The 72,089-nt window shown below is 45.6% G+C and overlaps 2 protein-coding genes across 3 annotated transcripts; one reads left to right on the top strand and one right to left on the bottom strand.

Moving 5' to 3' along the window:
* Nucleotides 1–39,167: 39,167 nt before the first annotated feature.
* Nucleotides 39,168–50,722, bottom strand: PRDX5 (peroxiredoxin 5). Its single transcript, XM_078868038.1, has 6 exons — nt 50,505–50,722; nt 46,328–46,462; nt 44,591–44,722; nt 42,455–42,493; nt 41,319–41,383; nt 39,168–40,638 (listed from the first exon to the last, which is right to left on the bottom strand). The coding sequence occupies exons 1-6, from the start codon at nt 50,592–50,594 to the stop codon at nt 40,533–40,535; spliced, it is 567 nt and encodes a 188-aa protein (XP_078724164.1). The 5' UTR covers nt 50,595–50,722; the 3' UTR covers nt 39,168–40,532.
* Nucleotides 50,723–53,515: 2,793 nt separating this feature from the next.
* Nucleotides 53,516–71,530, top strand: LOC144941674 (breast cancer metastasis-suppressor 1-like protein). Of its 2 annotated transcripts, none has more exons than XM_078868037.1 (8): nt 53,516–53,781; nt 55,737–55,827; nt 56,407–56,534; nt 57,948–58,027; nt 58,408–58,504; nt 58,998–59,090; nt 60,923–60,987; nt 61,915–71,530. In XM_078868037.1, exons 1-8 carry the CDS (start codon nt 53,640–53,642, stop codon nt 61,978–61,980), a joined length of 762 nt encoding a protein of 253 aa, XP_078724163.1. In that variant the 5' UTR covers nt 53,516–53,639; the 3' UTR covers nt 61,981–71,530. The 2 variants fall into 2 exon arrangements, with proteins under 2 accessions (XP_078724163.1, XP_078724162.1); XM_078868036.1 differs by having other exon boundaries at nt 56,404–56,534.
* The last annotated feature ends 559 nt before the right edge of the window (nt 71,531–72,089 follow it).

Here is a 72,089-nt window from a genome sequence, read left to right as displayed (position 1 = left end):
CACACGTGTGCGGCGGCCCTCAACACACCGACGATGTCTTATAGGCCAAAGTGTCCCTCCCCGTTCCTTCTCAAATTTTTTGCGACGGCCACTGCCCCCACACGCCGAGGCGTAGCTAGTGGGGGGGGGGGGCAGGGGGGTACATATGTCCCCGGGCGCCAAGGTAAAGGGGCGCCAAGATGAGGCTTACAACGTTACATTATAACTTATTGCGGCGGGCGCGGCAGCCTGAAACTACTGCACAAATCTACACCTCAACCTAAAAGCCTACATGTCATGTAATTACATTTTGGTATGTGATTAAACGGGGCGGGGGTGGGGGGCGCCAATTTTATAGTTCGTCTCCGGGCGCAAAATATCCTGGCTACGCCACTGCCCCTACACGAATCCATGGAGGAGCAGGTACGATAAGACGGCCCCGCGGGCGCGCGCGTGATTGCAGCGAGAGTCGCTGTGGCTCCTTTCTGTTGCGCGGCAGCGGTGGCGTGCTCGCTGCCTCCGGCACAATAGGGAAGAGGCACTCCACACCGACCCATTGTCGCGATTTGACGCAGACTCAGGACCACGCAGCTGTCGTCCGCGTGACGCACATCGAGGGGGCCCGTGCACCGCGCGAGTAATTATATCACGCGCATCATTCGACAAAGCCCTTTGTCTCTTCCTATTCTACGCTCCGTCATAAACTGCACGCCCGTGTCGGTCGTGACGGTTTGTTTGACCATACTTCGCCATGCTGGTCGGTGCGGGTTTGGGGTGGGGGGTGGGGCTGGCAGGATCGGTTCAGAATTCAGATATCATTCGCTACTGATGTGAGCCGTGGCCCGGAATCGAACTGAGGTCGCACGGTTCACGCGTGGCGCGGTGTGCTCGCCACTGGGTCACCGCAATACAAAGACAACTATCCCCCGTATAGCCTCTAACAGACTGTTGGGGCAAGTGCTGTTCGCGAGCACCTATGAAAGCCGACACGGCACACGAGGTGGTGGGTGGCCAGCAGCACGCCCGACCGCCTTTGTCTCCCCAGTGGCGATGTTTACACGTCGCAGCAGGTACTCATTTGAGGCTGAGTCGACCTAGTGAAGGCAAACAAACGACTAAGACACACACACACCCAATGGCTAATCAAGATGACTGCATTTGCGGTGTATAACGATTTGCTTCGTGGTTGACATGGGCCCTCGTGTAAGGAATGCAACGGGGGGGGGGGGGGGGGCACCGTTCAATTCCCCTCGGGCCCCGGTGCAGTTGCACCGCCTGCACACTCGATAGCCGCGCCACTGGTTCGTGAGAGCGGGGCCAGGTCGGAGACTCATTGAGAATTCACACGCGAGCGCTGTCCGTCTCGACAGCCGTCAGGATTGCAAGGAGGAGAGAGGATATCACTCATGTTTAAGAGCTCCATTGATTATAGCTGTTGATCTTCTTGGTTCTTTCAGTGAAGTCACGTAGAAGGGAAATAATAAAATAATACAAATAAAACATAATAAAATACAATTCTCACGACGTTTCGGCCACAACGCAAGCAGCCGTCCTCAGGTGAAGAACAGGTCTGTCGGAAAGACTTTACCGAAAGAACCAAGAAGATGAATCCCTGCAGTCACGAAAGCTTTAAATCGAAATTTATAGCTGTTGAGTTATATACGTTGATGTTTAAGATGTAAGTGTATGCCACGCGCCATGTTGCTTTGGCTATTAAATATTACATTTGCTTTTTGATGTATCCTTAACAATGCATTGTTTATTTTTTGTTCTGCCCATTTGGATATTACATCTAAAATAAACCTAAATGTTTCACATATATAAAACCAAATGTTTTATTTTACATAAAATGACACTATTTGTGTTTTACCAGGTAAGGCCCACTACGCTGTAGAGCCCTTTTTCAGAAGCGACCTGGCAACATATGATAGTTCAACAAAGTGGCTTATGACGTGGAAATTCATAGCAGCCAAACATTCTACAAGCATTCTAGATTTGAAGTTTTCGTGACTCCGAGGATCCATACTCTTTGGTTTTTTCGGTAAAGTCACGTAAGTGAAAACAAATAAAAATTAAACAACTTTATTAAATCACAACGTTTCGGAAGCAACACAAGCATCCGTCATCAGGTGTGACTGCTCCAGCATTTCGATTTAAAACTTTCGTGACTGCAGGGATTCATCTTCTTGGTTCTTTCGGTAAAGTCACGTAGAATGGAAATAATTCTACGTGACTTTACCGAAAGAACCAAGAAGATGCTCCAGCATGTTTATAAATGTGGAGGAAAATACCGGAGGACCCGGAGAAAAATCCACGCGATCACGGGGAGGGAGAGAGAGAGAGAGAGAGCGACACGCACATCTCCCAAATTGCAGCAGGCGTCAGGGTCGGGATCGAGCCCACAACCTCCTGTATACCAGGCGAGGTAGTTAACACATCGCCACCGCGGCTATGCAACCCAAACCATGGACTGTTCAGCAAACCGCTGTCGTCAGCCCTTCTTCTTCAACGGAGGAGGAGACAAGCGGCAAACTCCACGAACTGCCTTTCTCTCTCTCGACGTCACTTCGTCGTGGTCAGCAGACGTCGACATATTCATGCCTCTCGCTGCTGCCACTCTGCGCAAGGGGACAATTTTCAGCGAGCTCTCCCGTGACGGCGTCTCTCGTAGTCGTTCATCGGCGATGGTTTGGTACGGCAAAAGAAGGGTAAGAAAAAAAAAATCCTTCATGACACTGCTGACACTTAAAAGAGAGAGAAAAAAAAATCACAAAAGGTGAAATGGTTCGGCACACCTTTAGACAACGGTGTTCCACTTCCTCCTCCACCTGAATTCCGCACAGCCCCGGCTCAAAATATCCAAACAAATTACGGCGAATTAATAATATATATACACACACACACACAGGTCCCCTTTCAACGTGCAAAGGAGAACGTGACATCTGTGTGCTTATATTCCAACCAAATTCTATTTTTTCAAATTGCCCGAGATTGCCGGATGATGCTGCGTAATTGTGCATCGCTGCCTTACTCCAATTTAGCTCCATTAAAGCTGTGCTGCAGCAACACACACACACAAAGACACAGATGTCCCGTGTAGCCTTAACAGTCTGTTGAGGCAAGTGCTGCTAGCGAGCACCTATTAAGGCCGGCACGGCACAGAGGGGGAGAGTAGTGAGCACCACGCCCAACCGCCTTTGTCTCCCCAGTTGCGATGTTTACACACCGCACTAGGTAGACTCATTCGAGGCTAAGTCGACCTAGGCGATGCACAGGCCCAGGCTCAGATAATCGTCACCGGTGTTGGCCGTCAGCGGGAATACTAACCCGGGTCACCAGGTTCGTAGCGCAGTTGCGCTAACCACCACTACACTAGCACTGCACACTCACTCACACTCACACCTGCATCCATTGTGAGCGTTGATGTGGTATGGAGTCGCACAGACAAAATAGCCGGGATAGAACACACAAAGCGAGCAGCCATCTGACCGCGAGACGCACTCCCCCCCCCCCAACGTTGAGCCTTCGGGGCAAGTTCTGTTCGCGAGCACCTCGTTTATATTCCAACGTTCCGGGCATTGGTCCTTTTTCAGAGCAAGCTCATTATGGAGAGGCCAGATGATCGATCAACGTCGTCACCTCTCTGGCCTCTCTCCCTCTGTGTGCTGTGAAGAATGAGCCATATATGTGCAGTGTACTGCGAACATCTCGTCACGGTGGCGAGGTGTTAACTACCTCGCTTGGTATACAGGAGGTCGTGGGTTCGATCCGGACCCTGACGCCTGCTGCTGTATATTTGGAGTTTTCATGTTTCTCTCACCGTGGTCGCGTGGATTTTTCTCCGGGTCCTCCGGTTTCCCCCTCCACTTTTACGAGCATGCGTGGAGAGTGTTTGGCTGCTGCAAATTTGCACGTGATCAGGATTTTCGTTGAGCTACGACTTTTGGCCAGGTCAATTCTGAAAATTGGCTGTGTAGCTCAGTGGGCCTTACCTGGTAAAATACGAATTGTTTAGTAGTTAAAAAATATATTTATATAAAAAGGTATCCCTCGATTTACGAAACTAATGCGTTCTTTAAAAAACGCGCATAAAACGAAATTTCGTAAATCGGAAAATGGCTTTTCCCATTTATTTCATACCAACAAAACAGGGAATGTGTTTCGGGCAGTCATCCCAATTCTACTCCTAAACTAAAACTACATACACCTCGATCACTTTTCACGATCCGAAAAGAACAATAAAAAAAAAGATGAAAACGATTGACTGATAATAATTAATGAATTAATAAAAAATCACCTTCATGAGGGAAGTCACCAAAACATCTGCCGCACGTTGCAATGAGTGGAGCGGTGATGTGAAGGCGTTACTGCTGCCAATGCGGGGACACCCTGGACGCTGTCATGGATGGACGGTGACGACGGCCACAATGATGATGACAACGATGACAGCGACGACGACCACGGTGGCGACGACGACGGTGATGACGCAGCCTCCCCAGGTGGTTTCTATTTCGTTGAGCGAAAAGTGCCCGTGTCTTTTGTTGTTGTTGTTGTTTACGTGCGTTAACGCGAAATTTCGTAAATCAAACTTTCGTAAATCGAGGGATACCTGAACACATTCCTTTCCGAGGCAGTGTTATTAACAAACACCGTTGAGTTTTGTTCCGTGTGCTTGTGCACCACTGTCAACGCAGTTCTACTCGATATTTTACTTTTGTTTGAAAGCCGACAAGGCCTCACACTAGGACGCCTTCGTCTCCCTAGCACTTCGGCGAGATGTTAACTGCCTCGCCTAGTATACAGGAGGTCGTGGGTTCGATCCCAATCCTGACGCCCGCTGTATATTTGGAGTTTGCGTGTCTCTCTCCCCGTGGTCGTGTGGATTTTTCTCCAGGTCCTCTGGTTTTTCTCTCCACATTTAGAAACATGCGTTTTAGAGTATTTGGCTGATATAAATTTCCACGTGTGAAAGCCACTTGTTTGAGCTATCAGTTGTGGCCAAGTCGCTTCTGCAAAAAAAAGCTACACTACCACTGCACACTCACTTAGCTGGTAAGCTAAACACAGTTTTGTCGTTTTTACTGTGATTGAAACACGGCAAGCGGGTAAATATTTCACTTTATTTAGGGCTGAGTCGACTTAGGAGAGGTCTAGGAATGGTCAGGTGGCGATACGGTTTGCCGGTTGCCACCAACGAGGAGGTAAACAAAAATAATCCCGAACATCTCATGATCCTGGTTCCTTGAAGAATGGAGAATTACGTGTCACTGACAATACCCGGACTTCAAATGATTGATATCTCAGGAGAACTCACAGGTTCCCCAGGACAGCAGCTACGTCAACAACAAGAGGACGATCCCGGGATAACCAGGCCAGGTTGGCAACCCGAGGTGGCACGTGCCACCGATGTGATCCACAACAGGGAATCGATCCTCGGTGGCCGGGATCGTCTTAGAGCGTGCAGACGATTGCAAAATTGCTCACCAAGACACAAAAGTCCCCCGTGCAGCCTTTAACAGACTGTTGGGTGGGTGGTGGCCTCCCTCTCCCCAGTCCTGATGCTTACACAGTGCACCAGGATACTAATTTAAGGCTGAGTCGACCTAGTGGAGGCCCACGGGCGGTTTCAATATTCGTCACTGTTATTGATGGTGTGCAGGAATTGAATTCGGGTCGCTCGGTTCGTGGCGCAGTGCGCTGAACACTGCACGATCGCTTCAACAACAACCCCCATTCACCACTAAGTGGTGGTCCTCCGGTTTTTTCTTCCACATTTAGAACATGCATTTAGAGTATTTGGCTCCTGCAAATTTGCACGCAATAAGGCACTTGGCTGAGCTATAATTTGTGGCCAGATCGCTACGTAGCTCAGTGGGCATTACCTGGTAAAAAAAAATTAGTTTATAAGTAGTTTAGTTTAAATTCTCATTTCCAACTTTCATCACCGAGCTGAGACGATGCCACTGTGGGGTAGAATGAGGTCCTAGTTGGACACCCAGCAACGCAGTGGAAAAAAGTTACATGCATTTTACAGATGACAAGCCATTGGTCAGTGGGCAGATCAATTACTTGTGCCCACATCCACTGTTCTGCCACTATATAGCCAAGCAGGTGTTCTTGCTTGACCATGGGTTGAACAGATGTTGAGCAGCCTACTATTGTTGTTATTGAGCTGATCTGGATCATGCCTTATAATAACTCTAGCCCAGGTGCCTGCGTTAGGACCCACTCAGGCATGACAGTCACCCAACAGGATGACTCTATCCCGAGGGGCCACTTTAGCCAGCACCTGTGGCAGGAGGATACATAAGGAGGCATCTGACTCATCAGCCATACCTGTATCCCTCCACTGATGTTTATCTTCGGTGGGTACATAAGCCACCACCACCATTCCTCACCTCCAGGTTGATTTTTATTTTATTTTACTTTTATTAATTTTAATGTTTAACCTACGTGACTTGACCGAAAAAAACCTAAGAATATGAATCCTTGCAGTCACGAAAGCTTCAAATCTAGAAACATGTACTACCAAAACCCTGCAGCCATAGCTGGCTACGAGCGACGTAAAGGGAACAGCTGATTGGAATCGGCCTCATCCAATGGCACTGCTCACAGCCACGACAGCCTTACCGTCCGGCACTATTGAGGATGGTGGGGGTTGTTTTTTGGCAGACAGGACCGATCCCCACACACACACACTCACAAATGTGTTAACACAAAGTTACTTTTACATTTTCTTGTCTGACCTACAGTATTCTACCGGATTAAACAAGACTCCGCCAAAGTTAGACGGACCTTCAATTTGTTCGCCGTGTCAATAAAGCTTTACAAATCTTGTTACACACACACACCGACCTCATTATAAGATGCACCCCGACCTTAGCTTTAGAATTCGGAGCGGAGGGGGGGGGAGGATTCGTGGGTCTACTAATCTGGAGAATAAGGTACATCGCAAATCGCAGTGTTCTCTGCTCAAATCTTTCCATGGTAACGTGGAATTTCAACGGGCTGGCTTCGGGAGGCCACCGATGGAGAGATGAGCATCCGCTGCATTGTTCATCTCAGCAGAGAGAGAGAGAGAGAGACACCACCGACTCTTCGACATTTCTAGGTAGAACGTGCCAGCCACTGGAAGAAGAACAACAACAACAAGAAGCAGAGATGTACCTTGGCGTGTTTATTTTTTATTTTTGGCCTAGATGCTGCCGCGGTGTTCATGGTCGACACTTGGATTTACAATCCACGTGTTATCCGATTCGATCAACCGGCACAGCAGTTGAAACAACGGCCGAGTAAAATGTTATTAGTATTCATCTCCCTCCCACCTCTCCGCCTCTCTCTAGCCAGCAGTATGCAGCACATCGCAATTAGTCGATCAGCATGGACATGCCTATGATGAGGTTAAATGCGGATCCTCTGACCTCTTCCAAGACGTCTTGGCAGTGTGGAAGAGAAGGCCTAATTACCCACTTCGAGGGGCTCTCGAGGGCTCCCTCCCGAGGAGGGCCGCTCTGCCCTTCTCTGTATTAACAAGCACGACCAGAATGTACAAACAAAGATCCCCCGTATAGCCTGTACACAGACTGTTGGGGCAAGTGCCGTTAGCGAGCAGCACCTATGAAGGCCGGCACGGTACACAGAGCAGCGGGGGTGGCCAACATCACGCCCTAGGCAATGATTTTCCACACCGCACCAGATACTCAATTGAAGATTAGTCGACTTAGGGGAGGTCCAAAACCGGTTCAGATAATCGTCACTGGGTGTTGGCCGTGAGCGAGGAATCGAACTCGGGAAACCAGGTTCGTAGCGCAGCGCGCTAACCGCTACACCACCGCTCCCCCTGCACGCACACACACACACACGCACGCATGAACGGTAAGAGAGAGTGGGGGGGTGGAAAAAAAAAACTGCCCGAGATTAGCCTAATGTTTTGATCAGCAGTTGAACTCTGACAAGAAAACCCCGCACCCACGGTGCCGTGTGTGGACAGGACTGGGCGCGCTGCCTTGCGCTGAGACGTGGCCGTTATGCCGGGGGCCCTTGAGATGGAGAGGGTGAAAGGTTGCTGAGAACCCATCTCGAGCTAGAAGAAAGGAGCGGTTTGAAACGTGGATAACCCCCGGTGATGGGAGTGTGGTGGGCTTGGCGGTGGGAGAGGGGAGAGGGGGGGTGACCAGTAGGGTGGTATTCTTAGGTTTTTTCGGTAAAGTCACGTAGGTAAAACATCAAAATTAATGAAAATAAAATAAAATAAAAACAAAAATCACGACGTTTCGGAGGCAACACAAGTCTCCGTCATCAGGTGGGACCGTCACAGCCGAATTAGCTGCATCACTTGAATTAGCTGCATCAAGTGATGCAGCTAATTCGGCTGTGACGGTCCCACCTGATGACGGAGACTTGTGTTGCCTCCGAAACGTCGTGATTTTTGTTTTTATTTTATTTTATTTTCATTAATTTTGATGTTTTACCTACGTGACTATGATTCCTTGCAGTCACGAAAGCTTCAAATCTAGAATCAGTAGGGTGGTGTTTAAGGCAGGAGACGAGATCGAGACTGACCCATTTCTCTCTCTTCGCTATTAATTTCCAGCGAGCGGTGCCCACTGCAGCACTCATTGTAGGACCCCACCCAAAGAGCGCTCTGCGATTTGAATTTCGCGATCTCGCGAACGTGAGCTGCTAGCCCCGGGCTCGGCAAAGCCTGCGGGTTTCGGCTTCGCATGCGGCTCGGCTCTTTAAAGAGCGCTGCCTCGCGATGTCATCCATTGAGACTCACCGTCTCGTATCCACACAGATTGCGGCTCGTTAAATATTGATGGTGGTGGTGGTGTTTTTGTTGTTGTCGTTGTTTACCAAATTCGGAAAATGTCTCTTCTTGTTATTTTGGTTGCCGCCCCCTGTGCCAGATACTGGGGCAGTGCTGTCGAGACCCGAGTTCGATTCACCACCCCCCCCCCCCCCCCCACAGCGCACGATGATGCAGCCACAGCCCATCGCAACAACGCACAGACACACACCCATCCTCTACGCCAGCCGTTTCAAGGCCCGCGGGCCCCTGACGGCCCCTGGTGGCCTTGAGTGCGACCCCTGACGTGCGGCCCGCGACGATACGCACATTTCATTTACGGACGTTGAACTTCTAATCGCACCGTACGTCACCAACCGTGCTAATCGGAGGCGCGGGATGTAACCCCCCCCCCCCTATCGTGCTGCTGTCAACCCCGATGGGTTAAGATGTGTGTGGCGGCCCTCACGCCCTGATGGTGTCTTATCGGCGAAAGTGGCACCCCTCTAAGAAAAAAGCGAAGGACTCAGCTGCTGCTACTGCAGCATCGGCAATGGTGCACACGTAACAATAACAGCAATAACAGTAACAATAACAACAGCAATAACAACAACAATAGCAACAATAACTACAATAACTACAATATCTTCTTGGTTCTTTCGGTAAAGTCACGTAGAAGGGAAGTAATACAATAATAAAAATAAAACATTATAAAATAATTCTCACGACGTTTCATTCAGACGCTGTCTCTCCGACAGACCTGGTCTTCACCTGAGGACGGCTGCTTGCATTGTGGCTGAAACGTCGTGAGAATTATTTTATTATGTTTTATTTTTATTATTTTATTACTTCCCTTCTACGTGACTTTACCGAAAGAACCAAGAAGATGAATCCCTGCAGTCACGAAAGCTTTAAATCGAAACTACAATATCAGCAACAAATAGCAACACATTAGTCAATGGCAAAGGATATGCATGTGATGGGTAACGTTTCGGAAATATATCTATAGATAACACTTGTTTATAAGGACCGCATGGATTAATATTCATTTTTATATAAATCTATTTTGCTGCCTCGGCGAAGCGGCAGGCACGCTGAGCACACAATCCAGAGGTCTGAATCCCAAATGAAACTTTTATTTTTTCCCCGAGAAAAAACCCAATTGAGCAAAGACGCTCTTTTTCACCGCACGCTCGCCAGTTTCCATCTCCCGGCGTGGAAGTTTTAAACAATGAGCGCATTTAATAACTCCCCCGACACAGCCACGTCTGTAGACACCGAAGAATACATATGTTGAGAACACCACAGTTAGACGGTTGGCAGGTTGCGTGTGGTGGGATAAAGCGTGGCTCCTCCCATCTCCCTCCAACATATCTCGCGAGCATGAAAGAGTAGGGCAATAAAACTCTCTTCTGGCAGCAGTGGCAAGAGCAGGGAATTGCAGGGCTGCGCCTTCACCTTCACTTTGTAGTCACAATACAGTGACTCCTCTACTTACAAACGAGTTAAGATCCAGAGGTCTGTTTGTAAGTCGATTTGTTCGTAAGTTCAACTTTACTCCTGTCGATGTTGTTTAGTTACTGCAGCTACATATCATTGGCATTCCTTTCAATCCCTGCACCCCCCCTTGGTGCTCTTGATCCTGCATAGTGCGTGGGCATGGTATGACTTTGAAGCCCCCCCGCCCCCTGCGCATTTCCCATGTATCTTGATATGCACATTCTTTTTGTTAAGGCGCTCTTCTACCACCCCCAACCCAGCTTATATGTAAGTTCCTAGCTTGAAGTGTCTCATTCTTCACCTGAGGACGGCTGCTTGCGTTGTGGCCGAAACGTCGTGAGAATTGTTTCATTTTATTATGTTTTATTTTTATTATTTTATTACTTCCCTTCTACGTGACTTTACCGAAAAAACCAAGAAGATGAATCCCTGCAGTCACGAAAGCTTTAAATCGAAATAGTTGTATAACCTCCTATAGATGTAGATGCCACTGGTTCTTCACATTCTGCCATCTATTGCGCGGCGGTTGAACTTACGACTCTCGGTCTGCACAGGCAACTGGACTTACGCACAGTTTTGTTCGTATCTCAGAAAGTTCGTAAGTCGAATGTTCGTAAGTAGAGGAGCCCCTGTATACGTAATAATAGAACAAATTCATCCTCAACAATCCCTCCTTTCAGTGGACGCTCTTTCACCAGCAGTGCGGTGAGCAAGTAATTGCAGGGCTGCTCCTTTATATTAAAATTAAAATGTTAACTTCAATCCATGTAAATGGCGTCCATTGCGTCGATCTCGCCTGCATTCTGCTACGCTTTCATTTGTTATAAATAATGTCACTTAAAATAGCGGACAGTCCCTTTGTCAATCCACTGCTTGATGAAGGCGTCTGCGTTCCTTGTCGGTCGCCGTTGTTGCTTGACCATAATGCACCACGCCGCTCAGTGTGGGTTGGTGCAAGGGGTGGGTTGCTCAGGACAAGATCAGAATTCACTCGCCACTGATGTTAACCGTGGCCGGGTAATTGGACATAGGTCACAGGATTCGTAACCTAGTGATGCTAACCACTGCGCCACCACTCCCGCCCCCCTCCCCCGCCACTAAGGATACATAGCATAATAAATCTATAGATATTTTCAAAAGATGATGACAGTGAATGCATTGTCTCAAAGTTGAAGTCACTTTTAGTTTAGGCGGATTTGGATGGAACTCAAGTTTATCGAAGTTCATCATAGCACAGTGCGCCGGCTACTGCACCACACACACACACAAACACGTGTGCATACATATATGAGAGTGTGTTTTGGATATCGCTATAGAGGGTAGCCTCATTAGCCTGTTTGTGGCCAAGTTTGTAGAAGTCCCCCATTTCCACCGCATCGATTATCGTTGCACAGGGCATGTCTCAATAATCTACACGCATCGTTATTAGCGATTGCACCGAGCTACTAATTGTTTCGGGGGAATGTCGCAGTCATTTTTGTTGGGGTCGTTTGTCAGTTTGCTCGTGACATGAGCAGCCAATAGAGAACTATTTTACACGACTCCATTCGTTTCAATGACGTTACAGACGACGTATGCATGTGTGTGGAACTGTAGAGTAGCCGTCTTTCGCCAACACAATTTAACCTCGATATAAAAATGATGACTCGTAAATGCCCCGGATTTAATACGACGTTAAAAATAATCACGTACACCCCTTCGTCAATCCGTTGCTGCAGGACGGTCCCCCAAGTGCCGTGTCAGTGCTGGGTGTTTGACCATACTTCACCACACCGGTGAAGGGTTTCGTGGATGTATGTTGAACTTCTTTTGCACCGTGCATAGCCAACCGCGCTAATCGGAGGTGCCTGGCTTCTCGCGAACGCTGAGGAGCCGGAAAAGCCCCTCTCTGCACCAGCGTGGACGGCACCCTCGTGTTCACCTTCTGTAGCGCTCGCTCGTGTCACCGTGGCGTGCGCGATGACCACCACCACCACGTGACTTTTCTTTCGTGTTGTGCGCGGTGCTTTTAGCGCCACAGCGCGTGGATTTGTAGCGTTTACTTTCATTTGTTTGCTGGTGACTTTGTGTGTTTCATATCGGAATCGCCTCCAGTTCTGTTGCTGCTGGCAGCAATAAAAGTTGTTTATAAAGTCAAAAGTCTCTCAATCTCTCACTCTCACTCACGTGTGGTTTCGGATTGTGCCGCTTGCTGTCGGAGCTTCTTCAGAAGCTGAATTTGGTCTGGAGGAGCAACCGGTACGTGGGTGGGGGGGGGGGCAAACGTCGGACATAATGCAAAACGCGGGTCAGAGCCCGACAACACGTGGGAGAGGTTGTATAATGAAGACACGTATACTCGGCGATGCTGCTGCTGCTGTTGCTGCGTTGGCAGTGGTGCACAATTAACACGAACAACAACTAGAAACATATTCGTCCACAACACTGTGGCGTTGAACGAACAAAAAATATTTAATCGACGACGTTTCGGGCACATATATATTACATTGACTGGTAAAGAGTCGGTTATGAATATTACTACGAAGTCATTTTGCATCGCACAATGTCCCTCCTCCAACACAACAAGAAGAAGAAGGGCCATTGCCCGAAACGTCGCCGATTACATGTAAATTATTTCAAGGCTGCAGCGTCATTGGCGATCGTGTTGAGTGTTTCTTCACGCAACGGAGACTCCTGGCTGTGTCTTAGCTCAAGCAAATACTCTGGGCACGAATTCGTTGAGATAATTCGGTACGAGAAACACGAGGACACTCAACAGGCATCGGGTGGTCCCTGACTCGGTGGTAAGAGGACACATTCCGTTCACTCGCACAGCACGGAGGACAATTTGACAGGCCATACCTTTACAGATGCACACGAGTTCCCATTTCAGCACGGTTGGCACATCCGATTAGCACGGTTGGCTACGTACGGCGCGAAAGAAGCTCAACATACCATAAGTAATTCTCCCCCTTTTCGCGACCCTATTACGCTGGTTCCTATTATCCGCAGGAACTGTAGGGTCCGCGAAAAGTCCCATTATCCGTGACCGTATTGTTCTCATTATCCGCAATTATTCACGACTTTTCCCATCATTTATTGTGGAACGACCTCTTACATTAATGGGCAACATTTGCGGATGATAAAATCCGCGATGTTTGCGCCCCACATCACCGCGAATAAGAGGGGGTTTCTTGTCCATTATTCCGTCACTCATCACATATATGTACGCACATACAAATATCCCTCGTGTAGGCTTAACAGACTGTAGGGGCAAGTGCTGTTAGCGAGCACCTATGAAGGCCGACACGGCACACGAGGGGGTGATTCGCCAACACCACTCCCTGCCCCCTTTGTCTCCCCAGTGGCGATGTTTACACGCCGCACGAGGCACTCATTTGAGGCTGAGTCGACCTAGGGGAGGCCCGGGACGGTGTCAAGTAATAATCACTGGTGTTGGGCGTGAGCGGGAATCCAATTCGGGTCGCTGGGTTCGTTGTGTAGCGCGCTGACCACTACAATACCGCACATAGAGTCCACGACGCACATAGAGACGTGCACAACAATGAATGAGCCTTGCACTTTCAACTGTGTCATCTGCATGATGCATTTCTTGGCCCGAGATCAACAATGCTGCAGGGAGTTGAGCGCGGTTCGGGGGAGCGAGAGGAAAAGAGGAGCGCAGAGAGAGTGAGGGAGAGTGAGAGAGAAAGAGAGAGAGAGGAGAGAGAGAGCGCAGAGGGGAGAGCGAACGGGTGCTCACGGTCGGAGGATAAAGGAAGTGCTTTGCAGCCAGGAATGAGGAGGTACTGTAGCTGCTGCCCTTTTGTCTACCTTGCAGTAATGAGTGAATGCACCCTTAATTCGGGAGACCTATGGGAAAACCCAAGCCACCACGGGGCAAGAGAAAAGAAGAAGCCATGGACACGGATCGGTAAATTAACGAGGAGGGCCTTTGTATGCGATCCCGTTGATGGGGAGGAGGAGGAGGGAGGGACTTTTTTTTCTGAGAGGGCATCGTGGGGGTAGTCGAATCCGGGGTGAGGAGGCAAAGCTTCGGAGTCTCGGATTTGTTGGGTCGGGTGGGTGGGTAGATGGGTCATGGGGTGGATATGGGGAGGAGGGCCTGCGTGTGAGTGAGAGAGGCAACGTTGCGGGAGTAGGAGGAGCTGTACAATTGCAAGTTCAGCGCACAAACAATCGCTCCGTGCTTACTTGCACACAATGGCAGGTGCACAATGGGGTCAAGGAAGGGGCTTTTTTTCTTTCCTCTCGTGAATAGAAAACTCGTACCCGAAGCGCCGCACGAGGTTGTTGCGCTCCGTGCCGCAGGGTTTAGATAAAGGGGGGGTGGTCAAAGTGCGCTCTGCTGTCCGCTGGACAGGTGGTTTGATTTGTGCCGATGCACGGCCACAGCAGCGGCGCTGTCACCCACTCACCCTGCCGATACTCTGGGTGATGTTGACTGAATACGCCACACGATCAGCAGCAGCATAATCATAATCAGCAGCAGCAGCCATGGTCAATCCACTGCTGGATGAAGGTCTCCCCGAGGCTGCCCCTAGCTTCTCACGATTCCACAACGCGAAAAATCAACCTGCGAGCACCCTGCACGCGAGCTGATTTTACATCGCTCAATCGCCTCGACGGGCCCGTCCCTGCGGGCGCGTTCCGTCTCCCAGGTTCACGCCACTCCGTTATCATTCACGACCATCGGCCAACGTTGGGCATGTTGACCGCGGTCGAGAGCGGCGGTCGTCATTGCGTGGCCCGCGGGCCCCTGGTGGGCCCTGGTGGCCTTGAGTGCGGCCCCTGACGTGCGGACCCACCCCGACACAAATCGTGAAAACAGCCCCCATCATCATCATCATAGTGATGCTGTCAAACCCCGATGGTGTTTCAAATGTGTGGCGGCACTCAGCACACTGATGTGTCATCGGCCAAAGTGTCCCCCCTGTGAAAATGTTAGTGAAGAACACCCGCTTAGCCTAGCGCCCCAACGGCTATCAACCTCCACCCAGCAGAGGCCCTTCCGCCAGCAGCGATTCGAGCACCCGGGGGGGATGTTGTTTTTGTTGTTGTCAGAGCTGCTGCGGCCGCGTGTTCGTCCCCGCTGCCGTGAAGCTTCCGAAATTGACATCAGCGGACAGCATTGACGCGTCGCTACGCGCCTGGGACAAGCAAAGATTGACGTTGCATCCAGTCGATATTGATCCCCGCCCGCCCGTCCAACCTCGAGAGTGCGGGGAGCACGAGTTGCGAGCTGGGATGTGAGTGTCTCCTCTCGGACTCGCCACCCCCAATGTTTCTCCCCTTCCCTTCGTCTCCTTTTATGTTGGACATCTGTGGGAAAAAATAAGAAGAGCTTCACAGCTCATCGGATTTCGCCAGGCTATGCTCCTTCTCGTCCTCTCCGTTCACAATCCCAGCTGTCTGTCGGTCTGTCTCTCTCTCTGTTTTTTTTTACACGATCAGAGGAAGCAAGAAGATGCTCGGTGTAGTCGGCACTTTGCTTCGTTCATCATTTCGGTTTTTTTGTTTTTTGTTTTCAGTGCTTTGCTTTATGTGCCCCCCCCCCCCACCCTTTTTTAAATGAAATATTTCACAAAAGATTTCACGCTCTGCTCTCCTCCTTCTTACCCCTTCCCTCTCTCTCTACCCCCTCTCTCTACCCCCCCACCTTCTCTCTACCCCCTTTCTCCCTACTCTATGTCTATGTTCCCCCTGTTTTCTATGTAATATTTAGATTTTTTTGTTACTACGACAAGTGCTGCATCTGCACCCAGCCCTTCTCGCAGTCCTACGGCCTCCGACGGGTATCTGATATCTGCATGCAGAGCTCCCCGTCTTTTGCCACCGAGCACACGGCCTCCTCCAGCGCCCACTGCTCATTGAAGGCCGGCGCCGCGCGGGTCAGCCGCTGTGTTCTCACTCGTAACCGTGCCCAATCGCAACTCCGTTATATATGCCCCGACGCCAGTTTAACACGTGGTAGGAGTTCTAGATTTGAAGCGCTCGTGACTGCAAGGATTCATACTCTTAGTTTTTTCGGTAAAGCCACGTAGGTAAAAAATGAAAAAAATAATAATATATTATTTTATTTTTAATAAATTATTTTATTTTTATTATTTTTTATTTCATTTTTTGCCTACGTGACTTTACCGAAAAAACTAAGTGCACGTGGTAGGAGGCTTTCGCGACCAATGTCATCCATAATAGAGGGTTTTTTGGGTTAGATCGCGTAAATATATCAATGTGTCTTTAAACCCGCCACCACCCGACACAGGCAATTAGTAAGGTTTGTCACGTAAACAGAACGTGGCCAATTCGTTACTCGTACTGCAACACTGGTGTGTGGAGAGCCAAGCCACGACGTTTACTGGCGAAACGTCGTGCCCCTACGCGTCAAACAGAATCAGAATCTTTATTGAGCCCGAATAAAGCCGATGAGCTATGCAGCTCTTTTTCACAAACCTCCGGTAATGGGCGCGTCAAACAATCCCGCCACACTGACTATGTTCCGTTCTTCGCTAAAAAAAAATAAACTCTCACTGATTATATATTCTTAGTTTTTTCGGTAAAGTCACGTAGGTAAAAAAATGTAATTAAAATTAATAAAAAAAATAAAATAATAAAAATCACGACGTTTCGGAGGCAACACAAGTCTCCGTCGTCAGGTGGGACCGTCACAGCCAGATTTGCTGTATCAAGTGAGGCAGGGATTCCAAATCTAGAATTCTCACTGATTATCCCTCGCTTACCCCCAACTCCCCCTCCCCCCCTCCATCATGAACACCGCCATCCCTCTGATCAACCTGCCTACACCCTTCGTCGCACCCGCTCGTCCACCAACCCCTCGTCGTCACTTTCGTCGTCGTGTGTTGCACGCGCCATCATATTCGGCACGCACCAGATTGAAAACGAATTTCTTTAGAACGGTTTTTGTTGTTGTTGTTGTTGTTGTTGTGTTCAGGTTGTTGTCCTTCCACCTCCAATTAGCGCGGTTGGCTACGTACGGTGCGAAAGAAGTTCAACAAACATACATCTCCGGAACGTATCCCACGCGAATAACGAGAGAACCAAAATCCAGGCAAGGCATGACAACAGATAAATCATTCTGGTGGTTGCACCTCGCCGTGTAATGATGGTTATGGATCGCGCAAGACCCTCTCGCTCGCTTCATCATTAGCGCTAACCTACTCGGGCTAGCCGGAGGAGACCTTCAATAGATTGTTGTGCTCCGTGAAAACGTGAAGTGTCTCATTACCGGCTCAACAGAAATGTGTCGCCGTATTGATTCGGAGAGAAGATATCATCTGGGCGTGAGTGAAAGGAAAGTTGTTAAAGTCACGCGATGCTCGCGAGGCTCGCTCTCTCTCTCGGCGTTGCCATTAAGCAGTAGCCGGGGACGAGTCCTGACGCTCTGCAACTTCGAGCGAGGAACGGACGGACGGATGATAGACAAGGCGAGTGTTCATCTTCTTGGTTCTTTCGGTAAAGACACGTAGAATGGAAATGATAAAATAAAATAAAAATAAAAACATAATAAAATAATTCCCACGACGTTCCGGCCACAATGCAAGCAGCCGTCCTCAGGTGAAGAACAGGTCTGCATAATTATTTTGTCAAGGCGCTCTCTCCCCCCTTCCATCCCAGCTTAAATAGTCGCTCCAAGCCTGGGGTTGTCATTCAGACTCTGTCCCCTTGACAGAACTGTTCTTCACCTGAGGACGGCTGCTTGCGTTGTGGCCGAAACGTCGTGGGAATTATTTTATTATGTTTTTATTTTATTTTATTATTTCCATTCTACGTGACTTTACCGAAAGAACCAAGAAGAGCAATCCCTGCAGTCACGAAAGCTTTAAAACGAAATTTAAAGTGAGTGTTGTGTGTAAAAAAAAAATGTTAATTGAAAATGCAACGCTCTCATGGAAGAATAAAAATAAACCGCGCACACACGCACACACGCGCCCAGAGTGAATGATTTTGTGTAACGCCCCTTTCTTAAAAACCCTCGAGTTAATGTTTGGCAAGGGGTAATGTAACGTACGCGTGTATGTATGTATGTTTAACACGTAGGCTTTCGCGACCAATATCATCCATAATAGAGTTTTTTTTGGGTAAGATCGCGTAAATATCTAAATGTGTCTTGAAAACCCGCCACCACCTGACACCAATCTGGCTGTCGCCTGATGAAGCTAGTTGTAATTACTGGCGAAACGTCGTACTCAGATTGTAAATGTTGTGGCTTGGCTCTCCAACACACCGGTGTTGCTGTACTAGTGACGAATTGGCTATGTTCTGTTTACGTGACAACCGTTGCTAGTTGGTTGTGTCGGGTGGTGGCGGGTTTTAACGACACATTTATACATTTACGCGACTTAACCCAAAAATACCTCGATTATGGGTAGTGAATTTCTTTCGCGCCGTACGTAGGCAACCGCACTAATCGGATGTGGGAGGGGGACAAGCGAACTAGACACAATAAAAAGCAGTTCTAAAGAAATGGGTTTTCAATCCAAGATTTAAAAAGTGCATAGCTGCAGTGGCTTCCTAATACCGGCAGGGAAGAACGTTCCAGACGGCCGCAGAAGCGCATGTGAAAGCACCCGATGCGGTGACCGTCTTTGTTCGATGATGGCGAGACAAAACCCGTTGCTGCGAGGATGACCGGAGGTTGTCGTGTTTGTTTTTGCTCCTTGGCGAAATCGGCAAGGTGTTGTGATTCATGTGTGACAAGCACTGTTTGCGTGTAATGAGTGCGACCTTACGCATGCTCCCAATCATGACCAAACCTATATACACCCGGAGTTGTTAGCCGGTCTTGTTGTCAGGTCGACGTCGAGAGCTAAGCAGGCGTTGCAGCCTGGGAAAAAAAGTGCTTGGATGGGTGACCAACACGCAAAACGACCGGCGCTGGTGGGGAAGCATGGTCAAAATAAACCTCGATACCGCCTGCCCGCTCGCGCAGGTTATAATTCAATCCTGCAGTTGATTTACTTTATTTGTAAAAAGGCCATGCCTGCACATTTTTAACTCAACACACAACTCGACAACACTGTGGCATTAGAAGAAAACAAAATACACAGCCGGTAACGTTTCGGACCACGGCCCTTTTCATGTTAGATTGTGCCTTCATTTGTTTCTCCGTACAGTTAACGATTTCGACCAATTGCTTGCCAATTACAGTGATCAGAATCGAAGCGTGCATCGAAAATGTGCCCCCACCGAATATCTTCCCACGCACAGCTTACAGGCGTTCCGCAACACACACCAAATCACCTCCGAGCACGACCGATTGGTCAGATTTCAAAGGCGAAGCTGTTTTCGAGCCTGGTGTAGTGCTTGGATGGATAGGTAACGACCATGGCTTGCCAGGTGTGGTCGGTTTGAAGGCGGCTGGAAGTTGACCAGAAGACGTCAACGTTGAGTGAGCAATTCACTCGTGTGTGTGGGGGGGGGGGCAGAATGGGTGGGGGGGAGTTCTCCCAAACGCCAAAGGCTCCTTGAGTGAGAAAAAAAAACGAGTAACAACCTCGTGCATGAGAAGGTTGACAGAATAGACTGTCCCCAGAATATGAATGTAGAATTTCCATCCCCCTTGATTCAGTGGTCACCAACAGAAATTAACATCGCTCGTGTTCCCATTGGGTACGAGAACCTTGACCTTTGACTCTATATCAGTGGCGGCTCCTGCAAAATCTCTCAGGGGGGGAAAATGTCTGGATGATTGATAAGGATAAGGTCCACCCATGCAATGGATAAATTAACATCTTAAGCATGTAAAGGCAACTTCACTTCTTTAATGTTAATGAAAAATAAAGTGACTCTTAAAATACATCTTGTTTGTTTCTATACTCACTATTAATACAATCCACTCAGTTTCTTTTATTAAAGATTCCACTAGGTGGCGACAAATAATATTGTTGGATGAAACGTGCTTACGTATGATGACGTAAGCACGTTAGTGCGAGCCCTCCCGGAAGCCATAGAAAATGCATTGCAGCGCCCCCGTTCGAAAAAAAACATCTTTGAATGTTAGTCTATGTGAACACTCGGGGCGATTCTCAGCCGGAGTGAAATCGCCCAAAAAGAGGCGGTACTCCACAGAACGTGACATGACGCTGATTGGACTATATCCAGAGGCACAGTAACGGCTCGCGAAACTCTGTGGTTGAATGACATTGGTGGTGCGTCGCCCAATCGCCCTAATGAAGAAACCGCCCCTGCTCTATATAGGAAGACGAACTTTCCCACCCGGCTTCGCCCGAGACTTGGATTCTTGTCTTGGATTAATACACGGCCTACGCGGAGGGTGGGGGGGGGGGATGCGTGACGTCAGCAGGCACACTGCGTGACGCTGCCGCATGCGGATGACATCACAGATGTGACGTCACCGCTCACTTGCTGTGCAATATATTATATCCATTATTGCGTCCACCCCCCAAAAAAATACAAAAGCATATGTTTAGACTTTTAGCATCGTGTACAGTCTGGAAGCTACCCACATGCCAAATTTCAAGTTTGTAGCAAGTTGTGAAGTATGCTAAACATTTCGAACAGACACACATATTCACAACTTTTCCTTATATATATAGATAGCGATGTGTAGTATTGCTAACTGTACGTGGATATGTGCAGGCATTTGTCAAGTCACTGATAGATGACCCCTCCCCTCCCCGGCTCCCCATCCCCCCCTCCCAAAGCTGTACAAGTCGTGAGGGTTATTTGACCATACTTCACCACGCTGCTCAGTGCGGTTTGGTGAAGACGGGGAATATTGATATGGGAGCATAGAAGTCCAGTACAACAATGGGATTTTATTCACTGACCTGTACTGCCCACTACATATTATAGCATATGAAGTGATCGATTTCTGAGACACGTCGAGTAGAAGGCTTCTTGTTTATTAAGAGCGCACGGGGCGATACATTACGTAACGCAGCTACACATAGGCGATCCTAACACATAGCCCATCTCCGGCATACGCTACGCTAGCTGTCTGACTAGCGCAGCGACGGTGACGGAGAGGGTCTTGCAGAAGAACAGCCACGTGGTCGGAGACGAAGAGATGACAACGAGCAGCGACGCAGCCAGGACCCAGGACCCGCAACATCACCCGAACCTCTGGTTAGACCCCCCTTATATGCGCCCCGGCGCGGCTAAGCCCCGCCTCTGGCCACACCCCCTTCCAGAACCTTCGAGCAGGTTCCCGGAGACTCTGGACTAACTCCGCCTTTCACCTTTACCCCAGATACGCTCCCCTTATAATAAGGCATTACGCAATACTCCCATAACCGCAATTACCCCTTCAGGCCGACAGATGTCACCCTGTCATTACACATATAAACGTTGTTTCCAGAATTAGTAGTATTGGCTTGAAGATTATTTACTCACGAAAGTCTAACTGAATCTCAAGACTGTTTGTGCAGCAGAGTCCAGCCAAGCTTATCGCAGTAGGGGGGCGATGTTGCCTCGCTATGTCTAATCCCAATTGCGTATTTTTTTGCAGGTATACTTTTTAGCATTGGAGTGTCAAATATCAGTTACACATTATGTGTTTTTTTACCTATGGGAAAAAACCAAATAACCCGGAAGAAACCCACGCAGAACAGGAAGAGAACATACAAACTCCACACACGAAGGCTCCCGTCTCGGGGAATCTAACCCAGGTACCTCCCTGCTGTGAGGCCCGAGTATTACCACTGCGCCACCCTGCCACCCAGTCTGTACTTTAGATGGAGACACTCATCGACTGAGTTTTACAGGTCACATAGTGCTTTTGCAAATAGACCGGGCATTGAAGGAAAGAAATTGAATTAAGCGCAGTCAATGGCCCACATTTTTTTTTCCTCGTGAACAAGTCCTCCAAAAACAACAAAAAAACTAAACAAAAATTTGATTCTAACACTAGAAGTAGAAGACTTTTTTATATCGAGCACAAGAAAACAATTGCATTGAGGCAGACACAATGCAGAGGAAGTGAATTGTGTCAGAGGGTCTCTTTTGTGTAGAGACACCCAGCGTTGCCAACTCCAAACCAGGACGGGGGGTGTTGGTGGTGGTACAGCTGGCGAGAAAGCCAACCTTCACTTTCCCACAAGCAAGCCACCACCACCAAGGGTCTCGCAGGTAATCAAAAGCTCCTGCCCCCCCCCCCCAAGCCATCACTCACCGCGGCGCGGCTGAGCTACGGGAGGGGGGCGGGTGTCTGTGAAGGAATACAAGGGGTTGCCTATACAGAGGGGGGAAGAATGGGTCTTGACGATACAGTTTCTTGGAGCCCGTCACAATAGGTAGCGGACTACGGACCACACTATACCACGCAGGCAGCCAAAAAACCAGGCCCTCAGTTTGAAATGAGTAGAATATATTTTTTTTAAAAGCCCGATTTTCACCACCCTTGGAAGGGCATTCATACGGTTGGCACCTTTGTTGCGGCCGTCTCATTATCTGGCTACATGCTGCTTGTTGTTTTGGTGTTTTGTTGCTAAGAAGGAGCCAAATTCTCCAATTTGTGTGAATTTAAAAGGCTCATTCATTTTCTCCTCCTTTCTCCGATTCGCCTTTATTCCCCTCGTATCCCCAATCTGACCTCACCAGATCAACAGTAATGTCTCTTAATTGCCTCACACACACACACAAAAACTCAACGTAAAGGACAGAGAGAGAGAGAGAGGGGGGGAGGGGAAACTGTGAAAATGTGGCTGCTTTTGATTCTTGCGATAACTTTATTTTTTTAATAAACTTTCTCTGACAATGTGAAATTGCTCGTGCAAATTTTATGAAGGCAGGATTATGAATAAAAAAAACCCCCATCAATATTAAAATGTAGCATTGTAGTAAACGTGCATGCAAACATGTACGCCACATAGATTGAGGCAGTTAAAGGTACAACGTGAAGGAGCAGCCCTGCAATGTCTTGCTCACGCCACGGCTAGCGAAAGTTCCTAGCTCTAGAGGTATTTGGCCTACTCTTCCATGTTGACAGACACATCTTGCTATAGGTGGGAGTAACCACACACTACCCCACCACGTGGCGAGACCTTCCGATCAACTGTGCTGAAGCCAGTTTTAGAAATTGGAAACACCACAATATTGCAAAGTTCATAATAAACATGCTATATAATTCAGTTTAAACGAGGGATGTATAAGAGATATTTGGTCGAATCCAAAGCATATGAAAGTGGGGCCTAAATACAACATTTTGGCAATCCGACGATTTTCTCGAAATATATTTCGGAATAAATAAATAAATACATGACATGACAGGTAACGTTGTCACTTCCATGACGTCACGTCCTTACTCTTCCTGCAAACAGTGGGCATCACCTGGCATCGGCTGACGTCACTTTGTCAGCGAGAATACTTCTTCATAATACAGTTTTTTTTGGGTTAATATAAATGCGTCGTTAAAACCCGCCACCACCCGACACAGCCAATTAGCAAGGTTGTATCACGTCAACAGAACATTCCAATCCGTTATTAGTACAACACACCGGTGTGTTGAAGAGCAAATACAAAACATTTACAATCTGAGTACGACGTTTTGCGAGTAATTACAAATATCATCATCAGGCGGACAGCCAGATGTGACTTCTTCAATTTTCACGATGTGATCGAGCTGAAAAAAATATCCTCAAATGTCCTGAAAAATAATTAAAAAAATCCAAAATGTTTCAATCAATTAATAATAATAAAAAACTCAATCCCGAAACCTACAGGATGAGTTTCTGATATACATGTGCACAGTATAGACTCAGCCAATTGTCCTTTAACCCTAACCACCTCGCAAGGAGGGAAGTGAGATGGCATTCATATTCTTAGGTTTTTTCGGTAAAGTCACGTAGGTAAAACATTAAAATGAATAAAAGTAAAATAAAATAAAAAAGTAAAATTAAATAAAAATCACGACGTTTCGGAGGCAACACAAACTTGATACAGCTGTCGTGGCTGTGACGGTTCCACCTGAAGACGGAAGCTTGTGTTGCCTCCGAAACGTCGTGATTTTTATTTTATTTTACTTTTTTATTTTATTTTACTTTTATTAATTTTATTGTTTTACCTACGTGACTTTACCGAAAAAACCTAAAAATATGAATCATTGCAGTCACGAAAGCTTCAAATCTAGAATGAGATGGCATTTTTCCGCTGTGCCCTTTTGGGCAATGGGATATCTTTGCCTGCCTCGAAGAGTATTTTCCAGCGTCACAACCGTGTAAGTTAAACAAGGCGCAGAAAGAAACAAGAGGTTTACGCGTTAATGCTTCGCCGTCAGAATCCTTTACCTTCGTGTTAAAGCGACTGTAAATGAAATCTTGAGAGAGAGAGAGAAAAAAAATCACCGCTAAACACAAGGCACTGATGGACACGCATTCTATAATGGACTCATTTTCACATTCTCTTTTAATTAAAAAAAAAGATGGGTTTCGCTTTTTTTTTGCTGCTGTTGCTGCCTTTTTCCAGAAAGGAGAGGTACCATTAAGAAGCCTTTAGACTCTTCAAAATAATCAATGTCTGATTCGGTGCAAGGGTCAGGTCACCGTGAGAGCCCTGGGTTTAGATGGGACATCAGCCCGCTCGCAACCGCGCCCTTCCCTGCTCTTTGTACCGAGCGCAGCTATCCGCAGGAGAGCCATATGAACCGACTATGAGACTAATGAATCTCAACCCCCATCTCTTCATATTTACAGAGCCCCCTCCCCCACACGCCTATAAGCGCAATCCTCAAAGCACGCTCACAAAGATCAGCCCTGACGCGTTACACAATTAGGGCTAATTCCAGAAATTCATTGTAACCGTGGGCTTTATATAAAAAAAAAAGGTATGAAGGAAATGTGCCAATTGATCTCTACAGGCAATGCGTTCTATAATTGAGATATTTAAACAATTCATTATAGTTGTATTATTGATCGCCTGGAATGAAGTATCGTGTTTAGATGCTTTGGTAAAAAAAACACATTTGTGTTTTCCTGTTGAGTCGTGTTGGGGATGCTACTGTGGTGAAATGGCCAGCACACTAGACTGGTTATCCACCGTTCGCCAGTTCGATCCCCCCACCCTCCACTCCGCCCACCCTCGGCGCGGTAGTTTTAACAATGAGGGCAAGTTTCTGAAATCCTGAGAATAGGTTTTTCCCTTTTTTCTGGCATCAAAACAGGTGTTGAGATGTTAAAACACCAAACTGAAACCTTTAACAGGGAATCATGTCTGCATTAACCACGATACTTGTGGTCAGAATGCAAACAAAAAACATACTCTGATAGTATATGCATTGTCTTTGAAACTGATTGGTCCACACCAGAGACAGATTTTTTTTGAGCCTAGTCCAAAACGGTGTTGGACCAGAGGACGCAAAAAGGCGTACTTCTTAAATCCTCCCGCGTCTGTCCACTCAGCAGTTTAAATTTGTACTCTTAGTTCTTTCGGTAAAGTCACGTAGGTAAAAAATTGAAATTAATAAAAATAAAATAAAAATCACGACGTTTCGGAGGCAACACAAGTCTCCGTCATCAGGTGGGACCGTCACAGCCAGATTTGCTGCATCAAGTGATCAAGTAATGCAGCAAATCTGGCTGTGACGGTCCCACCTGATGACGGAGACTTGTGTTGCCTCCGAAACGTCGTGATTTTTATTTTATTTTTTATTTTATTTTTATTAATTTTAATTTCAATTTTTTACCTACGTGACTTTACCGAAAGAACAAAGAGTATGAATCCTTGCAGTCACGAAAGCTTCAAATCTAGTTTAAATTTGGTACAACACAGCCGATTTGAAGGTCACGCGGTGGTGGGGTAAAGTGTGGTTACCTCCCTACCTTTTTTTGAAGACGTCTAGGCCAGCGTGTAGAAAAGTAGGCCAAATACCCTCCAGAGGGAGAATTCCAGAGCTCTCTGGAATTCTCCCTCTGGCTATAACGGGGATCTTTGTCTTGTGTATATTGCATCTATCGCATTCTGCTTGCACGCTTGTTCTAAAATGGCTCCTTACCGCGTGATCCTCCTGTTATTGTCTCAAATGCCACATTTGTCCTCGGGAGAAGTAAGTAGTGACAGAAATCCAGACACATTATGTGCGCAACAATGCGGAGGTAAGGCAATGCAATGCACATTTGAAACGACTTAGCATACGCTAATACATTCCAAAGGCCGCCGTGCAATTGTCAGACATTAACTGGTACGGTGACTCAAGGCCAGGCACAATGCATGCAACCCCCCCCCCCATATAAACCAAACCAAAGATGTATGAAATAGGCACTTTTGTTCACACGTTGAAAGTGAATGGTTGATGAAAATAAAATGAAGGCTGTCGCGTCCTGAGTGTGTCACATATTACACGTACCGAGTTCGAGTGTTCACGTAACCAAGACGTGTTGAAGGGTCGAATTAGCGCGCTGAACAAGACGATCGGACTCGCTGCTGTGTGCGTTGATGCTGCATTTTAGAAACACGAGTTGAGAGTAATGTGGCTGCTTGCTGTACATTTCCACGCGATGAGCCACTTCGTTGAGCTATCATTTGTGGCCAGGCAGGTCAGGTCGCTTCTGAAAAAACGAGCTGGATAGCTCAGTGGACCTTACCTGTTACTCTTTGGTTCTTTCGGTAAAGTCACGTATAAAGATAAAATAAATAAATAAATACTAGCCTACGATGTATAAAGATAAAATACAAAATTAAATACTAGTATCACAGCGATAAATACTAGTATTTAAAAAATTAAATACTAGTATTTAATTTTTTATTTTATCTTTATACGTATATTATTTTATCTTTATACGTGACTTTACCTGAAAGAACCAGAGTAATTCCTGCAGTCACGAAAGCTCCAAATTCAGATTGGACCTTACCTTGTCAAATAAGAACAAAAACTAGACGCAAACAATGTGTTTGGGGGTAGTTCTCCCCTCTGCTGTGCCCAGGAGACCTCTAATCTCTTCGGCTAAATGTTGTACGTGCGATTACAGGTTTTAACTAATCGTTTTCATCGTCTTTATTTAATTCCCTAGCAATGTCAAAAAATACCAACCATACAATGATTGATGTATCAGCCTTTAATTTTTAAACATTACCTTTCCCGGCTCTGGCTTCTCACACCTACGATGTATTTTTTTTGCTAAGTACATTTGGAAAGGTGTTTAATTGATACATATTCACTAAAAAATACACAGCAAACACATTGTCAATGTTACCAACGTGATCACCTTTCTCAATGAGTTTTCACATGGTTATTAATACATTTATATATTAATAATTCATTTTTAATACTCACTATTATGCTCACGATGACCCCAAAGTTCATGATGATATTTACGCTTGCGGAGGACACATCCATTTTTTATTCACACCATCAAACCGCGTCTCATATTCACTTGAGAACTGGACAACGAGCATTTTGCGAGCATCTGTTGAGCGACTGGCAGGAAATATCGATTGCAAAATGCCAGCCTCTCATAGGGTCGGCACTTGTCCTGACCTTCCCAGACCGTCCTCAGGTTGAGGTCAGCTGATGTCTTGCAGGAAATCTGTAAGTCTTTCCCAGGACATTAACATATGCGGTTGTTGTCAAAATTGCACGACAATCCACCACTGGAACCAACGTGTTTGTGTGTGATGCTGTCCCTCTGCTGGTGTTGTGAGATTTTCTTCATCGCGTTACATTCCACCCCCCAACCCCGCGATACGTGTTGATTTTGTTGTACCTCGAGAGGGGTGACAAAAACGAAAGAGGAGGCATCACACACAGACACACAGGCAATGCTCATTGACACCATTACCTGGCTCAACCACCTCCATATAAAAATGTACGGCTGGCTGTTGATCCACATCCGAAGGTGGCAAGCTTTGGCTCTCATCGCAACAACAACAACAACAAAATCACGGTCCACCTCAAGGGAAGGACTACCGCACCACACAAGAGAAGGGGGGGGGTGGTGGCTGAGTGCGCGTGTGTGTGTATTTAGTGCAGGCCTTTTCTTCCCTCTCTGCATTCATACCCCTGAACACACACACACACACGCGCACGCACACAACGCATGAGCAAAACAAAAAAGGGGCCAGACCCCCCCCCCCCTCTTTGTAAACACGGCGCTCTCCTTTAATCAGGCTGCACGCACACAAGTAGTAGCGGCGGCGGCGGCGTGTGTGTCCACTTAGTTAATTACCCCACCCCAACGGCGACTCCATCCGGACCCTTGTTCCTACTGGGGCCGCGTCTGCGCACTCGATCTCTCTCTCACGCGCGCGCTTGACACAACACGTGGACGGGCATCACAGCGACACGCGCGCGATCTCCCGTCCCGCCACCCTTGGGGCACGTGGCCCGCTGCAGCAGCAGAAGGAGAAGAAGAAGAAAAAGCCCCGTAGCCGGCGACGATTGCTGCGTTGGCAGCGATTCGCGAGCACAATTAGCGCACTAGAAGAAAACAAAAACGTAACTCGACACACTCGTTTGTATGTCCTATGAAGAAGGGTCATTGCCCGAAACGTCGAAGATCGGTGTTGTTGATGAGAGTGTTGAATGCACAAATATCGACATGTGACCTGCAGCGGTTTTCGGGGGTTGTTGGCGCGTGGTGCTCGACACGATGTCCCACATTCTTTGGTTCTTTCGGTAAAGTCACGTAGATAGAAAAATAACAATAAATATAAAGTGAATAAAAAATAAATAAAAACACATTAATGTAAATTGTCGCCTGATTCTTAATCTGAGTGAGTGTACTGGCAGTCTATAATGTAGACTGTAGCCTGGTTATTACATTTGGTGAGTGTATTGGCAGTCTATAATGTAGACTGTAGTTGCCTGGTTATTAAATTTGGTGAGTGTATTGGCAGTCTATAATGTAAACTGTAGCCTGGTTCTTAACCTCGGTGAGTGTACTGGCAGTCTATAATGTAGACTGTAGCCTGGTTTTTAAGCTTGGTGAGCGTACTGGCAGTTTATAATGTAGACTGTACCCTGATTCTTAATCTGAGTGAGTGTACTGGCAGTTTATGATGTAGACTGTAGCCTGGTTCTTAATCTGAGTGAGTGTACTGGCAGTCTATAATGTAGACTGTAGCCTGGTTCTTAACCTGAGTGAGTGTACTAGCAGTCTATAATGTAGACTGTAGCCTGGTTCTTAACCTCGGTGAGCGTACTGACAGTCTATAATGTAGACTGTAGCCTGGATCTTAAAGTTTTGGCTCCACGCGCCGTGAGCTTCTTCAGCAAGTGAATGGAGCGGCTCATCACCGCTTGCTGTTCTTCAGCCTATTTACTATATGCCTCTGTGTGTGTGTGTTTGTGTCTTTGCGGGAGCGGCCCGGGTGTATGTTGAACTTCATTCGCACCGTACCTCGCTAATCGTAGGCGCGCGGGGGGAAGAACACAAAACTAAACGCACGCGAGAAAAAAGAAAACTGGATGTGGATGTGAAGGCTTGAGGGCTAAATGCCTCCACGGCACCCGAAAGAGGCACCACGGGCCCATGCAATATCACCGTCACGTCTCCGCCGGTGTTCCTCGTGAGATTTTAGTTTTTTTTCACTGTACTCTACTCAGAGGTGCGAGGTTCAGGTTGCAAGCCCTGCAATTGCATGCTCGAGCCACTGCTGGCTGAACATCCTTCACTTTAAAGGGGGCTGTGAAGACCCCAACTCGAGGGGAGTTTGCCTCCGAAGCCGGTCAGACGTCGTGGAAGAAAAGGTGGCACCCACACTTCCCCCCCCAACACCACACCACACCACTGCTTGTCGAACCACGAACTTTTGGTGTCACCCATTGCACCGGGCCGCACTTTTCCCCCAACGTTTTACATCTCGGCTCTTCTCGGACAAGGACGGGGCCCGGACGGACGGACGGCCGGCTTTACTTTTCTTTTGCGGGTGTCCTCTGCCACATCATCAGCGCCATCCAAATGCTGCTGGAAAGGTTTTTCAAGGCACCCACCCTTATCGGATGAATCTCGGCTGCACCACGACAGAGTTTGCATAAAAGATTTTTTTTTAAAAACCCCGCGTCTCGGCTCGACCTACGCTAAATCAAAGCGCCACCGGCCCTGCTGATTGCCCCTTTACCTGTCGCTTGTTATCTTGGGCTGTGGCAGAGGGCCCTCCACGAGGAGCCGAAGCCAAGATAAACGCTGGCTCCAATTACCGACGGGCGACGCAGACGCAAACATCAACCGCGCGTCTTTGAAGACTCAGTCTCGACGGCTCTCAAAATGCTCCCCCCCCCACGGCTCAATTAGCTTGCCAGCGTGGTGGGCAAGGTGAGCGAGTAAGGGGCCCGCCCGGTCAGGCTAATGTGTCCCTCGCGGTGGTGAGATGTTAACTACCTCGCCTGGTACGCAGGAGTTCGTGGGTTCGATTCCGACCCAGACGCCTGCTGCTGTATATTTGGAGTTTGCGCGTGTCTCTCTCTCTCTCTCTCCCCGTGGTCGCGTGGATTTGTCTCCGGGTCCTCCGGTTTTTGCCTCCACATTTAGCTTCTTCACCTGAGGACGGCTGCTTGCGTTGTGGCCGAAACGTCGTGAGAATTATTTTATTATGTTTTGTTTTTATTATTTTATTACTTCCCTTCTACGTGACTTTACCGAAAGAACCAAGAAGATGGATCCCTACAGTCACGAAAGCTTTAAATCGAAATCAACGCGCGTTTTAGAGTATTTCGCTGATATACATTTACACTTGATAAGCCACTTCGTGAGGCTATCATTTGCGGCCAGATCGCTTCTGAAAAAAGAGCTATAAAGCTCAGCGAGCCTTACCTGGTAAAATTAAAAAAATTGTTTCGGATGCCAAGTTGTACAGAGTGGTCTAGATGTCTTGTGACCCCCAATAAAAATCGACCCATCACAAGTTTTTTCCATAATAAACATAACCCAAAAAATAACACGTTTTAGGGGATTAAATGTGGGGTCCCAATACATCTGGACCACTCTGCAGAGTCGTGTGATCACTTTTCACTTATTCTTATTCATAGTATGGTTTATATAGCAACACTTGTAACTTTCCAGATGATTGCGTCAGCATTAGAGGAGCGGTGTGTCCCTGTGACGATAGTTCAACATACATACATGAACACAACACACATTAGAACTGCTTTTCTGTTTAGTCTTTTGTCCTTTTTCTTGGTTCTTTCGGTAAAGTCACGTAGAAGGGAAGTAATAAAATAATAAAAATAAAACATAATAAAACAATTATTATGTTAATAATTGTTTTATTATGTTTTATTTTAATTTTTATTATTTTATTACTTCCCTTCTACGTGACTTTACCGAAATAACCAAGAAGATGAATCCCTGCAGTCACGAAAGCTTTAAATCGAAATCTTTTGTCTTTCTTCACGCACCTCCAATTAGCACGGTTGGCTACGTACGGTGCGAAGGAGGTTCAACATACACACATTACATGATACCGCCACTTGCGTATTTGTGAGCGGGGTGTTGTTATATGTTACCTTGCCCAAAGTGGCACATCTGGGGAGTTTCGAATTTTCCATTTGTGTAGCAAGTATTCACATCTGCCACGTTTTTTTCACGACTCACTATATCAATAATTTGTATTTTTTTGATGCGATATCAATTGTGGCAAACAGATGACGGTTTATCGTAACGCTGTAGGTGTAATGTCATCGCATTTTGTTTTAGTACTGCATCGATGATGATGTGCTTTGGGGCCGTCCATAAATGACGTCACGCAACTGGGGGAGGGGGGGGGTCAGACATTTGTGACGATATGTGACGAGGGGGGGGGGGGAGTTTGAGAAATGTGACGTTACATCAAAATGCGCAACTTTAAATAATATAGACAACACGTTCTACTTAATTAAAGACGTTTTAATAAATGTTTTCTCCTACAACATCAGAGTGCAGCGCCACATTAAATACGCACTACAATGAAAATATATTAAAGCGATTTGAAGCATGTTTTATTTTTTTTGGGGGGGTGGCAAAGCTTTGTGACGTCATATTTGAGGGGGGGGTCTGACTTTTTATGACGCCGTGTGACGAGGGGGGGGGGGTCAAAAATCGTCCAAAATCGCGTGACATCATTTATGGACGGCCCCTTTGCTGTCGTTCGAGAATAAGTAGAGATGACTGTATCGCAAAGTTGTTCAACTTACGAGATCGGATGGGATCGGGGTGCGTTCCAGATTATTAGCACGGTTGGCTACGTACGGTGCGAAAGAAGTTCAACATAAATACATGAGTGTGTGATTGCAATGACAATCAAGGAGTGTTTCACTAATTAAAATCATTGAACAGTGCATAGAGATGATTTCCTTGTGATGCTTTGAATACATTTCACACTTACTGTTTATATGTATGTGCATTGGATAATTTGAAACAAGGATATACATATTCTATTGTTGTTTGTATTAATCATATTACAACATGCTTTTTTAACAATGTATTACAATATTAATAACCATCCCCATAGGCAATTGAATGAAACCAGGATTTAAAGTGCAGAAAATTTAATTTCGATTTAAAGCTTTCGTGACTGCAGGGATTCATCTTCTTGGTTCTTTCGGTAAAGTCACGTAGAATGGAAATAATAAAAAATAAAACATATTATTTTATAAAAATAAAACATATTATTTTATTATTTTCATTCTACGTGACTTTACCGAAAGAACCAAGAAGATGCAGCAAGTTGGTTATGTCAGCCCAATCGCCAATGACTGCACAATAAAAACACACACACACACACTATTTATGACAACTATAACAACAGGTGCACTTGTCAATTGACGGGAGATACAATGCAATGTGATCACTATTGTCATCATCATCAGCCACGGTCAGTCCACGGCTGATGATGATGAAGGCATCCTCAAATCCAGCTGCCCTCTCTCACGACCCTGCAATGTGAATAATCCAAGTGGCACCTTGACACACGTGTGCTGTACTCGTAACGAATTGGCACGTTCTGTTCACGTGACAAAGCTAACTTATTGACTGTGTCGGGTGGTGGCGGGTTTAACGACACATTTATATTTTAACGCGATCTAACCCCCAAATACGAGTTGATTCTCACACCATTGGAACCTCATTTGCCAGTAAAACATATGATAATTGGTTTTTTACCCTTCTATCTGGCAACAAAACTGACACCTTTTTTTTACAAGGAGTAATGTTTGCATAGACCACAATACTTGCAGTCATAATGAAAAAAACCCCCATAGCTCTGTTAATGTATGCATTGTCCTTGAAGTTGATTGGTCCACACCCGAGACAGCTTTCCTTAGAGCCTAGTCTCACATGGTGTTGGACCAGATGACGCCAAAAGGCGCACGAGTTGATCCTCATTGCTCCGTCACCTCGGCGGACGTCTTCTATTCCTTGCCTGCCACTCCGTCGTTATTCTTGACCATTGGGAATCATCCCCTCTGCACGCATCACGTGACCCTTACACAATGCAAACACAAATACATTGTGGCGGTGGGGGGGGGGGGGAAGCGGGAGGGTGGGGTGGAACGCTTTACGTATATTTTTGTTGAACTTCTTTCGCACCATACGTGGCCCGAATTGAAGGTGCGTGGGGAAGGACAACAAACTAAAAATAAAAAAGCTGTTCTCAAGAAATGAGCGTTCAATCTAGATGATTTAAAAGGGCGTAGCTCCAGTGGCTTCCTAACATCGCAGGGAAGAGCGTTCCAGACGGTCGCAGAAGCGCATCTGAAAGCGCGCAATGTGGTGGCCGTCTTTGTTCGGTGGCTTTCTGAAGCCTTAAAAAAATGACAGCTACAGCAGTATCCTCATAGAGCACAACAACTTCCCCTGAGCGCCACAATGAAAGAAAAGAAAATCCCAACAAAGGCTGTCAATCCCCCAGCAATCACCTCCAGGTAACCCACATTGCATTAGCAGTTCCGTTTGGCTATTTAATACATTTAACGCTCTCGTGAGCAGGCATTTTTACATTCTGACCCTATAACCTGAAATGTTATGAATGTGGGAATTTCAGCATTTGCCGTGTTTTGCTAAAGCAATCCTTGAAGTGGCCATTGCAGCAATGTAAATGCACATACACAAGGGATGTTGAGTATTTACGTGACATTGAGCACGCGACCTTGACCACTGTGTCCAATGATTTGTATGCAACTGCAATCGGGATTTAAACTCTGCAAGCACGTGGACCTGACAAGTTCCGGCTGTGAATTGTGTGCTGCCCATGAACACGGTGACCCACGTCTTATAGTTCCCGTCTAATGGCATTTCAGAAACCACACTTTATTCTCTCTGGCATAGTAGTATTCACGTGGTGTGTGTGTGTGCGTGACAGTTACAGATGCACGTTCCATGGCAGTGTCGTCACAAGACCTATTCGCAGGCTCGTGAAAAGAATCAACTACAACCACTCACACGCATTGTCAACCTCTCACTTACCGAAGGGACATTTCCACCAGCGTGCAAATCCGATATTGTTCGTCCACTATATACAAGCGGCTGAAAAGCAGATCCTAATAATCATTGTGCAGTCTCTATTAAAACTTAATTTGGAACTTTCGTGACTGCAGGAATTACTCTTTGGTTTTTTCGGTAAAGTCACGTATCAAGAGAAAATAATACATTAAATACTAGCATACGACGTTTCGATTGCAACACAAGCAAGTATACTAGATTTGTTTCTATTTCATTTATACCTGATGATGATTGCTTGTGTTGCAATCGAAACGTCGTATGCTATTATTTAATTTATTATTTTCTCTTTATACGTGACTTTACCGAAATAACCAAAGTGCAGTCTCTATTACTTCACCAGCTACTGAAATTATCAAAAACAGTGAAATAACAAATAAATTGCGACCTAAAAAGTCACAATCTCCCGCACAGTAAACAGTCTGGAATTCGAGAAGAATAATGATGGATTACATTTTCTCTTCAGTAACCTGGATAAAAGCCACTACTGATGTGCACCGTTCCTCAACTTGTCAAAAGCCCTTTATACCGTTAACCGTGATATTCTACTCACAAGACTTGGTCAACTAACATTTTCAGACAGTATGACAAACTGGTTTAAGAATTAACTTTTGAAATAATTAACTTGGTGAAATAAATAAAATTTCTTTACTGATGACACTGTCATGCTAGTATTAGGTACATCGCCTAATGAAGTCAAACATAATCTCCAACGTGATTTTTCGACTTAATTCAATATTAATTGTTACCCCTTCACCTATTATGGATATCAGAAACAACATAATTGAACAAACGGAGTGCCTCAAATATTTGGCTCTACCGATTGATTCAAAACATACATTCCAAACCCATATTGATTACGTCTCAAAGGAAAATCAAATAAAAAAAATTGTTTTTTTTTATACGGAAACCAACATTGTTTTCCCATTCGATTGTGCCTGAAAATTCAGAATCAAAATCCGTGTAAATACTGCACATCATGTGATGCGTGAATACATCTCCATTGGGCCCTGTTCATCCATAAAACCCTCATTGACAAATGTGCTCTCTACTTAGCCACTTTATTAACCCCATTGTCAAACCCAAAAAGCCTAAGACGTCCATCTAATACTGGTAGGAACCTCCTGGTTACATCAGCCCACAGGGGATTCGTGTGTCCGTCCGTCGTGCAGGGAGGGGCTGGGTGGGGAGGGAGGGGCTGGGTGGGGAGGGAGGGGCTGGGTGGGGAGGGGAGGGAGGGGCTGGGTGGGGGGTAGGGCTGGTTGGGGAGGGGCTGGTCACCCCGTGGTGCCCTTATAAAACTCAACGTTTAACCTACTCACGCCGGCTTGTGCCCGCCCTCACAGTCGGCCATATTTGCGGAATACACCACGCCACCGTTGACCCTGGCCATTGACCGAGCAACCCAACGTTTCTACCAGCACCCTCCGCAGGAATCTGTTTGTAACCTAACTATTCGTTAGAACAATTGAGATTGGTGACTATGCCTGTGCCGTTGAAGCACCAACATTTTGGAACGAGCTTTTTTCCCCCCACACTTAGCTTGGTGAATCTTCCTTCAGGAAATATCCTTAAGCAGATCGGTGCCGGATACTGCCACATTTGCCAATGTGTTTTGTAACTTTGACCCTTCCTCGTGTATCGAGCGTTCCATTTGAATGTGCAACGTTATTGAGTGACCGCGTGTTGTCTTGTTGTGGTCTTAAGACTGCTTTTGTTGTTGTTTTACTGCCTTGCCAAAGCTTGCATTTCGTGTTGAAAAATCATCAGGAATATGTACTTGTGCAATTGGTACTTATTTTATCAATTTTTATAGCATTTTTGTTACTTGCTTACCTTTCGCCTATTTTACACTCCTATAGTTGGTTTTGTATTGTTTGTTGTTGTATCTTGGCGACCCGCTCCAACTGGACAGCTGCTAAAAAAGCTTCATAGCTAATCGGATTCCTCCAGTCGAAATAATACAATTCTGAAAAACAGCCGCCATTCACCACTAAGTAGCGGCAACGTCACCAAGGCACTTGTTCCAGGCTAGGTGCACTCCGAGGCCACATGAAGTGTCAAAGGCCCTCTGCTGGCAGGTCACGTGCCATGGGTTGACGGAGATGACCGGCAGCTATACCACCTGTACCCCCCACTGTCCCAACTTGATATTTTTAAATCCTTTATATTAAGTTCGCTTGCTTGCTTAGGACCGTGCAAATCTTTCGGTCGTTTTTTTAACCCACTTCCGTGATCCAATCGAGCTGACATTTTCCACACAGACTAGTTGTGCGTGACAATTAATGTTCGTGAAATTTTTTTTCCAAAATTTGACACTTTTTAGGACAAAAATATTATATTTAATTACCAATTGCTTAATGGTGCAATGCAATCATCTGACCCATAGGTGGCAGTCATCTCAAGCCAGAGGACGAGAGGACTCTAGCCGCCACGCATATAGAGGATTTAGTGAAAAACTTTGTTTTTACGGGTTATACTTATTAGCCATTCGGTGTTCTGCTTGTTGAACGTTGCTCATCTGCCATCACCTGTTGGAGGGCAACTGCCTGCAACTGCCCAATAGCGTCCTTCACGAGCCTCCTCCAGAGGCCAACCTTGACGCCGCTCGTACCAGTCTTCACCAAGTTCATTCAGCTCCAATTCCTCCTGTACTGCATCAGTCCATCTCTTCTCCACGTATTTGCACGTGTAAGAATCACCACCACAACCACTACCAATGCTAGATTTTTTTTTATTATATTAAGCCAAAAGTTAAATTATTGCAAACTTGATTTGAAGCTTTCATGACTGCAGGAATTACTCTTTGGTTCTTTCGGTAGTCACGTAGAAAGAAAACAAATTAAATAATAGAATACGTTCCGATTGCAACACAAGCAGTCGTGATCAGGTAGAACTAAATTTGAGACAAAACACAGACAGACACACAAGCAGAGAGAGACAACACAGAGACACAGAGAGACACACACATTGTATCCCTCCATGAGCTTCTATTCCGTACCTCCTCTCGAGTCATATCCATTGTCCCCCAACTGCCCAAAACTCCGCTCTGTCCCTACATCGCGTGCTTACAGCAGATGTGCTTCTGCGCCCGTCTGGAACGCTCTTCCTTCCGATATTAGGAAGCCGCTGGAGCGATGCACTCTTAAATATTAGATTGAAAATTAATTTTTTCAGAACTGCTTTGTTGTGTTTAAGTTCGTTGCCCTTGATCCACACCTCCAATTAGCACGGTTGGCTACGTACGGTGCAAAAGAAGTTCAACATACTACCCTTCACCGGTGTGAAGTATGATCAAACACCCAGGAATGACACGGCACTTGAGGGACCGTCCTGCAGCAGTGGATTGACGAAGGGGGTGTAGATTATTGTTTTTAACGTCGTATTAAATCCGCGGCATTTACGAGTCATCATTTTTATATCAAGGTTAACATGTGTTTGGCGAAAGACGGCGACTCTACATTACCATAGCAATGCACGTGCTCTTTACAGAAGCCGTATTTATGCGTGGGGCTAACAATATAGCCACCTTGCACAAGGTTAAGTTCAGCTGAACCCTGATCCCATTACAACGTTCTTGCCGACAGGAATGCCAGCGATGTTTCAAAGGGCACAATGGATCCATAATAGGGACGTAAACACAATGCATTTTAATGGACTTGCTCTGCATACAATACTCGCATGGGAGTGCCAGACAGGAGATTCGACAAACATGTTCTTCTACACTACCGAAATGCGATTGTCATTGTTAAAATGGAACACTTGAAATGCATTGCAGTGTTTCTTTGTAACCTTCACCTGTTAAACGTGTCAATGCTACAGGAAAATTAATCATTCCTCCGACTATACTTCCAGTTCGCCTTGACAGTCTCACTGCCTGCATCTGTATCTGTTAGCAGCGGTTGCATAACATCTCAAATCGATGGGCATTTGATCACCGGTATTCTCAAAATGGTAATAACTATTACGATGTTTCACAGCACTTTCTTTCAATCCGCTGCTGGAAGGACTCCCGACATGTCACCACTCCCGTGCAGTAACGCCAGCACCCTCCCAACCATACATGCAAGTCGGCGGCAGCAGCTCCTGCTATCGGGCCAGGCGATCTCGGCTGCTTACACATTTTTAAGTTACAAATCTGTCACGTGTGCAGTTTTCCTTAGCTTCAGGAAGTCGACGATCAGAACCCGGAGCCAAAAATGTGTCCCAAGCTCTTGTGGGCCTGAATTAGGATGTTGGGTCAACTGCACGAACACGTGTTTAATATACATGTGGGAGTAAACCAGATTACCGGGGAGAAAACCCACACACGTGCGATGTTGGGAAGTGGGGGTGTGGGAAACACCCCATCCCCGTGCAGATGGAAACCAATTGGAGATTAATACACTTGCTGTACCGCCACTTCCTGGCGAGCCAGGGTATGGCGACCTTAACGCTCGCGGAAAGGAAGTTGCACGAGATTTGCGCGATCCACCAACCCTCGTCTCCAGGTGCTACACTGCCGGTTGTTAAGCAAGAGAAAATCGATAGTTTACGATCCAATGCAAGTGGTACAACTCACCGATGCATGTGCACGCAAGAATGCAGGCACAAACCAAGTGAGCATTTCATTTTATTCAAGTGCATTTCAAGCATCCCGTTTTGACTTAATGCGATACAAGACCAGACAGCACAATTCATTTATAAAATCACCCTCTTAAGCATTGCATACATTTTACCTTGATATTTTACCTTGATATTGACCTAATACAGCTAGTTCATACGCAACACTTGTGCGTATTGCATGGAGGATATGCACATTTACCGTTGTACATCGCGTTGTTGTTTAGTTAATTCTTGCAGCATTCATGAGCAAATGTTTAAATTTTATTAATTTATCCAACTGATACCCTGTCTTTGAAACCTTAAACAAGTGTTTCAACACTATCCGTATCAGTAACATTTCACAATGGATTGGTGACGGTAGCCTTGAACACTACGAGAATGGCACCAATGTCAAATGTACCCAATTATAGTAAAAACCTTGGATTGCGAGTAACTTGGTCTGCGAGTGTTTTGCAAGACGAGCAAACTTTTTTGATACATTTTAACTTGACAAACGAGCGAGGTCTTGCAATACGAGTAGTACGTACAGTATACGCTGTCTGCAGAGCGTCACATGATCAAAACTGAGCCGATGGTTCTTCTCTCTCGCTGCGGGATTGTGGGTAATCGTCTCCCATGCTCGGTCTCAGTCGGCGTGTCTCACTCATATAGGTCAACATCCGTGCGAGCGTATACTGCTCACTGTAGTGTTGTGACCACGTGTGTGTGTGCGTAAAGCATTTTTTTATTTTGTATCCAAGTGTAGTGACTGTTCTTTAGTAACTTTATTGCAACAATGACCCCCTCCTCCTCTCCTCTCTCTCGTTTCCCTCACACCAGCCACGATTAAATGTAATTAATACATTTTATTACTTTATATTAAATTTAAATAATAATAATATAAAAAGGTATTTTGTATTAATCATTTTAACATGCATATTTTTGGGTTGTGGAACGAATCGTCTGAGTTTCCATGATTTCTTATGGGGAAATTCACTTTGATATACGAGTGCTTTGGATTACAAGCACGTTTCTGGAACGAATTATGCTCGCAATACAAGGTTTTACTCTATGTCTTAATTTCCAAGGCAAGTGCATTCTCGGTACACCTGAGCGTGCACGGCAGCTGCTTACAGACAACATCAACAGCAAGCAGAATCCTATCGTCGAGTAAATCGGGATAACAAAACGGGCAAAAGCAAGTGCTCACACATTGAGAACAGAACCTTGGAACCCCTCCTGTATGGAGGCGATGGGCTGGCTCCAGGGCGCCGGGGATGACAGCATCGGTCGGCCTACATGCGGGAAAGTATGCCCTCGGCTAGGCTGCAGGTGAGACCCGTTCCGTCTGGCTCCACGTTGAGCTGCTTGACGACGCCGTCCTCAACGAGCATGGAGTACCTGCGGGGCCAGTCGCACGCGCAACGAGCACCCAGGCGGTCAACGTCGCGCTCGGTGGCATTCCCGCCGCTCGAAGTAGTTCTGCGGAAGCGCTCTTCACCATTGCCGAGCGAATGCATTGTAAGGTCGCAGTCATTACACACGAAGTGCCTGCCACAAATGAACTACGATGCATCGTTGATCTCGTCAAGGAGCATAAACCGTCACACGAACTCCGGTCATCCTCGCAGCAACGGCTTTTGGCTGGCCATTGAACAAAGACGGTCACCGCATCACACGCTTTCAGATGCGCTTCCGCGGCCGTCTGGAACGCTCTTCTTCATGATATGCACTTTTTATATCTAGATTGAAAACTAATTTCTTTGGAACTGCTTTCTGTGTTTAGGTTGTTGTCCTTTCCCTCCGCACCACCAATTCGAACGGTTGGCTATGTACGGTGCGAGAGAAGTTCATACATATATCGTTCCCCACCCTCCCGCTTCCACCCCCCCCCACCGCCATTGTGTGAGGACCACATTATACAAGCAGAGGGGATCATGCCCAATGCTCAAGAATAACAAAGGCGTAGCAGTTCATGTTAACGTTACTGAAGCGGAAGTGGAGTCTGGGACGAATGTAGCCGCTGTCCACTTCTATTGAGGCGAGCACGCTGTGGCAATAGGAGGCAAACTCCGCAATACCTCTGCGAGCGTTTGTTTCCCAGGATCGAGATGAGTGGCTCCTTGTCAATCACCAAGTCCACAGCCTGCAAAAAAAACACAGCGGCAGTCAAGCAAGCGTTTAAGTCCGAACATTTTTCGCGCACCCTTAAAAGTCCAGTCCATCACGAACGCACCGCCGCGTTGATTACACACAGTGCAAGCTCAATGGAATAACACGACAGTTTTAAGTCTGTTGCAAAGCGGACTCGGACTCCGGGTCGGTATCGAATCCACGACCTCCGGCATACCAGGCGAGGTAGTTAACATCGCCACTGTGGCGCCCCCTTCTACGTTCCCATCGCTCACTACGGGGAGACCAATGCCCAATTGCAGACTGTTACTGCATTCACCTTGTACTGCACACAGGGACAGCTGCCACGTGGGGCCCCCCCCCCCTCTGGCTAGACCGAAGCAGGGCACCGCAATGGTGAGGAAATTAAATATTAGGCGGTTTAGTTGGGGTCAATGAAGCGGCCAGAAAAAAAACATGAATTTCATTTGCATAGTCAGCGAAGGACCGTTGTGCCAAACATGTGACCTCTTGCGACACCATTCGCATAAACTGCTCTAGCCGCCATACACCGGCGTCGAGTGCGAGTGATTTGTTTGATCCACGGATCACGGGGGGGCGGGGGGGGGGCGATGGTCGGTCAACTTCAAACGTCAACCGCCAATTGAAGCGAGCGCAATTTGCTGCAGGAGTTTGTGCATCAAGATGGGCGATGTGTCCAAAATGTGACGGCTCGTTTCCCCACGAACGAAGCTCTCAAATCGCCAGTAAAAAACGCAAATCCTTATTCATTTTTTTACGCCTTTGGATTTTGGAAGGTTGTGAATTGACAGTCTGGGAGTTGACCACATTGAGCAAGGACTTCACGGGAAGTCAAGCAGGGGTCATCCAATGGAGAGACTGCCTCCTGCCATGGGGGAATGAAACATTTCTAGCACTGGATCAGTATGGACAAGTGACAGGCTCGGCCACACTGCTCATTGGCACAAGGAGTGACTCTGTCCCGACTTACTGTTGTACTTGCTCAGCTTGTACGAGGTTCATAAGCAATGCATCTCGTCACCTCACAGTTAGAAGAGGATGAAAGCACAAATCACACGAGTACCTTTGCGAATGCTCCAGTAGGATCGGCCAACATCTGCACCTAAAAAAAAAACACCCATCACAATATCCATTACATTTCGTAAACGTTAAACATTTTCTGCGTCAGGTTATCGCGGCTGTGGTGTTTATCGCCCAGACAGATGTGTTCTCGGTGTTATTTTGCACGTTGTCCGACGGTTCGCTCTGCGTTCTGGGAGCTTATCCAGCTCCCGAACAAGTGCTCCCAGCATGTGCGGCAAAAATGTCGGACATCGCGCCGAATTACAAGCGGCACATCTCGAAATCATATCAGGAGAACTTGAAACCATGTTGGTTGGGAAAAGTGGCCTTTGTCAGTAACACAGTGCTTTGGAAGAAGAAGAGTCGACGGATTAAACAAATGTTGTTTACTGTGAGACTCCAAACTTTAAAAAGGACCATGAGATGGACCAGCACATGCCAATACAGAAAACAAGTCCCATACTCTTTTCACTTGAGTGTTATATTCCATCGTGAGCATGTGTTTTCATAGAGTAACGTCAACTTCCCTCTCGCACGTAACAACACGTATACCGTACAGGCTTTCGCCTGCCAGTGCGGGTTGGTGATGCCAGGCATACAAGTTGGAGCATAGTGCAGTACAATAATGAGTTTTGCTGCCCTGCCCTCTCCTGACGTGACCCAGCAGTAGCCAACCACGTCTGTTTGAAACTTGGTGCGTTTCCCATCCCAATACCATCAAAGCTCAACCCTGCTTAGCATGGGCGATTTGCGTCACGGGTAAAACACTCAAATACCCATGAAAGAATTGGCCTACCATCCCGAGTGCCCTCCAAACAAAATGCACGTCGGGGCTCTTCCTAAGCAAAGGATATTATTACACTTAAAACAAGAAAATAACATGTGCACGCACCATCGTAACTACGTTCTGCAACTCCACTGGACTACAAGTGCCTCTCAAGTTCAGAACGTAATGACATTTCGTTTCTCCGCGATTACCGCCGCGTTTGAACATCTGACACATCGGAAGGAACTCATTGGTCGGAATTATCCAAGAATAAAGCGATGCCCCTATTATTTCTACCCACCCCCTTCCCCTTGCAAAAGATTGGTTTAATTTTTGTATTCCATTGATACAATCCCCTCTCTCTCTGTATTCCCCGTCTTTGATATGGATAGACGTATTACAAAAACACGCCCGCGGCCGAGAATCCTTTGCGACACGAAACCCTCTCGTCTTCTCTTGCAACGGGAGACCCCGTGGCTGTTGCACGAGAAACACGCCGAAGCGAACATTTCCCTCTTACACCGATTCAGATAACAAACCAAGGGAGAATGACAATCACTGGAACGCTGCCGCGGTGCAATGGCTAAGCCCGCTGGACTTGCAATCCAGGAGTTGGCCGGTTCATCTTCAGGCGCGGCGGTTAAAACGACCGTGGTAAGTTTCTTAAATCACCTCCCCCACCATCCTCGACTATGTACATCCAGTAGTATAACATGGGTACACCAGGGAGGAGTTTATTGGTAGGTTATGCGCTGGGGTTGTGTGGGTATTCCACTTCTAACAAGACTGTAGGCCCCTAGTGGAGGTCTTTCTGCCAGTTGTGGTCTAAGAAATGTATTGCAGGGCTGCACCTTTATCTTTGATAAATACCGTTATGCAACAGACCCCATGACACAAAGATATTAAAATGGTGATCATCATACTTCTCGTAAAACTGGTACTCCTGTAAATGTCAGGTCGTAAATTCAGCTATTAATATTGCTTATTAAGCTCACGGTACATGGAATCGGCATTTTACAATTCGTACATGCATATATGTACATGTACAGGGGTTCAGCTTTCAGCCACTAGTTGATGCGATATTGACGACAATGTAAACAGAAAATCACACGTGATGTCATGTTAATGGCATAACATGTGGCTTTTATGGAAGTGGCATCCCATAAAAAGCGCATCGGTGATGTCATTAACATGACATTAACATGACATTAACATGACATCACGTCTCTTTATGGGTCACATTTTCAGATCGATCCTAAACCACCAAAAAAAATCCAGAACATTCAAAATGTAATTGACCAATTTTTTTCAAAAAATGTCATATTAGTACAAACATCGGGAACATCCCAAGTACAGATGGTTGAACCGTACCTTTCCGGCTGCGTTGTGCGCGTCGCCCCACGCGGTCATCACAAACACGTCATTGACGGCCACGCAGGCGATCACGTCAATCCCCTTCGACTTGAGCTCCTCAGCCTTGGCGATGTAGCCCGGCAAGTGGGTCTGCGGAGCATCAACGGAACGCGCAATTTCTCGTCGTTTTCTTTGCCTTTACATTGGTGCTGCACTCTTGTCATCGTCAAGACGGGAGCGGACGATGACAGCCTTCACGTGGCCCATTCTGTTATCCCTTTCCCGTTCCGATCACGTATGTGCACGTCATAAGTTTTTCTTCCGGTTCTGTTCTGACGACGTACAGGTACGTCATTGGAAGAAACATCGCCGAATCAGAATAAAAACTAAAAATAACTTTATCTGTACCGAGGCTCTCACAAGGCCATGTGCGAGGGGGTCTATGGCATAGTTTGGCAACAACTATCAGAGTGTGGTCGTGTCACGACAGTTCTTTGCCTGCGAGTACAATGTCTTTAAAAACAACGGCGGTGACCGGGACCCATCTGCAGTCGTCTCCAAAACGGGAAAGGGTTAAGTGAGAAATCATGATTAATGCCATGAACCCGGCGACCGAACATCTATCAATGATCTCCTGGCCTCCAGGAGCAACAACTCAATGCACAACAATGGCCCTTGCTTTTCCAGGGCCAAACGACACACTTCCAGATAGGTCCTGCAATGAGGATCCTCCAACTCAACATTGAGGGACTTACCCGGGCAAAATCTCCAATGACCAACAGGCCGGTTACTAACGTATCCATGGATACGACCTCACACGACCAGCCACTATAACCCAAAACTTGGTTTGGCCACACAAGGGCGAATCATTAACAAAGCCTTAGAAGAGAACAGAATGTTGGCTAATGTGTCTGACATCTTACCAAGAGCAGAAAGCAGCCAAAAATGGCAACGAAAAATGTGAAAAGGGTATAAAACCTGTGTGGTGCCTCGATGAAAGTTGATATATGAACAGGTTTCAATAAAACAGTTTTCCATTGTTAGATAATAAATAGCAGACACAGACTTACAGTTATAACAGATGCATAAACTCAATGTTTCAAATGATGTAGAAATTTAACACTGTGGATCCAAACCATGAGAGGTCAACTGAAGATATGTTTAATGTGTTCTTTTACACCCCACAGACAATGTAAGACATATGTTTTATGCTTTCATTTTATCATGACTTACATAAGCAATGTGCTACTGCAATTGTGGCTCAGAAACAAAGAATGAAATAAGCAAGGGTGTTGATGATGATTAAACCAAGGTAATATGGTAGTTTAAATACACTTGTGTTTAGCAACAGCTGGCGAGCCACCACTCAAATGAAAGCTTTGTCAACAGAACGATGCACCTCGATCACGGTTTCAAATTCCTCTCCACACACTGGGCTCCATGGACAAACAAAAGGCGACTCTCTCAATGCGCCATGTGCCATGGCTTAGCCAGTGTAACATTTAGAAACATGCATTTAGATGCGGAGGGAAAAACTGGAGGATCCGGAGAAAAAGCCACGCGACCACGGGGAGAACACGCAAACTCCAAGTATACAGGCGTCAGGGTCTTGATCGAATCCACGACCATCTGTATATATACCGGGCGAGGTTGTTAATAACATCCTCACCACCGTGACGCCCAATCCCGCACGCATTAAAAGCACGGGGCAAAATGTTGCACATCTGCTGTATACTCAGCTGCCACTGCCCCCACCTTTGAGCAGCCAGGAGTGAAAGCCCCGGGTACGGCAAAGAGGATTCCTTTTTTCCCAGAGAAGAGCTTGGCAACGTTGACCGTGTTGCCGGGCTGGCCTTCCTGCAGCTCCACGCTGGGCAGTCGTTCTCCTACCTGCACCAGAAACGGGACAGCGGAACTTAGCAGCAGTGCATGGGTGACCTTGCCCAACGGTATTGGTAAAGCCTATGTGCAATTTACAAGTGACAGCGTGTCATGTGCATAAGAGTGTGAGAAAGTAGCACACGTGACTGGGTGCCAACCGTGGCAGACCACTCAACTTGCAACCTGAATGGGCGCAAGTTCAAAGACCTGGGAGTGTATTCACTCGAGTCTTACATTTCATGCTGGGACTCACGGAGTTACGGCTGAGGTTGAGGCCAGGAGCCTTTTGGTTCGAGACAGGTGTCAAGGTCGGTTAAGGCCGGCTCCTCTAAGCCAAGGCTAAGGACAAGAGCTGAGACAATGCTCTCAACGACCGAATGCTGGTTTACTCAGGCCGTTTATTTTTTGGTTTGATAAAATAGAGTATCACTTTGATGAAAGTCAAAAGTGGTTGCCTTGTAGCAAGACTGGCCTCCGTCATAGTAATGTTCAATTTCCACCATAACTTCAGAGTCCTAAGGTAACTACCACCCCATGCACATGTAAACAGACACAATGGACAATAGGAGGCATTGAAGCAAATTGCTGGTGGTTTTAACCAGCACAGGGGTGGAGAGTTGAGTACAGGTAGTCCCCGAGTTACGATGGTCCGACTTAACGATATTTAGATCTAACGATGGCGATACGACAAAATTGCCATCAACAACCTAACATCGTTCAAGTATGCAGACAACGGACATAATCTTGGTGAGTACAGCATGTACAATACGTAGCTTTAGCGATTTCATTTTAATTTTACCATGATACGATACGTTCAATGCATGTTACAAGTTTTTATAGCAGATAGGATTGTTTCTTGAAAAAACTTATTAAATTGCAGTTCATATAGGTAGGCTAAGAATTGACCTTGTTTTTTTACTTTACATTTTACTGTGCAATACAGTATTATAATTAATAAATACAGTATATAGTTTATACAATACGGTACTGTAAATTGCTCTGTTTTGCTAAATTATCACCATTCTTTAAGAATCCTGGGTAGGCTAAGCCATTTTCGACTTACGATATTTTCGACTTACGATGGGGTCGTCGTAATGCATCTCCATCGTAAGTAGAGGACTACCTTTATTGTGTCTTACTGTATTATGCTATGCACCGCTGCATCCTCCTCCTGATCATCAACCCCTTCATCTGCAGCAGTGGTGGGAAACCCATGGCGTGCAGACCGCATCCAGTCCGCAAATCCATTTCATATGGTCCATGGCCACACGAGGCCTACCACTTTGACACAGCCCACAATCGATATGTATGCGTCACTGCAAGCGTCTTAGCTGAACTAATCGGATAGGAGATGGGAATATGTTCGACCTGCCAACAACGTTTAATTTTAGCACACATGTAGTCGTGCTCCTGTCACTGCAAGGACCTCGAGCAGTAGCAGAAACGACCGAGCGCCGTGTCCGTCCGTATGTTGGTGTGGCCTTCATAGGTGCTGACTAACAGCACTTTGAAAGGCTATAGTGGGGATCTTTGTCCGGTGTGGTTTGACCACCAAAGTTAATTAAAATTCCTATTCGGTTCACAGTAAGAAAAGCGTTCCCTAACCCTGCCCTGAGGGCAATCCATGATGTATTTATACGTCTATTAAATTTAAGTGGAGTTGTATCAGCCTGCAAGTAGTGCACATTCACAGGAGTGCATTTTAAAAGTGTTGGTGACCTCGGGCTCAAACACGGACTGGGTAGTGCTCAAATCTGCATGTTTTGTTTACATTTTTGTTTGCATGTTCACCACAATTGTGTGGTTAATGCAGACATGAATCATTGCCAAAGGTTCTGTTTGGCGTTTGAACATCTTAACAGCGGTTTTATTCCCATAAAGGGTGAAACCTTTTCTTATACAAAGCTCCATTGTCGAACCTTTGTCACGTGTGCTGTTTCTCAGCAGATGCAATACTGAAACGCATTAAAAATGTTTACTGTTTCTACATTCTCAATTGACAAATGTTGCAGCACGAAGCTCGAATGGTGGGCCCTGATTCAGTGATGGAAATTCCACAATCCCATGACGGGGGCCAGTCGCCACACAGGACGAGTTGGCTTCCAATGAGTAACGATATCAGGAGCACGAATGAAATCATTACATTGCAAGATGGACGATAACATACAGATAGTCCCCGAGTTACGATGGTCCGACTTACGATATTTTAAATTTGGCGCGGCAGGAAAACGCAGCAGCGTACGAGGTACGATGCTGTACGTTGGGACGCTACCGGGATGTACTGAACGCATCTTCCGCCTTGTGTGGTGATGCCTCAGTCTCAATGCATGTTAAAAGTGTTTTTTTTTTATAGCAGATGGGATTGTTTCCTGAAAATTGTTTATATTAAATTGCAGTTCATATAGGTAGGCTAAGAATTTACCTTGTTTTTTTACTTTCATTTTACTGTGCAATACAGTATTCTAATTAATAAATACATACAGTATATAGCTTATACATTACGGTACTGTAAATTGCTCTGTTTTGCTAAATCATCACCATTCTTTAAGACTCCTGGGTAGGCTAGGCCATCTTCGACTTACGATATTTTTGACTTACGATGGGGTCGTCGTAACGCATCTCCATCGTAAGTAGACGACTACCTGTACGTACATTATATTTCAATTGTCAATCCGCTGTTGGATGAAGGCGTTAACAAACCCCTGATGGATCATGGGGGAGGGGGTTGACCATACTTCACCACACTAGTTAGTTCGGGTTGGTTGAGAGGGTGGGGTTCATACATCACTCGCCACAAAAGCAGTTTGTGGGGAATAATAGCCAATTTCTGTACTTTAGAGGCATAAGCAATTAGGAAATAACGTACTACCCAGGCACACAAAAAAATGTTTGTTACAGTGTTATTGAGTGAATTATTAACTTGGCTTGTGTCCTGGTCACAAAAGCAAAGTTTGTGGGGAGTAATAGCCATTTTCTATACTTTTGAGGCATAAGCAATTAGAAAATAACACTTACTACCCAGGAACAAAGAACATGTTTTTGCTACACAGTGTTATTAATGCAATCCGCTGTTGTTTCTCCTGCATAGATGGAACTAACCCCAACACGTGTTCATCTTCTTGGTTCTTTCGGTAAAGTCACGTAGAATGGAAATAATAAAATAATAAAACATAATAAAATTCTTCTCACGACGTTTCGGCCACAACGCAAGCAGCCGTCCTCAGGTGGAGAATAGGTATGTCGAGAAGAATAGGTCTGTCGAGAAGACAGACCTACTCTTCACCTGAGGACGGCTGCTTGCATTGTGGCCGAAACGTCGTGAGAATTATTTTATTATGTTTTATTTTTATTATTTCCATTCTACGTAACTTTACCGAAAGAACAAGAAGATCAATCCGCTGTTGTTTCTCCTGCATAGATGGAACTAACCCCAACACGTGTGTTTGTGTCACGCAATGCCCCCAACTGCAATGGTGGCACAATGGGGGCCCCACTCACACACGAGCCCCTCCTCCACTGGCGTCGTTACAGAGGGCATTGCTGGCACAGGCCGCGCTCACAGCGCGTACTCGACACGACCACAACAACTACCAACAGCAACGATACAACAGATGCTGCAGTACGAGGTGGTGATGATGATGATGATGACGGTGGTGATGGTAATGGTGGTGATGATGGTGGTTAGCGCGCTGCACTACGAACCCGGCCCACCCCAGTTCCAATCCCGCTCACGGTTCCCAATGTCAGCGATGAATATCCGAACCGTTCCTGAGCCGCCCCCCCATCCCACACAGCCCCCCGCACCTAGATAGACTCAGCCTCAAAGGAGTACCCGGTGCGGTGTTTAAAAACAAAGACGGCCGCGGCGCTAACCACTCGCCCACCCCTCCCGCCACGCCGACCTTCACCGGCAATCGTCAACAGCGCTTGGCCCCACACAGCAACCCGCTGTTGTTGTTGTTGGAGGCTGTAATGCGCGTGGTGGTGATTGATGATGGTGGTGGTGTGGGGGGGGCAGAGGAATCTTTATCTACGAAGCTGGCGCACTCACCTTGATGGGCATGCTGAGCGCTGCTCTTCCCGTGTGTAGCAGCGACCTTTGGATCCGGGGTAACAGCGCGGAAGCGAGGATGAGACGCATCACTACCACCGCAGGGATAATTAAACCACGAGGTGTGTGTTGTGGGTGTGGTGGTAGTGTTGGTTACAGGGGTTCGGCTCTGCAGTGCGACACGGACAGAGGGCAAACCGGGGCGAGTCTGGTGGAGGCGGGGCGGAGTCGGGTAGAGGTGCAGCCCTGCAACGGCGCGCTCACGCCACTGCTGGTGGAAGAATACCCATAGAAAGTAACATCCAGAGCAGGGTTTGCCAAACTTCAGATGTTGCGGTCCACCACTGTATTTCCGCGTTCACCAATTTACATCCACCCCCCCCCCACCCCCCCTACAATATTTAATTTCAAATTAACTCGTCCCACGCTGAACGCGCCTGATGATTGTCAATGAACGATGTGGTGGGTTAAAGTGTGGTAAACGCGGAAAGATGTCCAGTGCTGGGTCGCGAGGACTCGAGTTTGGGAAAGCTTGATCGAGATCAGGGGTGGGGAACCTTTTTCCTGCCAAGGGCCATTTGGATATTTATAACATCAAAATTTGCCTGTTATATTTGGTCAAACATTTAATCAACTCACCCCTGATGCGATGGCTAGAACTGCTTCTCTTTGGCGAGGCGTGTGATGTTGGCTGGTATTGATGATGTTGCTGCTACTCACAACTACTTTTCCAGGTTTGCTCCGAGATGTATTGAATTTCGAGTTCCGCCTGCGGTTGCATTGGCAGGGCCACACCAAATGATTTCGCGGGCCTCTAGTCTTCGATTATATAATCGGCCTACTCCTTCATCACTAGTTGGCCAATCGTCTCGAAAGTGATGGGATTACCCACACGTTAACCCACCACAGGTGACCAAACCCATTTATACTGCTGGGTAGGACAAAGACGTCGGGATTTAAGAAACTTGCCCCAATTGTTTAAACTGCCTCGCCCCGGAGATCGAATCTTACCATTGACCTCTGGATCGCGAGCCCAGTGTGTGTTGACCATTATAACCACGGCAGCACAGTGTTCGTGGTGGTTTATTAAAATCATGCTGAGCATGCAAAAGGCCCAAAACGCCAAGCGGTCAGCAACAAACGGCACTCTCGCAGTTTTGTTAGTTGTTTATTTACCCAGGAGAGCTACACTAAGATGAATCGATGAGCGAAGTTCACAGGAACAGTAACCATTCTAGTAGCGATATAAGAGCGATAAGGAGGTGATTGACCTGCACCGGTCAGCGGGTGAATCAGTCAGCATGATTGATAATGATCAATTTCAAGGCCGTAGCCATGGAGTCAACGTTGGGGGGGGGGACCAAATCCTCCAGGGGGTCTGGGGGTCCCCCCCCGATTTTTTTTTTATAAATTTGAAAACTAATTTCCTGCCTAAAATATAAAAAAAATTTCACTAACACATAGGATGGACTTTTTATTTAATGTTTTACAATAATGTCCAATAGTGTATTTATTACATTGCTCTGTTTTTTTCTTTTTTACCTTTTCTTGTTTCATTGTATGTAATGGCAGAGATTATGGATTAATAAAGTACAACCATAACCGCAATCATATAAACAGAAATCTATTTTATAGCAATATATTGGGGGGGACATTTTGAGCATATTTGAATATTGGGGGGAGATGTGTCTCCCTCCCAATATATGTCCCCTCCCCAATATATATTCTAATTACGCCTTGATCAATTTACGTCGATCCTTTCAAGTTGCACCGTACCTAGCCAACCATTTTCATCGGAGGTCCGTGGGAAGGACAACAAACTAAAGACAAAAATAAATTCTAAAGAAATGAGTTTTCAATCTAGATTTAAAAGTGAATAAGCTTTAGTGACTTCCTAATAACAGTATTCCAGCTTCAAGTGAGCATGTGCTTTAATTGGTAGCAATAATTGTTCAGAGTTTAAAGAATGCTTTTGAAGTACCGACGGCTAATCTTCTTCGATGCATCCTTATGCTAGAATAGTAATACTGTACAGCCATTCAATGAAAGATGTGAGAAATTGTGGATTTGCCCGTCTCGTATGATATTATCATTGACTGGGTTTTAGTTTAATGTTGCCAGGATGTTGTCATCCCAATTAAGAATCATGTTCAAGTCAATGGTGATTAATAATTATACATGTGTCTATGACCTTCAGCTTGTGATTTAAATGCGTATGATGCATGGAGTGGCATGCCATCTTAAATACATATGACTCCTTTTTATTATATACTTTTTTCTACGGGACTTTACCGAAAGAACCAAAGAATACATAAGACTCATCTACTTACGAACGCGTTAGATGTTCCAGGGGTCTGTTCGTAAGTCGATTTGTTCGTAAGTGCAAATTTACTCCTGTTGATTTCATGTTGTTCAGCATGTACACTAACCACGGGGACTGGCTTTAAGAGTTGAATACTCTTTTGCAGATGTAGATGCCACTGGTTCTTCATGTTCTGCAGATGTAGATGCCATCACCGTCATTTATTTCGCGGTGGTTGAACTTACGAATCTCGGTCTTAACGGCCAACTGGACATACGGAAAGGTTTGTTAATATCTCTAAAAAGTTCGTAAGTCGAATGTTCGTAAGTAAAGGAGTCCCTGTGTTGCGTCTTATAAGGAGAATACGGTACAAGTATTTACTTTTTGCACTGCACTCTGGTATTGGGGGACTTCTGATTGGTCAGAATAACCAGGGGGGGTGGAATTCTCCCGCGCTTACCTAACCCCGCCCTATATAGGGCTCGCGCTCCGCTTTCCTCGATTGTGATTGGCCGAAGCCTCGGCTTCTGCTAACGTCATGACGTCAACACAGTCGCTTCGCGGATTGACGTCATCACGCTCGGTGAACCCCGGAATGCGTGATTACGTCACTGCGCGCCCTGTGAGTCAACGATTACGACCTGATGGCACTCTGGTCGCCTGCGCGCGATCACGTGGTCGCTCAGCTCGGCTCGTGATTGGTGGAGCTCTCCACGCCCCCCTTCCCCCGCCCCACTCTCGCGCTGGGTATAGAGCCAGGCGAGGTACGCGGCGTCTTTAAAATTTAAAGCTGTTCATTGTTAATTTTTAAATAGATTAAAAATTTTACAGCCATGCCGAGCCTCTCGAAGACGGTGGGCAGCAAGAGGGAAGAGCGCGCCGTGGGATACATGAGCCGCTTCGCGCTGGAGCGAGACGAGAGCTCGGACGCCGGCAGCAGCCTCTCCGCTACCGAGGACGATGACGCCTCCTCGGGTAACGTGGCCAGGCGAGGTCGAGGCTTCGGCCTATGCTCGCTTCGGGGTGTGGTGGAATTCGTACGCATTTATCGCGTGGTGTGCGAAACAAGTTCTATATACATACATGACGATAACCCAGTGCCCTTCCGCACGCACTTTTACCAATCCCTCGCGGTTCCGCGATGTAAAAAAAAAATCGACCGACTGTAAGCGAGCTGAATCCATCGCTCCATCTCCGCGGTGGAGGTACTCTTGGACACGCGGTCTATGCACATCCCGCAATTACACCACAATGCCCTGTGTAAGTGTTGCAGGGTAATAACAACAACATGCGATAGGGAGAGGTTACAGTAAAGCCATAATGTACTGTATACTGTACACGTGTTGACCAAAACAACCAGGAATGGGCCCGATCCCGTTAGACTTCGAAAACTGAATAGGGTGAAACCCTGGGTGGTGCTTTTATTCGTGATCACAATGCATAGGAAGGTGTTACAGGCCACTGGGCAGCGTGGTGGTCATCAGAGGGCAGTGCATCCAAATAATTGTTATATTGTACTTCTATGTTCCCCTCTTTCACTAATCCGCACGGACCAGCGTGGCGGAGTCTGGTGAAATATCTCCCATGATCGACACGGCGTGTGGGAGAGTGGGCCTCCGTTAGTGTATTGACAATAAAGGGTGAGGGGATGGAGAGACCTTCACCAAACGAGTCCCGGGCGAGTCGGGACAACACTAATGAATTCCAGGGCAGACACACAGGCAGATAACGCCAAATGCAGATACACAAGGCAGTGGCGTATGCTATTCGAAATGAGAAAAAAACATTTTCCTGGCTGGGTGCCTGCTTGGATTCCTGATTGCCTGGCACAGCCAAGTGTGCATCATAATATTTATTTTTACTGTAGAAATCCGATGATCTATAAAGCTCTTTTTCACAGATGTCCATTGGGGGTAAGGCCAACGTTATACCTACACGGTGGTGGTGATGTCACCGCGCGGATTTGTGTAATAACGTTGCCTCCACATCCCACAGCGTAAAATTTGCGGAATACACTATAACACTATCAAATCATATCAGACTGTTCCAAAAGCGTTTAGATAGCTGGAACAATGAGGGACGGACAGACGGTTACGTACAAAATATGTGCAGGCTACCAAATTTAGCTTTTGAGTAAAATGCCATTGTTTATAATAATATAATAGGTCCTCAGTTGACTTTTTTTCGAAATGCTGAACATTACCTACTATAATCACCCAGAAATGACTGTCCATCCCGAGCGTGACGTCACTCCACATGAGGCCCACCCCCCCGCGTGACGTCACTTTACATGAGGTCCACCCCCCTCATTAATATTCATGAGTGGGTAGATTTTTACACCAACACAGTAAGGTCGAGCTGAATTTAAAAAAATACGCAAAGTCGCTTCAAATATGATGTTTCTTTACGGAAAGTGACTGTAAAAATAAATATACGTAGCACAGTGCTACATCCGTGCGTGACGTCACTGCAAAAGAGCCCTCTCCCTTCATTAATATTCATGTCTGCGTGGAAATTTACACTAACGCACAAGAAGGTCGCGCACTCCACATGCTGCACCCCTCCACAATAACCATGAGGGGCTGACGTCACTTCACATGCTGCACCCCTCCACAATAACAATTCGAAGGTGACGTCACTCCACATGGGGCAACCCCCCCCCCCCTCATTAATAATCATGAGCTGAACAATTTTTAAACATGATGCAAACGTTACCAAAAGAGCCAAGAATATGAATTCCTGCAGTCACGAAAGTTTTAAGTCAAACATTTTCAATTGACCATTTCAGATTTACTGCAATATACACTCGTCCTTGGACGGGCAAAAACGCTAGTACTTTATTGTTTAAGTAAAACACGTTCCTTTGAAAACAAATCGAATATTTAACGTTTCCATGTATTAATGTTCATTCTTGTGTGTGCCGTGTGCAGAGCTTGATGAGACTGATTGTGAAAGGAGAAGGATGGAGTGTCTGGACGAGATGTCTGATTTGGAGCAACAATTTATGGACATCAGAGACCAGTATGTGTAGTCCCATACTCATGAATGACTCGTATAATCTCGTGCACTACAGGTCTAATTTTATTTTTGTGTGCACTCTAAAGTTACGCTCACTGACATTGAGAATGCTTAATTTATAGTGATGCAACAAGGCCGTTTTGTTTTCTCTACAACATTACATATACATATTTTTGAAAAATACAGGCTTTGGTATTTGCCACCATCTGTTCGAGGGTTATCATTTGAAACTATCCTCGTTTGTATGAACCATTTTATTGGAGGGGTTCAATCATCATTGGCAAAGTATAATAACCATTGGAGAATTTTGTCACGTGCTCCCATTATTGACTGGCATCTGCCACAGGAATGTAGAATTTCCATGACTGGCCACCAGCAGATATGAGCGAAATAATCATGGGAGAAAGTGAGCTGCTCAATTCAGTCCTGAAGAAGCTGCCAGCCACATTAAGCGACACACAAATAACACTGCGGTTCAACCCGTTAACATGTCGGAGAGCTATAAAATACTGAAGTTTGGAACTTGGGGGCCCACACCATTTAGGTTTTGTCTAATATTAACGTATCTTGGACTTGTTGTAGGCTTTACCGTGAGCGCCTCAACCAGGTGGACAGCAAACTGGAAGAGGTGACGGCAGAGAGGGGGCCAGAGTACATGGAGCCCCTCAATGCCCTGAGACGAAACATGGAGATCCGTACAGAGGTGGCAGGTATTCATCATCATGAAATCATCTTCAACATCAGCATCTTCATCAGAATCAGCATCTTCATCACTGTCCGCATCTTCATCACAATCATCATGAAATCATCTTCATCATCAGCATCTTCATCACAATCAGCATCTTCATCACCGTCCGCATCTTCATCACAATCATCATGAAATCATCTTCATCAGCATCTTCATCACAATCAACATCTTCATCACAATCAGCATCTTCATCACCGTCCGTATCTTCATCACAATCATGAAATCATCTTCATCAGCATCTTCATCACAATCAACATCTTCATCACAATCAGCATCTTCATCGCCGTCCGCATCTTCATCACCACCAGCATCTTGGACATTGTCTACCTAGAAATATTGAACTTGCACCTAAAAGTAACATGAACAAACCATGTTAGCTGAATATACATTGTTGCCTCTACGGAAGAAAATAATAGACACCTTTACGCATAGCAATTACGTTTGTGAGCGGCTGTATAGGTTGCGTATTGATTCAGGTGGCAGTGAGTGACCACGTGGTGAATAGCCAACGAACTTTCTTAAGTAATATTTAACACTGATTGATCATGATTGTAATGGGTAGTTCATAAGTGTATACGGTATGCAGTATAAACATAAATGCTGCATTAAGGTAAATGCCATGCCCTGAAATTGCTTTTTCACGTGTGTAGACAACTGACGTTGCGTATAATGTCGTACATGCTCAATTATTTTTATATTACCATCGCTGAATGTAGTAACAAACAGACCACAGACCTGATAGGCAATGTTTATAAAAAAAAATGTATCGCCTTAGACTTTACATTTTAAACTTGGTTGTTTTATGACAGTTAATGTTTTCTTCTTGTGTACTGCAGTACATTGCAATCACCGTGTCAATAATGTGTACACTCTTAGTTCTTTCGGTAAAGTCACGTAGGTAAAAAATGAAATTAAAATTAATAAAAATAAAATAATAAAATCACGACGTTTCGGAGGCAACACAAGTCTCCGTCATCAGGTGCCTCCATCCATCCAACACCTGATGCAGCAAATCTGGCTGTGACGGTCCCACCTGATGACGGAGACTTGTGTTGCCTCCGAAACGTCGTGATTTTATTATTTTATTTTTATTAATTTTAATTTCATTTTTTACCTACGTGACTTTACCGAAAGAACTAAGAGTATGAATCCTTGCAGTCACTAAAGCTTCAAATCTAGAATCAATAATGTGTGTTTATGGGAAAAGGCTCCCACTCGCTTGCCCCCAGCTACAGCTTGGGCTGTCCGTACTCGTTGTTTAATTTGTCTTGTAATGCCTGAGCCAAACCAACCTCTTACAGTCACATTTTTCAACCAGATATTTGTACAAGATGCTTCACCCACTGAAGTGTTTTTCTTTTCTTTTTTCACACAGGCGTCTACAGAGAATTGTGCCTCATTGGTGTAAAAAACAAGCATGAGTGTGAGAAGCAGGCAGCCATGCAAAACCTGCAGGTGTGTGCGTCTCTGAGTAACAGCAGTGCTGTGTTGTGTGTTTTAAGCTGATCTGCTTGTTTAAAACCTCTCGGGGGGGGTGGGTGGGGGGGGTCCTTGGGTCTATTTTCTCATTGTTTGTCAAGGCAACCGAAGGATTGAGAGCTGGTTTTAGAAGTAAAAGAACACATCCAGCAGAAGCTTTACAAAATAGCATACACTGAATTAAAAGTGGAGGTATTAAATATTACTTTGGCATCACCATTTAGTTTGTCACGGAAATGTCCAAAACCCTTTAGTTGTTAGAAAACAAAAGTTATTTTATTTAGTCACGTGGTTGTTTGGCTCGCTGTAGAACACATTGAGACGAATATTTAATTTTCGGTAACCTCTCCTGGCAGAATGAAAAGGTACTTGTGTTTGAAGCTCTGCGCGGGGATCTTGAAGAAAGAATCCGCCGTCTGGAGGAGGATCGATGCAATGCAGACATCACATCTGGTTTGCAAATCTTTAACATGAATTCACAAACATTACTTTACATTGATGTGGTCCCATTCATAAAAGTTTATGAGATCAACCCCCACCCCTCTGTTTGCCTCCATCCATCCAACAGTATAAATGGGTACACCAGTTAATCGATTGGCAGGCTACGTGTGGTGTGGTAAAGTGACGTATCTCTACTTACTCTCTCAGAGGAGCTCTCTAGTGGAGGCACTTTCGTGAGTATTCTTGTGAGCAAGGGATTGTATGTCTGCAACCTTGCCTTTACCCTACCGTATGGGTGATTAAACGTAAATATCATGGACCATATGTAATCAAGTAATATATTGTTTGATGGGAAAATACAGCCATCATCACAGCTGATTCAATTATAGATGAAGGTGTGATTACCACGTCCATATTCAAGGGGTGGTATTAGCACGACAAGAAGATTATGTACTCTTTGTAATAGAACATACGACCTCACCTCGCATGTTAATTTTGTTTGCAGAACAATGGGGTGACGACGCGCCCTCCAAGTGGAACAAACGAAAGTCCGATGTCTTTGGTGCTGCGAAACGAAAGAAGCCCGTGACTGTCGCAAATATCCTTTGTGTTGAACGTTTGCATCATGTTTATCACATGCACGACTTACCAGCAACATTTAACGAACGTACTTTTGTGCAAAATTTGTTTATTTAGTAATATGTTTTGATTTTGGAAAGGTTTGCTGCTAATATGTAACTTCATATTCCCATATAAAAACTGTTGATTAAAAAATATATATTATCAGTCCCCATGGTGTAAAGTACAGGCTGCAACTCTGATGTACTATGAAGAAGGGTCAGTGCCTAAAACGTCACCTATTATACTTTGCCTTGTAAGGCCACAGTATTATTCATGAATCTGTTGAGTATTTTGTTACATGTACTAGTCACCGTTGCTCTGTTTGAGGAATATGCATAGTCTGTCCAGGGTTGTCTAAACTTGGATTAGAAGCTTAGTTGCCTCTGCATCCAATGGTGGAAATGGGAACACCGGTTAGTCGAAAGATTGTGGAGTAAAGTGATGTCGCGCTACCATGGAAGAGTAGGCCTCTTATCCTCTTAGAGGAGCTCTAGTGTAGGAACTTTTGCTAGTAGTAGTCTGAGCAGGAGATTGCAGGAATGCAACCTTGCCATTACCCTGCCTTTATAGGTAACAGTTAACTAACATGAATTAACTTATTGTTTGAAGTTAATCAGGAGTAGAATATATATTTTTTATAACGTTATTAAAACTCAACTAATTTGTCCCCATGGTCAAACTAATAATGGGACAGAACTACATTTGTTTTATAGGCTTGAGCCAGTGTTGAGAATTCCACTTTACTTTAGTGGAGGCCAGTCTCCATAAAAAAGTACTGTTAACTTTCATTCACCTAAAATGGATGATCAGTCCCTGACAAGGTTTTCAATTTGAAACATTCTAGTTGCAAGTAGGGCCTTTGATCCACAGCACAGCACTGTCTGGTAGACTTAACACTTTGCTGAATAAACCCATAATGCAATCATGACATTATTTTCAAAAGTGCATGTGAGAAATAAAAATTGTTGAAGCTCTTTCCAAATGGCCACTTAAGGGTTGAAGTTAATATTGGCACCATTCGATAAAAAGGCCAAAGTTTAATTGAAATAATATAATCAACGAATAGGCAGATTAGTCAGTTTGTGAACGCTATGCTAAATTAGAACTGAAGCTAAAATTCAGAATATGTAGACTAAATTGCGGCAAAAATTAACGGCCATCATAGTTGACTAGATTTACTTAACAGATTTAATCATTTCAATGCAAAGTAAAATGCCACTACTTTCAGTTTCAAGGTGAAAAATGCATTTTAATGAATTTTATTTAAAGACAATGGACCAGTGTTAGCCAGCAATTCACTATTGTGCTACCAGTCTTACAATTTACATTCATAGTTTCTAAATGCAACTGAAAGTAGAGGTCACGTATTACAATAATTCATAACCATTTGTTTTGCATAACTACAATTAGTCTAAATATATGCCCATTTAAAAACTGGTCATAGAAAATTAACAAAAATGTCATACTAATCAGGCCCCATGGAGTTAAGAGCAGTCTCTAGTCATTATTAACTCTATCTATTTGGCCTCGGTTCATGTGCAACGAAGCAGGTACATTGCCTGAAACGTCAACATTTTATTTTCTTATATAAAGCCACTGCGGTCGACGAGCGTGGGTTTCATGTACAATTAAGTAGTATCTCGTCGTGAGGGTTGTTAGGTTTTATTGAGTTGTAATCCTATTCGAAGGCATGTCATAATATACATGACTGATAATGGTAGTCGGTCCGAGCACAGAGTCGTTACAAGATTATTTTCTCAAGGCCAGCGCCACAGCAAATGTTTTTGTTTCCCCTTAATCACTTTGCACGCCCGTACATTGTCTACATGCTGAAGGAGGTGGATATACTGGAAGACTGGACTGCAATCAAAAAGGCAAGCCGTATTGCATTTTCATAAATATTGTTCACAGGAGTAGTATAGCTCACTCCCGAGTGCATTGATCTTCTAAGATACCAGCTGGCGGGGTGGTATCACGTGAGAACTGGTTGTCACTGTGACCGGCTCTGATGTCTGGCAGTGATTCAAATCAATGACAGTAATTTCTGCAAGGAAGTTGCAGAGTACGTTGTTTGTAAATTGGACGTCTATCTACAATAGTAAACCATTGTTTTACTTGTTTTGTAATACACTGATTGCGTGTAAATGGCCTACAATTTTGAAAAAAAATCTTGCGTAATGGCAGGCACTGTGTCTCTGTCAATCGACCGTGATAGGTCCACATTTGATGACAAAGAATATCTTGCTGTTAAGACAATCATTCGAAGAATTGTAATTTAGAATCTACTTTTAAGAAGTATAAATCAACCAATCTGTCGGCACCCATCCCGAGTGCCGCTGCTGCTCTCTCCTACCCCTCGCTGGGAGACGTAAATAACAAATGTCTCTTACCTTGTAGCTATACGCAACCAAAGCCCCCCTCAACCCAGTGTATTGTCAAGAGAATATAAGCTGCATATGTCGAACATGAACAGAAGTGTATAGTTTTTTGTGCAAGACCTGACATATTTGTATAACCTGTTTCTCTCCCCACAAATAATCACTGATCTTCAGTTGCTTGTTACACATTTGCATTGACAGATGTAACAACACACACAAGGTGTGCTGCTCACAAACAGCAGGAAGGCACGACTCGCATCATGCCATGCATGACCTCCACATTGCATGTCCAATGCTCTAGGCCTTGCCCAAGCCACTTGCTCGGCAGAGCTGAACGCGTGGCCGTATGATTGTTTCACGGTTGTTGGCGATGGGTTTTCTCGTCATTTACACGACGCGTTGGATTTGAATTTGTGTTGACAGTGCTACAACAACCACTACCCGCACTGGAGGGGCATTGGTCAAGAGAACAGGTGGAACCAAGACTGAGCAACTTTGAAGGACTTCAAGAAAGGATGTTCCTTCCCCGATTACTGGGCATGCTGGGATGCTATATTACGTTGAGTGTGTGTTTTTGACATGGGGGTGGGGGGCGAAACAATCGCGTTGATTTGTGTGCCTGCCAGAAAAACTAAGTGTTTGGCATGTGCTGTATTAGGAGGGCTCCCCCCCCCCACTCCTCTCACTGATCATAACCCATTGTATAGGCATGCGGGTTCTATTAATGGCGATATGCTGTGCATTTTGTGCCATGTGCTGTTCATTCACAAGAGCTGTGCACTGCACATGTTGGAGGGTGCGGTTGCTCACTTGTTTTCCCACGGGAGACTTTCCCTGTATGAGAATCTGTTTTATTAGTGAGCTGTAAGTACGGTTGTATTTCTTTTGCCTGCAGCACACGGGTCAATATTTTTACGCGTTCATTCAATGTAGTTGCTATGTTCGTAAGTGTTGAAAATGGTGCTGAGTTGTGCATTTCCCAACATTTTGAAGCCCTTTAAAGACATTTCAGGAAAAGGAAATTAATCCATTGCATTATGCCCTTGTAAATTTTGGTAAGGACCAACACACCAGTAGGTTTAGTAAACTAATGTCAAGTAAGGCTGAGGTTGCAGTAGAACTTTTTCACCTGAAACCAATTGAGGTCAACACGTGAAACTTAATGGCATAAATAACTACTTTGAATTTGGTAGGAAATTATGCTTACATTATTGATTTTGTGATTCATGTATGGATGTGCAGTGTTTTGCGTGTGTAAATAGCCATTTTGACATTGGTATATTCATTCACGTGTAGTATAAACATTTTTATGCAATGCAGTTTTAAAAAAAAGAAGTGTTTTTTTTTCAACTATCGAAGTAATGTTGAGAATTTATTTTCACAGCTAAGTCAGCTTTGTTTAGGAATCACCTGATTGGATTATATTGAGATATATATATGCAGCCATTGTGAGCATTTGTGTTGCAGTTACATTTTTTTGGTGCATCGTTGAGATTTTGCGTTCAAACCTGACCGACGATTATGATCCGAAGTGTGGCCGATTGATTATCTCAGCTGGTCACGAATGACAGCATGCCAAAAAAAACCCCGTGACATTACATTTGAGCGTTCGTTTAAATTGGATGAATTCCCTCTCCTTAGAGTCGGACATTTCATTTTACTTGGCATGCGATGAGCACTCGTTGCAAATCATTTAAAAGGTGTGCCTCTCGTGCGGATAAGAAGTAGTTCTTGAACATTTTTCAGGGCCATTCTATGAATTAAACATGGCAATATCGTCTCGTAACAATGCCGATACCGCAATTGGATTGTTACTGTGGGTAAAAAGCAAACAATTGCAATAAACTTTTATTTAAAACTAATAAAATAGTAAAACGAGTAGAGAGCAGCCGTTTTGAAGCAAGACGAATATAATAAATAGAAATAATTACATTTGACAAGATGAAATAGAGCTGATCTTGTTAAAAAAAGTTGTCACCAGTGTTGCCCTGCTCGTACAAACGATGGTGCTCATTCCTGTCCTTTGGGCCCGCGGGAAATTCCACATTTCCAATGCATGACTCAGTATCTTGGAGAACACCCACCATGGGAATGATAACACGGTTATGTATTCTATCATAATATAAAAAGGGCGATATATTCACGAAAAAAGTCCATGGCTATGACATTGGCTTGTGTTAATTTAAAACCGAAACAAAAGTCTTGTCAAACTGCATTGAAATCATAGCCTCATCGTCCTTTTGAATGACCCAAGTAACTAGTTTCAAACGTAATTTTTTTTTAAGTATGGGTTGTAATACTGACAAATGGATTAACCTTGAAAGTGAAAATGAGCAAAGCTATTTTTATAAATTGCGTGGCCATTTTGTGTAACCGTTTAGCAAATGTTTTCTTCCCCCTTTCTTTTAAGCGGGAATAGCTTGTGACCCCGTGTGTGTGCACCGTGTGTATTATCTCGTACGTAATATTAGTGTCTGTTTACAGTCGCCAGCAATGGCACGAACGTGTGCAATATGACGGGCCCGGCGAAGTGTATTTAATGAGGAGTTGGTGGTGATGGTGAACTCCATCTTGGAAAGAGAAGTGATCCGATCAAATAAGTTCGTCATGTAATCTGTTGAACTGTTTATACCGTATTTGAATAATGGGATATGAGTATAGAGTGTACCGTAATACATTTCATTAGTTGGTAGACGATTTTGCTTTGAGTCACGTCAAGTATAGTTAGATTGTGAGTGTACGTCACATATAACACGATGTAACACAGTTTTGTTCCTGGGTACTAATTCTTATTTTTTATTACGTATGCCTAAAAAGTATATAAAATGTTATTATTCCCCACTAACTTTGCTTTTGTGACCAGGACTTTACGTGAACGAAAGACACAAATTCGCCCGTTTTCTCATTGAAAATAGGTAAATTTCAAAATATCACTGTCCTGGTCACAAGCAAAGTTTGTGGGGAATAATAGCCATGTTCTGCACTTTTGAGGCATACGCAATTAGGAAATAACACTACCCAAGAACAAAAACAAATGTTACACAGCGTATAATTACCGCATTAAGTTTACAAATCAATAAAGTAGTGACGAAGAAATGCTGACCTCCCAAGTTAGGAGGTGGCTGATGTGTAATTGGCCACGGGAAGAGGACCAGGTTGGCTAGTGATGGCGTGAGCCCCGCAATTGTGGTGCAGAGGGAGTGGTTGCGCTGGTGCTACTTTACCAGGAGACGTTACTTATTGGCCTTTTCCATCACTCGATGAATTGCCGTGGGTTCGGGGCAGAGGTCGCAAACGGATTTTGATTCCTTACCCGTACCCGGCCGCACCAGGGTCGCAAACGGGTACCCGTACCTGGCCGTACCCGTACCCTACCCGTATCCGGCCGGGTACGGGTAGGGTACAGGTATCGGGTACCTGATTGCGACCTCTGGGATGAAGCCATGTTGCAGGCACGGGTGGGTTGATTCTAGGAACTTGAATTGTGAGAAGAGACAAGACGTTGGGAAATGAGTGACAAACGGTTACTCACCAGTGACTCACGGCCTACCCGTACCCGGCCGCACCAGGGTCGCAAATGGGTACCCGTACCCGGCCGGGTACGGGTAGCCGGGTATCGGGTAGGGTACGGGTATCGGGTACCCGGTTGCGACCTCTGGTTTGGGGTGACAATTCGTTTCGCTCACTGCCGCGCACATTTTTGTTGTTAGTATCTCGGTTGTGCTTTGCAGCCCCCTGCCGCTTGTTTTCACTTCGTTGTACCCCGCTGTGCGTGCTGTTTCGACGCAGTGCTCGGATGTTCCTCTCCATGTGGCTTGGGGAGCAATTCCGGAAGCTCCCAGCCACGTGGAGCAATAACGTCAAGACGGTCCCAACAACAACAGCACGCGCGCTACAAACGAAACCCGTGTGGTGTGCGTCGACTCTGTAATGCTTCAGATTTCCACCAATCGAGTCGCGTGCATGAATTGAAAATAGTGCTTTCTTGCACACTGGCACGGAGTGCAGTGGGTAGTTGAAGAACGCTTTGTTAATTGGTGAATTGTTAAGCGCAAAGCCTCGTTATTTGGCTGGACGGAGATGGTGGTACAATGTTACGAGGCTGTTTAAATTACATACAAGGGAGAGGTGGTGGGCGCAACAAGTGTGTACACGTGCAGCCGTTTTGTATGGGGACCTCCCCGAGCCGCGTGGGCCACGGGGGTTATTCGACCATACGTCCAACGCTGTGTCGGTGCAGGTTGGTTAAGGCAGGGCTCCTATACGCGGGATCATATAAAGGACGGTACAACAATGGGAATGTCCTGCGATGCTGCTGCTGCGAACATGCTTTGTCGGCCATGCACGCCGCTCGACGAGCACCGCTTGGCTTTCTCAGAGCTGACGAGATCCGGCGCATGCCGGGCGATTTGGTGATGTGCTCCAAATGTCGTGCGCGTAGAGCGGTGGTTGTCACCCGAGAGGGGGGGGGGCACGTGGCAATGTCCCGCGGGGTTACGCGAGTTGGCTTATAAATTCGTGAAATTGTGTCGTGAGAGTCGTTGGTGAGCAATTTTGTATGACTGCCAATGTAAAATAACTATGATAAAATGTAAATCCAGATGGTACCCTGGAACGATATGAAAGACAGTTGAACACGCAGTAGGAGTAGGCTTTCGCGACCAATATCCATAATAGAGGTTTTTGGGTTAAATCGCGTAAGTCTATAAATGTGTCGTTAAACCCGCCACCACCCGACACAGCCAACTAGGTAAGGGTTGTCACGTCAACAGAATGTGGCCAATTGGTCACTAGTACAGCTCATTGATCGTAAACAATGCGGTGTCCAAGAGTAATCAGCAAGCGTGAACAAGCTACGTCGTACATGCAGAGTCTCGTTGAATTCGCTTTTATTCGCTTTTATTCGCTTGCAGTTACTCATTATAGACGACTAGGTTACAATAGTGATACTCTTAGGTTTTTTTCGGTAAAGTCACGTTGGTAAAAATATATTTAAAAAATTATAGAAATAATATTAATAAAATAAGTTGTTGATTTATTATTTTATTTCTATTATTCTATTATTTTTATTATATATTTTTTGATTATTTATTTTTGCCTACGTGACTTTACCGAAAAAAAACCTAAGAGTATGAATCCTTGCAGTCACGAAAGCTTCAAATCTAGAATACAATATTGATGCTTATTATTCATACAATTATTGCTCAAGACCATGTTGAGTCACGGGGGGGTGGGGTGGTGGGTGCTCCTCGGTTGAAACAACATTCAACAAGGGTATGGTACAGTAACCAAAAAAAGTTTGAGAACCACGGTGTCGAAGGCGTGAGAATCAGCACTCGTGACAGGAGAGCACGATCGGTGTCAGAGTGGTCACGCCAAAATACTGGAGTCGGTGCGTTAACCACTGCCCTCCCCCCCACCACCTGGTTAAGAACTGAGTTTTTATTAAAATCGTGTTTCAATTGCTCGCCTGATCTCACAAGAAGTGGTTGGTAATTGAGTTCCCCACTCGGCACTTACTGTGCACAAAAAGGTGACAATGGCCCTGGTGTTACGAGTCAAGGTATTTTTTTTGGCCAGGAATACTAAAATCTATTCTGTTTAGAATTCATTTGACGTCCCTTTTCCAGGGCGCTTCGCAACACAAACCGACAACCGCACACACAGGGGAGCAACAGGTGAGGTGGTGGAGCCGGCTGTTAGTGAGGGAGGTGATGGAGGGACAGGGGCTGGGACAGCAGCGGATGTTGCAGGGGTAGTGAAGCAGGGACGACGGTGGAGTGTGGTGGATAGGTGCAATGTGAATGAGAGGCAGCGTGGTACGGGGCACGTGCGTAGAGTGATGAGAAAGATCGATGCTATGGCTGGGCATGGATGAGGGTAGGTGAAGGTTGGTAGGGGCAGAGGTCTGGTGGCCGGACATTTGGGCTGATTGAGGGGCACAGTGGAGGGCCGGATGAAAGATATGTGCACACAGAGCGAGACGTGGGAGTCAGGAAATAGTTGGAGAGTGTTGCTTTGCAAGGGACACACGTGGGTGACTCCACGGTTGACACCTGGGTTATGGCAAGAGCAAACTCAAGAGTAACGACGCACTGCACACAATATCAGAATATTCCATCAGACTGGAGGAATCCGATGAGTTGTGAAGCTCTTTTGCACAATGTCCAGTAGGGCCGGCTCAGAAAATTTACAACAACAATGCAAAAACCGGTAAGAGTGCAAAGTATGGGAAAGGTAAGCAAGTCACTAAACATAAATACATCCTGAACGAGAGTGCCGCTGTACTTTTTGCGATACCACAATCACGGCAGCGTTAAAGTATCGGCACACCTGGGTACTACGAACATTTAATCATTGAACAGCCTGTAGAAGTGTCGTGATGTCAAGCATCTGCGGTCTTTCGGTAAAGTCACATAGAAGGGAAATAAAAATAAAACAATTATCAAGAACATGTTCTTGCCGTGGTTTTCACACCTGATGAAGATTGCTTGTGTTGCAATCGAAACGTCGTGAGAATTGTATTGTTTTACTTTTATTATTTCCCTTCTACGTGACTTTACCGAAAGAACCAAGAATATGAATCCCTGCGGTCACGAAAGCTTTAAATCCAAATTCATCTGCGGTCTGTTTATATAACCGTATAAAAAAAACAGTTAACATTAATACATACAAAAAAGTAATATAAGCCAAAACTATACGTGAAGAGATGTGGTGCTTTAGATCTTTAACATCTATCGTGACTTTGCTGCTAAGTGGAGAGCGTTACAAAGTGTGTACAGCGTTGTGGAAAATGCGAGCGATTTGCATAGAACTTGGGACAGGGTCTTTTGATTGATGTCTGAACCGAATAAAGGTTTAATAGAATTGGTGTGAAGAAGGCATAGCCTGCTGACGAGTTTGCCAGGGTGTGGTTCTGGCTTGCCTTGTAAAATGCGTGCACGAGTGATGGGATGTGGCCCACATGCTGGCTGGTGTCTTGATTTGAAAGTGTCTGTGTTGATGGAAACAAGTGTTTTATTGCGTTAGTGTGGGCCATGGTACAACAGTGCGGTATTTATTTTTAATGCAAACGAAAGCGCAGATGATGTTTGTTTCTAAATGTTTGATCAAATCCAGAGTCGTCCTTGTCATGGTGTTTCATCAGGGTGAAGATCTGCGAACTCTGCGAGATGGTGTCTTGCAGGACCATGCGAGATCTCTTCGGGAGAAGCCTTCATCCAGCTGTGGATGATGACAATGTAATCGTTGAAATAAAAATGTTTTGTCGTTAAACCCTTTTGATTAGCCAGGCTCCTGCAGGAGTATTTTGCATTTGGTTATTATTGATTGCACATTGTCGAGTGTACTTTTTTTAAGACACATGCTAATAACAATAATGATAAAATAATAAATAATTTACGACCGTTTGTCAATCCACAGCTGAATGTCGTGTGGGTCATGGGTGTTTTTTGACCATAGTTTAACATGCTGGTCAGTGTGCAGGTGGTCGATTGGTTGGTGGGGAGTGGCGATTAGCGTGCTGCGCAACAAACCTGATGACCCGAGTTCGATTCCTGTTCACGGCCAACACCAGTACGATTACCTGAATCAGTTCTGGGCCTGCCCTATATCGACTCGGCCTCAAATGAATACCTCGTGCGCTTTGTAAAAACATCGCCATTGGGGAGACCAAGGCGGTCGGGCGTAGTGCTGGCCACCCACCCCTCGTGTGCCGTGCCGGCCTTCATATGTGATCGCCAACAGGACTTGCCCCAAGTCTGTTAGGCTATACGGGGGATCTTTGTCTTTGGTAGATTGTATTACATTCCCAGCGTCGTAGAGTGGCTCATGTGAGAGATACTCCAGGTTTATGCATCGTCATTGGAATATTCTCGATTTAGGAAATCTCTAAATGCCACTGCATCTCAAGATGTTGTACAAGGATCGTTGGGGGTGAGAAGGGGGTTATTGGGGAAATACTTTTGGTAATCGGGAAAGACTGGACAGATATAGATGAGTGACACGGGAAGGAACCTACGGCCATTAAATTGACTGTATTGCAACAGGGAATTACAATTTCCTGGCTCGGCTGAACATTCACCTTGACGTTTTAAAGGCTATCCACGTGGATACAGTGCCAATTAGCATCGGTTTTATGGTTGTGTCGAAGTAAATGATTGCCAAGAAAGGCGAATGATACATTTGCAATCCTGAATAATTGACGGTGCAAACCGCAGAACAGATTCGTGTGCAACACTTCGGAAGGGAGCCATCGCCGAGCGTGACATTTACTGAGTGGCAAAAGTGTACAATTTGTTTTACAATTTTAATGAGTAATATATACAAAAATACACATGGATTTGTTATGACGTGCCAAATAAAACGTGTTTTTTTTGCAAATTTGATTTTAAACTTTGCATTGCTTGTGCAGGTAGCTTCTTGCTGTTAGTCGTGGAAATCTGGCTCGTGCTGGGTTTTGACAAGTGCTGAATGTGGAGCTGCTGTACCGTCAGGCTTCCACATTCTTGCCCCGTCGTCCTCGAATCTTTGCCATTCGGCGATGTCTAAATACGAATACTTTTTGTTATTCCGTAATCGCGTCGGGTTTTAGTGCACTCGGTGTGTTTGTTGAGTGCTCGTCTTTCACTCGCGTTTCATTTCAATATCGTGTTCCACATTTCTCACTTGGGCTGTCATGTGTAGGTGTAAATCACGGAAGCGTAATCCTCACAGTTGAATTAAGGACGTGTCTAAGGATCGATTTGAAGTGAAGGAAGGTTTTTTTTCACTCGTAGTTGATTGCATGCCCCACTGCTGGAGGTCCAGAATTGCCCGACTCCAGAGTGTGGGGTGGGAGAAGGCCTTTCACGCGACTGATTTTTTTGTTTAATATCACCAAACACATCACGCTGCTCTCACTGGAAACACTTGAAGTCGTGCGGTGTGGATTGAGTGAGAACGTAGAGAAAATGTGGATCGTTTTCAGTCATTTCAACAAACTTTGCTTGTCGGTGTTCGTGCACGAGCCTTGTGTTTTACGCCTTAGAAAGTGTATTTTTGTCTTTCTTTCAAATACCTTTGCGCACCTCGTCCACTGAATGGTACAAGTCCCAGGTCCATCCTTGTAACTCCTACAACACATTCCTGCGGAGGGAGCTGGTAGGAACGTTGGGTTGCTCGGTCAATGGCCAGGGTCAACGGCGGCGTGGTGTATTCCGCAAATATGCCCGACTGTGAAGGCGGCCACAAGCCAGCGTGAGTAGGTTAAACGTTGAGTTTTATAAGGGCACCACGGGGTGACCAGCCCCTCCCTACCCAGCCCCACCCCTCCCACCCCCCACCCAGCCCCACCCTCCCCACCCAGCCCCTCAAAACCCTACCCACCCCACCCAGCCCCTCCATCCCCACCCTACACGACGGACACAATCCCCTGTGGGCTGGTGTAACCAGGAGGTTCCTACCAGTATTATGTATGCCCTACTCTGGTTAGAAGTTTGCATGGAGGTAATGTATACCAATGTGTGTGCGTGTGACATGATTTTGCTAGAAGAAAAACAATAACAACTGTTAAACTCCTGCGCTGTATTTTTTTTGTTACAAAAATGTACCTGTGTTTGTTTTAACTTACAATTGCTTCAAAGGATTTTAGCTTTTTTTCTGAACATTAAAGCCATGGAATTGTTTCCCCCCTACCCCTACCAGCTCATTAGAACCATTGCATGTTGACATTACACATCCCGGGCACAAGGTACACACACGTGCAAGACGGGTGCCTATGGGCACACGTGTTTTGAATGGAGTGGCGTTGTTGATTGCGCAAGTTTCTATCGGTGGACATGTTTACGAAAACACAAAAAGTGTACCTTGACAACTTGTTAACATTTGGTGTTTTAAGTCGAGGAGCCTTGGTATGCATTTTTACTGTGTTCACCTCATATGATCCACTGTACTTGCAGCCAGTGACTAGTTATTGATATTGCCTTTGTGTGCGCGTGTGTGTGTTTTATATTACCTTGTGCATTTGAAGCCAAATAAAGATTAACAACAACAACAAAAATAGCATTTCTGGCAGTGCCTTGTTTAATTGTCGTGTCATTCCGTCTTGATGAGGGTTAATGTTACGTAACAATAATGTTACGCCATTGACCTGAATGCCTGCATGCTTTGTTGTTTTAATAAAGTCTACGCTCAATTGCGTCTTCTTCTTCTTTGGAAGTCCCAATTGTGCGTGAGCATTGGAGCTACGCAAATTCTTCCCAACACGCGTCTGTCTTTGGAAGTATTCCACGCGGGGTTTAGTTTTAGTTTCGTGTTTTTAGCTGCGGCTCGCTCCTCTCGCTGTACCCGGTTTTGGCTTTCTTTCTGCGCTTGCCGGCGAGGATCGAGATTCACAACACCAACCCCGAACGCTTCTCCTGAACTTTGTGCGAGCTTGAGCTGTAGGGATTCCAATGAGTATCTTTTTATTATTACACGCTTTCATTTAACTCACTCTGTTGTTGTTGTCGTTGTCGTATCCTTAAATATTGTAACTAAATTTTTACCCACTGCAAACTTGGTATACTTATGTCATACTGATGACAATACTATATTCTATAAAGAAAAAAATAAACATG

The sequence above is a fragment of the Lampetra fluviatilis genome, chromosome 25, assembly GCF_964198595.1.
Source record: "Lampetra fluviatilis chromosome 25, kcLamFluv1.1, whole genome shotgun sequence".
NCBI classification, from domain to species: domain Eukaryota; kingdom Metazoa; phylum Chordata; class Hyperoartia; order Petromyzontiformes; family Petromyzontidae; genus Lampetra; species Lampetra fluviatilis.
The sequence above is the reverse complement of the archived record's forward strand: the minus strand, read 5'-3'. Positions and strand labels throughout refer to the sequence as shown.

Excerpts from the sequence above, each read along its gene's own strand:
- PRDX5 (XM_078868038.1), bottom strand. The coding sequence starts at position 50,594 with ATGCGTCTCATCCTCGCTTCCGCGCTGTTACCCCGGATCCAAAGGTCG. Across the intron at positions 42,494-44,590 it reads CGCACAACGCAGCCGGAAAG|GTGCAGATGTTGGCCGATCC; the intron begins GTACGGTTCAAC and ends TTTTTTTTTTAG. Across the intron at positions 40,639-41,318 it reads GGAAACAAACGCTCGCAGAG|GTACTCCATGCTCGTTGAGG; the intron begins GTATTGCGGAGT and ends CTGGCCCCGCAG.
- LOC144941674 (XM_078868036.1), top strand. The coding sequence starts at position 53,640 with ATGCCGAGCCTCTCGAAGACGGTGGGCAGCAAGAGGGAAGAGCGCGCC. Across the intron at positions 58,505-58,997 it reads CAATGCAGACATCACATCTG|AACAATGGGGTGACGACGCG; the intron begins GTTTGCAAATCT and ends TTTTGTTTGCAG. Across the intron at positions 60,988-61,914 it reads ACTGGACTGCAATCAAAAAG|TGCTACAACAACCACTACCC; the intron begins GCAAGCCGTATT and ends TTGTGTTGACAG.